Raw genomic sequence first — 72,089 nt, 5'->3', positions numbered from 1 at the left:
AAGTTTTCATTACCTATACATCTTTTGACAAACACCTACGTGGTTCCATAACTTGACTATTGTGAATTGTGCTACTGGAAACACTGGTATACATGTATCACTATAATATGCTGATTTAGATACTTTGGGATATATACTGAGGAATTCTATAGCTGGGTCATGTGGTGGTTCAATTTCTAATCTTTTGAGGATCCCCATACTGCTTTCCAAAGTTCTGTATTGAGTTCCAATCCCAGCAACAGTGTATAATTTTTTTTTCCAAAATCAAAACTCTCTTAACATTAGGACATCAACATCACCCCAAACAGAAATCCCAAACTTATTATTGGTGACTGCATATTTGTCCTCTTTGAAACCCTGAATATCATTAATCTACTTTATTTCTCACTGGATGTGCCTGATCTAAGTACTGTGTGTGTGTGTGTGTGTGTGTGTGTATAAAATTATAGTATCTTTTCTTTTTGTGATGTTCCTGATATAAGTAGTTTATGTGTATGTGTATGTATGTATAGATATAAAATCATAGTGTGATTTTACTTTTCATTTACTAAATGAAAATAATAGTCATCTTTTTGTGACTACTATTTTCATTTAGCGTGTTTTCAACATCATTCATGTTGTTGTATCAGTATATCACTCCTTTTTAATGTCAAGAATATTTCATGGCATGAATACAGATGTTTTATTTAACCATTCAGAAGTTGATGAACATTAGTTTTTTTCACTTTGGATAATTGTGAATAGTGCTGCTAAGAAAACACATATATAAACTTGCATTTAAATATTTGTTTTCAATACTTTTGAATGTACACCCAAGTGGAATTACTAAACTTCATGGTAATTGTATATTTAACTTCCTGAGAGTGATAAAGCAATATTTAAAATTCACTGCTCTATTGCCATCCCGTCACTGTATGAGACATTTAATGATTCCGTATTCTTGCAACACTTGGTGTTATCTTATTTTATGTTAGCCATAATAAAGGTTATGAACCCACAGTCAAAACCATTATGAATTTGAATTGAATTTCTCTAATGAATAAAGATGTTGATCATCTTTTATTTAGCTTATTAGCCAATTTTATAACATGTTAGAAGAAATATTCACTCAAATCATTTGCCAAGGTTTTAGTTAAGTTATTGACTTTTTATTTTAAATTGTAAATGTTATTAATGTGAATCTCTCATCATGGGCTGGGTATGTGGCTCAAGAGGTAACACGCTCGCCTGGCATGCGTGGGGCGCTGGGTTCAGTCCTCAGCACCACATGAAAATACAATAAAGATGTTGTGCCTGCCAAAAAATTAAAAATAAATATTAAAAAATTCTCTCTCTCTTTAAAAAAGTCTCTCATCATATATATGTTATGCAGTTTTACCCATTCTGTGAGTTGATTTTCACTTGCTTAGTGCTATCTTTGCAGTATATTTTCTAATTTTGATAAAGCAGGACATCTATTTTATCTTTATGAATTTAGAACCATCTCTAAAAAATAACAAATAAATGGCCACAAAGATTTATTCCTGTTATATTCTAAGAGTTTTACTGTTATTTATTATATAATATTACCTTATTACATGTAAGTCTATGACTGTGTGTGTGATTTGTGTTATGTGTGTGTGTGTATGTGTGTGTGGGTGTGTGTTTTACTGGGTTCAAACACAGGATCTTATGTATGTTAAGCACATGTTCTACCTCTGAGGTACATCCCCAGCTCTCATTATTTATTTTTAACAATTTTTTATGTGTTGCAAATTAGGAGCCCAACTTCATTTTTTCTTGTGTGGATATCTAGTTTTCTTGGTACCATCATGTTAAAAACACATTTTTTTCCCATTGCAACTTTTGGCACCTGTTGAGTATCTATTAACCATCAATATAAGGGTTAATTTGTGCACTCATCATTCTGTTCCATAAACCCAAGTAATTATATTTATTCTAGGACCATACTCTTTTTTATTCTAGCTTTATTAAGTCTTGCAATAGGATGTGTAAATAACTTAGGTTCATTCTTTCAATATAATTTTGACTCTTTTGTTTTTTTTTTTTTTTTTGTATTTCTGTATGAATTTTAGGATCAGCTAAACTATACTACCAAAAATGGGGTATTTTGATAATATATACAGTGAATAAATAGATGAATTTGGAGAGTATTGCTCCCTTAATAATACTAAATCTTCTAATCCATTAATGTTATGTCTTTCCATTCATTTTAGTCTTTAGTTTCCCTGAACACTATTATTAGTTTTCTGTGTATAAGTCTTGAAATTCCTTTTTCAAAAATATTATTATATATTTTGTTCTTTTTGATGTTTTAATATTTTTTAGATTGTTACTTGCTTGTGAATATATATACAGTGGACTTTCCTATATTTACTTTTTTCCTCAGCATTATTGAAGAATGATAAAGAATAAAAAAATGTCTATATTTTGAGTGTAAAGTGTGGCATTTTAATATAAATATCCATTACAAATAACTGCTATAATCAAGCTAACTATCCATCATTTACATAGTTAGGTTTTTTTGTGTGTGTGTTGAAAACACCTGGGATCTACTCTCAGCAAATTTCATGTATACAACACATTTGAGGACATTATGCTATGTCAGATGAGCCAGACACAGAGGACAAATATGGCTTATCATTTAAAAAAAAAGTCTAACATGTGTGATTACCAGAGGTTGAGGTGGAAGGGGATAAGAGAAGATATTGGGTCAAAGGTCCAGCTTTTCAGATATGAGTAAGTACTAGAGACCTAAAGCACTGAATGGCAAGTACAATTAATAATGGTGGTGTGTCTCAATCTTGTATTCTGCAAACTCATTGAACTCATTTTTTAGTTATAAGAGTTAGTTAGTACATTCCTTAAAGTTTTCTACATATGATCATATTCTCTCTAAGCAAATAGTTTTGCTTCTTTCCTTTCCAATTTGGATGCTCTTTATTTATTTATATTTCCTGCTATGACTTCCTGATGTGTTGCTTCTTTTTACTTGTTAAGTTTTCTTCTTTGTCTCTAGTAACAATAGTCATCTAAGGGTCTCTTTATGATTTTGGTATTGCATTTCCATTTCTACTCAGGTTACTATCTGTGTGGTATATATATATATATATATATATATATATATATATATATATATATATACATATACATATATATATATTTCTATCTTTTAAACTACTTGTTTCTTTAATTCTAAAATATATCCATATAGTTAGATCATGAATTTTTATATGTCTTCTGATATCTGCCTTTTATTGTAGTGCTTAGTTCATTGAAATTTCATTAATTAATGAATTAAATTTTACATCCACCATTTTTCTAGGGTGTGTACACCTTTGATGCATTTTATTCCTTCATTCCCTCATTACTGCCTGCTTTTTCTTTAAGCAGATATTTTACTATAACATTTAATATCCACGTTTCTTAGAGTTTCTCCTAAAGATTTAAATTACTATCCATTTATTTTTTTTAATTTAAACAGTATGTGAATTTACTTTCCACATTATGTGAAAACATTTCCACTCTTATTCCATTCCTTCCCACCGTCTTTCATGCTATCATGCTCATACAAATTATAGCATTGCACATTATGAGTGCATCAATGCAGTTTTATAATTACTTCATGCAGTTATCCTTAAATTATGTAGAAGTAAAGATCTATAATCAAATATATATATTTTCTTGGTTTTGCATTTACCTATGTAATTACATTTACTAGTCTCTTTACTTCCATATGTGCATTTAAGTTATTGTGTAGCATTTTCATTCCAGCCTGAGAGACAGCAATTATTATTCTTGTTGGGCCAGCCTGAAAGATACAATTTCTCTTAGTTATTGTTAGATTTTTTTTCATTAAGTATATTATCACACTAACTTCTGATATCTACAAATGTATAGTATTAATTGACTTAAGTAACATTTTCTCTTTTTCTGCAAGTACAAATCTGTCAATTTTTACAGTGAAACTTTTTCTTCACTTACTATAATTATCAATTCCAGAATTTTTATGTAGTTCTGTTTAAAATAATTTGTCTCTTTTTTTCAATTTTCTCTATCTCTGAGTTGTCATTCTCATTCTCTCCTTTAAGGATATTCTTTAGTTCTAGGAATGTGTTTATAATAGCTGAGTTAAAGACTTTGTCTAATAAGCCCAATGTCTGGACTAACTTAGGACCCTCCATATGTGAACTATGTGTTTTTGTTTCTTTGTGTGTCAATTTTCTTTTGTCTCAAATTAAATATTTTAAATAACATAGCGTGATAACTCTGGTAATCAGATCTCTCTTTCCTAGGTTTGCTGTTGTTGCTCATTGTTAGTGACTTTTCTGGATTAATTCTGCAAGGTCCATATTCTTTCTCATCTGTGGCCAGTAATGTCTTGACTTGCTTGTTTAAACATGAGCTAGCAGTAGTTGGAGAGAAGTCTCCTTAAAGGCCTTTGATTAATACATATCTCAGCCTTTGCCCAGGGACTTTATGCCTGTGTGTTACAGACTGACTCCCATAACAGTAAGTCAACATGTACACCTCAGCCTTCCTTACTAGAGGAAGACTGATGGTTAGCCAAGGTTTAGGTGTTAGCATCTGTTTGGTATTCCTAGTCTTTCACACAGCCCTGCATATGGACTTGACCTCCTACATTCCCAGGAATTTGTCTGATCTTTCTGTCAGAGCTATTCTCTATGGACGTTTCTATATTCATCTTTTTGTTTTAAGTTTTTAGCTCAACTTCTTGTTTGCCCCCCACTCTTATTGCCACCTCAAGCATCTGCAAATTAAAACAATTTCCTTGATTTATTTTAAACTTAAAAAATAAACATCATGTGGAGAGTATTGTTTTCACATAACAATCTATAAATCATGTTAAATAAAACTCCAAGAAGATGGTAGATAGGTCAAATGATGACAATTTTCTGAGCTCCACACTCGGGGAGTTCCGGTAACAGTCTGAACTCTCCACTTCCCCAAAAGATAACAGGCTGTTGGTTGTCACAGCTACTGTGACACTGCTAGTTTTCAAGGATGTTGCTCAGAAGAGCATAATGGGATCAGGGTAAATTAAAATACCACAAACTTCACTGTTCTTTTCTAGTTTCAGCTGTGTCTAGAATAGACACCCCAGGGACGCTTTTAAGCCTTTAGTTAGTTAATTTTAAGAATTCTGAAAAAGCTGATTTTGACATATTTGCCATCATCTTATTCCTCTAATGAAGCAGCAGATTTTTGGAGATCCTTATTGTGCCACACTGAATGTGTTTTTCCTATTAATATTTTGATTAATATTTTCATTTTATTTTATTAAACATATTATATCTTACATCTGAAAACAAACAAAATTGTTCCTTTGTTAAAATGATACTGTGGAGATCTAATTTAAAGATTAAGAAACACACACTATTGACTAAGAATAAATAGCAATCTCAAAAGTCTTAGACTATTAATATTGTTATATAAAAATTTAATAAAAGCATTAATTTTACAATGTGTGCAAGTTGATGAATTCTTTTACATATAATAAAACAATTAACATAATAACACATGCTGGTTAGTGCGCATTGAAAATAAGAGAAGTGTTATGCTAAGTACATTAAGTTCCATAAATAGCAAATATTCCAGGCACACAAACAATGTATATGCATGTTTTTTAAAATTTATTTATTTATTCTAATTTGTTATATATGACAGCAGAATGCATTTCAATGCATAGTACATATATAGTGTAGAAGTTTTATATGCCTCTGGTTGTACACAAAGTAGAGTCATACTATACATGTCTTCTTACATGTACTTAGAGTACTGATGTCCAACTCATTCCACCATCTTTCAAATCTCTATGCTCCCTATCTTCTCCTCCCTCCCCTTTGCCTTATCTAAAGTTCCTCAATTCCTCCAAAGTTCCCCCCAAATCCCCATTATGGATCAGCATAAAAATAAAAGAGAAAACATTCAGATTTGCTTTTTTTTTGGGGGGGGGAGGGGAATTGGTTTACTTCTCCAACTCCATCCATTGCAAAAGTCATGATTTTATTCTCTTTTAATGCTGAGTAATGTTCCATTCTGTGTATATACCACATTTTCTTTATCCATTCATCTACTGAAGGGCATCTAGGTTGGTTCCACAACTTAGCTATTGTACATAGTGCTGTTATAAACATTGATGTGGCTGTGTCACTGTAGTATGTTGTTTTTAAGTCCTTTGGGTATAAACCAAGGATTGAGATAGCTGGGTCAAATGGTGGTTCTATTCCAGGTTTTCCAAGGAAGTACCATACTATTTTTTATATTGGTTGCACCAACTTGCAGTCCCACCAGCATTGTATGAGTGTGCTTTTTACCCATATTCTTGCCAATACTTTTTCTTCCTATTCTTAATAGTTACCATTATGACTGAAGTAAAATGAAATCTTAGTTTTGATTTTCATTTCCCTAGAGATGTTGAATATTTTTCATATATTTATTGATTGATTGTACATCATGTTCTGAGAAGTGTTTGTTTAGTTCCTTGGCCCATTTATTGATTGGGTTATTTGTTTTTTGATGTTAAGATTTTTTTAGTTCTTTCTATATACTAGAGAATTATGCTCTATCTGATGTACATGTTGTAAAAATTTGCTCCCATTCTGTGGGCTCTCTGTTCACCTCACTGAATGTTTCTTCTCCTGAGAAGAAGCTTTTTAGTTTGAATTCATCCCATTTGTTGATTCTTGATTTTATTTATTGTGCTATAGGAGTCTTATTAAGGAAGTCAGGGTCTAATTCAACATAATGATTATTTGAGCCTATTTTTTCTTCTATTAGGCATAGGGTCTCTGGTATAATTTCTAGGTCATTGATCCACTTTGAATTGAGTTTTGTGCATGGTGACAGATAGAGGCCTAATTTCATTCTGCTGCAAAAGGTTTTCCAGTTTATCTAGCACCATTTGTTGAACAGGTCATCTTTTCTTCAATATATGATTTTGGTACCTTTGTCTAATATTATATATCTGAATTTTAGCGTAGAAAGCTAAAAACACATTGCTAGAATGTTATGCCACACTTACAAACTTATTAAAAAATTATAATCTAGAGATAGCAATAGATAAAGTACAATTAAATTTTCCAATTAGTTATTTAGGAGTTCTATTATCCTCAACCATGGTCCGTCCACCAAAAATTCAAATACGAGTAGATCAACTCAAATCACTTAATGACTTTCAAAAGTTATTAGGAGACATAAATTGGATAAGGCCTTATCTAGGTATACCAACAGGAGAGTTGGGACCTTTATTTGATATCCTAAAAGGTCCATCAGATTCAAATTCACCCCGAATGTTAACGCCTGAAGAAAGGCATTAAAAATCATTGAAACATATATGGAAAATATGCATTTGGATAGAATTGATATAAGTTTGCCTTTATTATTTATTGTACTACCAACAAAAAATATTCCTACAGGAGTATTTTGGCAAGAAGGTCCATTATTATGGATACATTTATCTTATTCTCCTAACACTATTCTTACTAGGTATCCTGAGGCTGTAGGACAATTAATACTCAAAGGAATAAAAGCAGCAAAGGGAGTGTTTGGAATTTCTCCCAATAAAATTATTACTCCATATACTATGAATCAAATTGATGAGTTAGCTAATGAGTTAAATACTTGGGCAATAATCATGTGCAAATCTAATGTTTCATTTGATAACCACTTACCATCTAATCCTTTATTGTCTTTTTGGTCATCGCATCCTGTAATTTTTCCAAAAATGACAAGAAAAACACCTATTATGAATGCTCCGAATGTATTCACTGATGGGTCAAATAATGGTACAGCAGCAATAGTTACACCTGATCAAACTTTTACATTTTTAGTACCCAAACAATCAGCTCAAAAGGTAGAGCTTAATGCAGTATTACAAGCTTTTGTGATGTTTAAAGATTCTGTATTTAATTTATTTTCCGATAGTCAGTATATAGTTAATGCTATAGTATCCCTTGAAGATGCTGGTAGGATTTCCCCTTCCTCTTACTGTTTTCTCTTTGCTTTCCACTATACAAAGTCTAATCTGGGACAGAAAAGATCCATTCTTTATAGGACATATCAGAGCACATACAGGATTGCCTGGAGCCCTTAGTTTGGGCAATGATTTAGCAGATAAAACTACACATGACATACATATTTTCTCTACCCTAGAAGAAGCTACAAATTTTCATAAAATGTTCCATGTCAATGCTAATACTTTACAAAAGTGTTTTAAAATAACTAAGGAAAAAGCTAGACAAATAATAAAATAATGTCAAAATTGTGTGACCTTTTTACCACAAGTTAATCTTGGAGTCAATCCTAGAGGATTGATAACTAACCATATTTGGCAGATGGACTTCACACACTTGCCAGAATTTGGAAAATTAAAATATTTGCATGTTACAGTTGATACTTCTTCTGGATTTTTGATGGGCTCCCTTCATGCCGGAGAAAAAACTAAAGATGTTATAGCACATTGCTTACAAAATTTTGCCACTGTGGGCATTCCAAAACAGTTAAAAACAGATAATGCCCCGGGTTATACTTCTACCTCTTTTAAACAATTTTGCTGATCATTTGGCATTACTCATATAACAGGAATTCCATACAATCCACAGGGACAGGCATAGTTGAAAGAGCTCATCAAACTATTAAAATGTACTTATTAAAGCAAAAAGAAGGAATTGGGAAGGGGTATATATTCCCCAAAGATAAACTTAAAAATAACCCTTTTTACTCTAAACTTTTTAAATTTGGATTCATCAGGGCTTAGTGCTGCGGAAAGGCATATGTGTCCAAAAAATGTACATAAGCCCAAAGTACTTTGGAAGGATATTCTAACAGGACAATGGAAAAGTCCTGACCCAGTAATTGTCTGGAGTCGGGGGTCTGTTTGTGTGTTGCCACAGGGAGAACAGCAGCCGATTTGGATTCCAGAAAGATTAACTAAAATGATTTCTACAGACCAAAAAGAAGATGATTTGGCTCAAATCCATAACAACTGATATCCAAAACTCCAGTTTGGCTCTTCTTACATCTGCAACAGAACCAGGATGCTTTTTTCAATATCTATTTTATTTTTGCCCTTTCCCACATCATGAAGTTCTATTTTGTTTTTTGAGCTCATACAGACCTAGGTTAATGTTTTGCTGATCAGTTCTATTTTATTGACTATAGAGTTTTTAAACATTGCAATGGAGATTTCACCTGTAAAAAGTTATAAGGCCTTTACTATTATGTTATGTGTTATATGTATTATATTATGTGTGCACACTTGTGTTTTGTGTTATATGTTTGAATGTACGTATGTCCATATATCATATATGATGAGCGCTCATGAAAAAATGGATCCAAATATTTTTTTTGTTCACGTGATTTAAATGGTTTAATTTAAATTGGGTAAACAGCTGTTGAGGATTGTTTTAATATGTGAACAAAAAAGGAGGTTAACAGATCTGTTTGTTTACTTTCACCATTCCTTTTCATTATATTTAATAATTCTGTTCAAGATAATGTAAATTGTTAAGAAAATTGTTTTCTTTTAGTGCCTTCTGGAATGTTACGTAATTTTTTCTTTAGCCATTATTGCCAGAATTCCTATCTTCATCCCAGTGCCGGTGAAGACAAAGATAAAACCAATCTACAGCTTCTGCAATAGCCATCACTGAACTGCTTGCAGAACTTGCCTGGACTATGTATCACTTGTATGCATTGTGAACTCACCTGTATGCATTGTGAACTATCTGTTGGTTCAGCGACTTGAGGTAGTGTTGGGGTATTTTTGCTGCTGATGTCATCGGTGGTACAATTTTTCCAAAAGGAGCCGTCAATTGGCTTGGTGTATCTTCCTCCCTTCTGCTTGTCATGATCGTTCAGCTAAAATTTGGGGGCCAACAGAGGTGAGGCAAAGAACCTCACCCCCCCCCCCCCCGCTGGTACAAAGACCTATCCACAGCAGGTGTGGCTGTATACTGGACTGGTAGTCAGTGACGGGTAAGATCCAATTGCAATGGTACTAACCTAAGACAGGAGGCTGACGCCTTGAGGTCAGCTCATCCGATAACGGGTAAGGACCATATGTACTATTGGACAGCCTAAGGCAGGCACGGTCCCTAAGCCACATGCTTGTTGTTTAAACAGAGAGGGGGAGATGTTGAGAGCCACAACCGAAGGGGCCCCAGCAAACTTTCAGACTGCCAGCTGATGATTGGCTCACAGCGGCCCCAGCAACTTCTAGCTGATTGGTTCCTCTGCGGTGATGCTCATTGGGCTGTTTCCCCGCCCTTTCAGACTACGGAGCTGCTCACTGGGGGACATTTTTGGCTCCGCCCACACGACCCAGCCAATTGGCCTCAAGAGCAGGAGGAGTGGGGGAGGTTGAGAGGCTTGTGGGAAGCCAGTGGTGGCAGTTGGGCTGTGAGGGTTTTTCCTGAGGAGCTGTTTTGTTTGGCGTGTGTGGTTCTAAAAATAAAGTTCGTTGAAGATATAGAATTATTAGTTCTTAGGAAGTATGAAAGAGGAATCTAAAGAAGTTGGTTAGTAGCACAAGAAAAGAGAGAAAATGATTTGGGGGAGAAAAATAAGTGGGAAGACAATAGAGGCTACAAAAAACAAACAACCTAAATATTAAGTAAAAATAAAAATGTAAAAAAGAGATAAAAGATAAAAAGAATATTCAACACAACTGTAGTATACTATTCAGATATTCCAGTCCTCAGTAGCCCAATTCATGAAAGTACTTGGTTTCATAGATGTTGGGGATGTGAAGGCAGGAGAAGAGAGAGGGAGAGAAAAGAGGGGGGAAAAAAAAAAAAAAAAACAATCCCAAGGGAAGATATAAGCATTGTTTTTGTTGGAGATCAGCATTGTCCTGCTTCCCTTCTCATCCAGTAGGTGGGATTGTCTGTTATGTGCTGGTATCTCCACCCTCAGGATAGTGAAAATTATTAGGGTGGGAGGGTTGGTATTGGGAGCTGAGAGTCTGGAAGTGGGGTATAGCACTTGCCAGTCCCCGATGGGAGAATACACCCCAAGGATCTCCTCTGGGGCCCGCTCATGTGATGTGGGCACCTGGTCTTATCTCCTTCTATCGCCTATAGACCTCACAATTTCTGGTCTCTAATTTAGTCTCTAAACTGTATCTCACCCCCTCCTTTTCTACTTCCCAGTCAGGAACCCCTCTCTCCAGAGGTTTGTTTGCTGCACTCTGGGGTCTGCACATCTGCTGAAGAGAGCTGTTTTGTATTGGGAAGTTCAGGACCAGGTTTTGAGAGTTATAAACCAGCCTCCTCCGGGCACTGTGCCAAGTGAGTGGCTGCAGGAGAGAGGGGAAAGTTGAGGACTATAGGTACCTTGATAGAGCTTCTAAGCCTCAGCCAGTGTCCTAGGCTAGAAGTTGCTCCAATTAAAATGGTGACAAAGGTGTCCCAAGATGGAGGCAGCTGTTTTCAGCAAAGAGGTGTTGGGTAAGGTGGAGCTGGATGGTGGCACTGTAGGGCCTGTTCAGAGATGAAGCTCTATGGCATGCAGTGTTGTGGCTGGCAGCTGTCTCCAGACTCTATGTGGTTTCTCCAGGTGCAGGCTACCGCATGTAGAGGACTATGGCTGTGGTTGCAGTTTCCCAAGATGGAGACAACTGGTAGGCCCCACATTGGTAGATGGAGATCCACATGGAAGTGGTGGCCAAGTTTCCTGTGTGTCTGCTGATGCTGGTGGTCCTGTTCAGGCACGGCAGCTGGAGGTCCTGTGTTGACTAGTGGCCAGGAGTCCTTCATTGATGCTGAAACCTGGAGACCTGCATACACATGGAAGTTGTGATTCCTACATGAAAGTAGCTGTTATGGGTCCTCTAATACCTCACAGAGAAACGGTATCCCCACTACTTGAATTCCAGGTCACAGAGCAACACAGAATGCAGCCTCTCTCTAGTCTGACATCTTGGATCCTATGAATGATTTTTGATGTCCTGGAGCTTACACAAAAACATGTGTAATATGATTTGAAATATAATAAGTAATAATTTTAAAAATAACAACACTATGCTAAGCTAGTGAGTAGTGGAACACATACTAATTAAACCGTTTTGTCAGGGAAGATCACTAGATCTCTTTCTATGAAGATCATTTGAACTGAGATGTAAGGACAGGACATAGACAGCCATGATCATGCACATATCAGAGACAGACAAAAAAATCAGCAAGTAAGAATTTCTTAGGTCAAAACTGTTTAATATAAATAAGAACAGAAAATAGAATAGAGAGCAAATAAAATAAATAAGTTAATCAAGGCAAAGAAAGAGGTGATGATAAATCATGAAAGGCAATGAAAAATGTTTGACTTGTATTTAAATACAGTGGGAAAGTACCAGGAAAAAAATTGGCAAAGGAGCATTATTATGCAATTATATTTTCCATGTATGTTTTTGGCTGCTATATGGCAAATGGCTTAAAAGAATTAAAAATGGAAAAGAGTCAAATTCAAAGGATACTGCAAGATAGAGCTTATCCAAACTCTCCAATTTGGCCATAAAAATGTATATATTATATTGAGCCGTGGGATAAAATGTAGACGCATGAACAGAGGCAAATTTTTGTCATATTGAATATTGGAAAAAGGAAAAATCAAATGTAACCTCCAGATTTATACCTGAGCAACCAAATAGATACTGGTGGTAGTTCAAGAAATGGATAAAAAGAGAAAAGATTAGTTTGGTAGATGAAAATCAGTTCTTTTCTTTGACAATATTAAATTTGAGATTTCTAAATAGGTCTGACTATTTATCTTGGGGTCCCAGTTTAAACTGAAAATGAAGAGTCCTGCTTTATAAATCATCAATAATTTCAAAATAGTTAGAGCTGAGCATTAAACTAAGTATGAGACCAATCTAAACGCAAGGTGCTGGTGACTGCATACCTAAAAGGATCACATAGCTGCCCATTAGACAGCTAAGGGGAGATTTTCAACAGAGTTGGTAGTATGTGCTGGGCTCCAGTAAGACATCACAGCATAAGTCCCCCAATTTGAGGTAGCTACAGTTTTTGACAACATCTGAAGATGAAATTAAGGTTAAACTATAGTGCTGATAAAGTTTAATTGTAACAATGAAGGAAGCCCGTGAGACAGTGGAATATTTTTTGATAAGAATAGAAAAATATTATACAACATAATTTATGGAAGAAAAATGTATGCAAAAGACATTGAGAGGGTGATATAATTGCAAATATAAAGACAAGAGAGTTTTCATAGTACTGTATCTAAGTATTAAAAAAAAAGGAAAGCCAAATCATTGGCTGAAAGTGTACATGTACTTAAGAGTATTTGAATGTGTAAGTAGTTTGTAAGAATAAGGCAGATGGAAATTTAATGATTTAGAAGAATGTCTGAAGTGATCACTTTTATAAGTGAAAAAGCAAACTCACAGAAATTTAATGAGCACATAGGACACTACTGGGTGCCCATTTGAAATTTATGCTATATTTTAAAATGAGACTAGTTAGCACACTTATAGTTTTTGTCTGGATTATTGCAGCTTCACAGGTGCCAACAACATGGAGAGGCATTCAGGAAATTTTAGAGGGGAAGAGCAAGGCCAAAGGATTAAGGTTAGATTCAATGACATCTTCATTATGGGCCAAGGAAATGTAGCTATGTAAGAAGGGATGCACCATAAGAGCGAGGACTGGAATCATAAAATAGTGGCTACAATCCTTGCATCAGAGATTATAATGAAGAATTTGGGCAATGGAATTTCTATAAGAGAGAAAGGAGAAATAATTTAGAAAAGGCCATTAATACCACATAAAACTTAATGGCAGCACACTCAAGAAGGCACATTGGAAGTTTTGCAAGGACATATTGGTGCTGAAAATTGGGCCTAATTAGTGTTTATTCAGAGCCTTAAGACTACTGAAGATGATGACAATGATGATAGTGATGGTGATTGTTGACCTGGGCAATTGGGAATTCTGATGGCATCTGATTTTAACAGAGTCCTAACACAGAGACCAAGTCTTTGGGTCTACTACAAGGTTACTGAAGATAAATTCAAGCTAAAGGTATTTGGGTGATTGGCTACAGACTTTTCTTGAACACATTGGGCCTGAACACTCAATGGAGCTTTGATGATTATCAATAAACAAAATATCATAAGACCTCTTATTAAAGTGATGCTTGCTTTTCTGGATTTGGAAATCTATGAGCTTAAACCTCGAGTTCACAGCAAAAAAGTAGGAAACTGTCTACTTGCGAATACTTTTGTTTTCCAACAGAATTGGGAGAAAGGGATGAAATGAGACACTCCCATGGATTCCAGAGGGTTCATCTGAGTGTAAAAGTGCTGCAGTGACTGAATGTGTTTTATATACTGTCGCATTTTAAGATCTTGGGAGCATTACAAGTAAATGATTTAACTACTTTCAGCTGTCCTGTAAGTTGTTCATAATCACTGATTCTGCTTTTCAGATGAGCATAATAAAGTGCTCAATATAGCTCTTTCAACGGCAACAGCAGTGCTGACTCTTCAGTATGAGACACTCAGTCACACAGGATATCTCCACATCCAAGCGAAGCAAAAAAAAAAAAGGAATAAAAGGCCATGCAGCAGCGATCTGGTATGTCTTTGGTTTCATTTTTTGTTAGCTGAAGGAGCTGAGTCTTTGAAAACTTAGACACGTTTAATCAAATTTCTTCTTGCATCCACGAATTCTGACCTCAGTAATTCTGGAGAAATTATTGTTTTTCAATTTGGCAGTGTGTTTTCATAGATCTGATTTGTAAATCAGTTCCGATAGTTTCAGATTAAAATGTTGTGCCAACTGATAAATTAATTTACCAGTACATTATCTGGACCTCCATCAATGAATGAATGTAGCTCTGCTTGATGGTAAGAATATCTGGGTCCTTGTTTTCTTTTGATCACTGACTAGGTACTCTTCCCTAAAGAAGATGTAGATGACAGCAAGGCCTATCACAGGTCAAGAACCAAATCCTCTCACACAGTCAATGGATGTCCACTGGACTTTTGTGCAATTACTTTTCTTTTCTGGGATTTGCTCTTAACATCAGTCAATTCATATATATTGCTAATGCTATTGCTCTAGACTTTTCCCCCTAACTCCTCTAGACAGAGAAGTGATACAACCGAAGGAAGAACGCTACACTATAGATATCCATGAGAGTTGCAACAAGGGTAGGTTCTTGTCTAAACAGACTTAGAAAAGGAGATAATGCTCATTTCCTGTAAGTGCCAATATCTCTTCACAGTAGGAATCGTGACAGAAATCCCATTATGATTAAGATATTTTGTCATAGAAAGTCAGAAATGAGTTTGGCTTATTTAGCTTAACATAATGGTCTCAAGTTCAATCCATTTTCCTGAAAATGTCATAATTTCATTTTTCTTTATGGTTCAATAATACTCCATCGTGGTGTGTGTGTGTGTGTGTGTGTGTGTGTGTGTGTATCACATTTCCTTTATTCATTGGCTGATGGACATGTAGGGTGGTTCCATGTGAATTGTGAATTGTACTGCTATTAAACATGGGTGTGAATGTATCACTGTAGTATGATGACTTTAATTCTTTAAGATAAATAACAAAGAGTGGTATAGCTCAGTCATATGGTGGTTCCAATGCCTAATCTTTTGAGGAACCTCCATGTTGAATTCCATTGTGGTTATAATAATTTACAATCACACAAACAGTGTAAAAATGTTCCTTTTTCTCTGCATCCTGTAAAGCATTTATTATTGTTTATATTCTTGATGACTGCTATTCTAACTGGTATGAGACAAAATCTTAGTGTAGTTTGATATGTATTTCCCTAATTACTGATAATGTTGAGCCTTTCTTTTCATTGGCCAAATACATTTCTTCTTTTTGAGAAGCCTCTGTTTATTTGCCCATTCATATGTTTTTTTCTCATATGAGAGAAGCTAGAAAGAAAAAAGGAAAAGAAGTAGGGGTTGGGGATCTCATAAAAATCAAAGGGAGATAAGTAGAGAACAGGGATCGGGAGGGAACAGATGGGTGCTAGGGAGTGATACTGGCCAAAATATATTGCTATATTGTGTGCAATTAGATATGTAACAACAAATCCCATCATTATGCATAATTATAATGCACCAAAAAACATGAAATCAAAATTTTTTCATCTATATTATAGTATGTGTCAGAATTTTATTCTGTATTACAGATGAATAATATACAACTGTATGCCTATACCATATTTCACTTAACTGATCATCTATTGATGAATACATGAAGATGGTTGCCAAATTTTCGCTATTGTGACTGATGCTTCCGTAAATACAGATATAAAAGTATCAAAAAAAAGTCAGAAATGATTTTTCATTTGAAGATCTGTTCTTTTTTTATGCATTTGTGAAGTAATAATGAGTGATTGTAGAAATAAAGAGCATTCATTTTTTTTTCTTTGCATGTGCATTAGGTACATATTAAATATTTTGGAGATTGCCTTTCTAATAATATGCAATAATAAACAGGTGGTTTATTATTACAAGCATATAATTTATAAGATTATATAATTTCTCACACAAAATTGAAACATACCTATATCAATGTTTATGATTCAAATATCATAAGAATGATACATTAACACAAAAAATAAATCTCAAAAATTTTAACACTGAAAAATAACATAACACATGTTAATATTTAAAATTAATTCTGAAAATAAAATTTTAAAACAAAGCATTAATTACAGTAATAATCTTTATATTTATTTCATGGCAAATATTTCCCACCTAAAAAGAGTCATTGAATTTTGTGTTCATTCTGATGTAATTGCTAAGTGACTCTAAATTGTCTCAAATTAAGCACTAAGATATATATTGCTTCATAAGCTCATTTCTTTTTAAAAAAATGAATGATTTTTTTCTGTCTGCTTTGCTTTTGGTTTTATGATTGAAATTAATATAACTTTTTTTGAAATAAAAATGAAATTTTTATTTCATTTTCTTCAGGTCAGAGTATGTCATAAAAACTTCACATTGTTTTCTCTTTCGTTTTTTCTCTTGATGTGTTTGTAAAGAATTGCTAGCTTTGGCAATAGTCAGATACTAGAAAATAATAGCAAATATTATTACATTGGTTAGTATTTGAACACTGAAACATAAGAATTCTTTCAGAAAGGTTAATGGTACTACATGGACTCATGCATTAAAAATACATATTTAAAGACTTATTTTACTTCCAAAACTAATTTATAGGATTAATTTAAAGAACACTATATAAATTCTGTTACTGGGCTGGAGTTGTGGCTCAGCGGTAGAGTGCTCGCCTTGCACATTTGAGACCCTGGGTTCGATCCTCAGCACCACCAAAAAAAAATAATTAATTAATTAAACAAAATAAAGATATTAATTAATAAATAAATAATTCTGTTACTTATTGTATTTGAAAGAACAAATCACTGTTCACAGCAGTCAGGGTCACAAATATTTGTGGTAACTCAACAGTCTCACTAGGGGTGATTGATTATATCTATTTCTTCTTTTCTTTTGTGTAACACCTTAACTTTAGACATTATGTTTTATGCTTTGTTCCTTATGTTTCTGTTCTTGATTTTGACTTGATGTCAATCAATTCCCTCAAACAAGCAGTATGATTTACTTGATTGTTAAATTTTAATTGGAATTTAGATTTTTTTCTTCTCGTTCTCTCAGTTCCTTGACTGTTTTTTCTTGGATTCAACAAATACCTGAGGAATGTCAACAAAGAGATTTTTAATTGAAGAATACAAAATTTAAGCAGTATATACATTGCATTAAATACATGCAATGTTGTAATAATATATAATTTTCATTTCAAATTCCAATTTTTACTTTTCAATGAAATATGTTCAAGACTGGGGTGTTTTTGTTTCTGTTTCTGTTGAATTAGAAGTATCACATAGGAACTGGCATAACAAATTTCTTCAAATAATTTCAGTTGAATTCTGTAATCTTTTGGGATGACTTACTATGTATCCAAGACAATAAACCACTCTCCATCACCATTAGTACAAAATATAAGTATATAAAATATACTTACTATATCCACATTCAAAATCCATTGTTAGTAACTGTATGCTGTGCCCACTCTGCATAGGATTTTATATGTTGAATCCTTAACTCCTAATACAAGGAGTTAAGATTAGTTAATTCCTAATACTAGGAGATACAATATTTGGGAGACACATCAAAGTTAAAATAGGTCATAAGAGTGGGGCCCTTGCCATTGAATTGATGCCTTTATAAAAAGAAGAGAAATTAAGACATCTCTTTCTCTGCACACACCAAGGAAGGCCATATGAAGACATCACCAGGAAGAGGACCCTCACAGAACATTATACTTGCTCTTTGATCTTGGACTCTGTCCTCCAAAACTAGAAGAAATGCATTGCCTTTATAAGCAACTTGCCTGTCTGTACTTTATTGTAGCATCCTGAACTGACTCAACAACTATAGTTTATCATCTACTTTTACTATCCCTTACAAAGAAAATTCACAGAATAGTTCTTATATTCAGTCTCCATGCCCTCACCTCATATATATATTTTTTTTAAATTTCTTTATTATATTTAAAATAATATTATATGCTTCTTTAAAATATTGTGAGCAATTACAAAGTGTACAAAGAATGACCAACATCACAAATAATAAATAATCTTAAAGGAAGGTGTGCCTCCTAAGACATCTCACTAAAGTTTTTTTTGGTGAATGTATATATTTATACGTGTGTTTTGTTTTTCTCTTTTCCTTTCTCTTCACTTCCTCCCTTCCTCTTTCATTTTCTTCCCTCTTTCTTCATCATCTTTATCTCCGTCTCCTTCTTCCTTTTTTTTAAAGGTATTTTAAAATATGGAGAACATTCTGTTTTCATCTCTTCTTTAGGTTTCAACCTTAGTACCTGGAAGCTAATCTAACAGAAACAGCATTTTACAATTACTTCTACTACCAACAGTAAGAAATGTGACAATTCTTTTCATTTAGTTCTTAACTGTTAATACCATAAGTAGGGACCAACTATCAGTATTTAAATGTAAGTCCTGTTGGACTATTTTCATTAAAGTTCTTTTTTTTGTTTATATTAGAAAATTAGATACATAGATTTTTATCTGAAATGTCAGAATAGTGAAATGCACCATTTATCAAATGGGGAAAGTAAAGGTCTAGCACTCTGGGCTTTTTTGAGCCTCCTTTTATAGTTCTTCCATTGACTCCCCTGTGACCTTCAGCAAATGGAGCTTAGTTGAGCTGACTATAAAACCAGGATAGTCATAGTGACCTGTCTCTCAGTGGTGTTATAAGACTCAATAAATCAGAGCCTACAAAGTTCTTTAAGGTTTTCAGATGAATTGTACTATACAAGGGTGAAATGTCAGAGTAGAAAAACTGCTTGTACCTTTTATACATCAATTATAGCCAAATGGTCACTACAAAATAGTATCACCCTATACCTTTACAAAATTATTCTCATTTTGTAAAAGAACATTTAGTCCAGCCACTTTAAAACAGAAGGCTTAATAAATCGTGTTAATCTCAGATAACTATTTTTACCTCAAGTATTTGATAAAAGTATGTTGCCCTGTTGTTGCTAATAACTAACATAAATAAACTCTTTTAAAACAAATTATGGATTAATAAGTGTATTTTATGTATTTGCATATTTCAGTGTCTTTGCTTACTTTTAAGATATGCTGTTTGAAGTTGATTAGCAGATATGTCATCTTTGCCAATTCAATATATAAGGAAGTTGGTGGTATATTTTAAATCATCTATATTCAGAGTTGAAAATTAATTTTGCTTTGATTTTTTTAAACATCTACTGATTAAACTTAAGCAGCTAAACATCTTAGGCATTTAACTTCAATGCTGTGTCCTCCCCTATCAGAGCAAAATTGGGCATTTTCCTATACACAATAGAGGAAAAAAAGCAATTACTATCAATCAGTGACTAAGCAACAGATTGGAGTATTTAGAAAGACTCATTCATACACAGATTTGCAGCAGTGTTCAGCTCCTCTGATTAGATTCCATAGATTTTAAATTGTAGCTAATTAGGCTGTCATAGGTTCATTAATGGCTCTACTGATTCAGCACTCCCTCACCTGCATGCATATTAAAGCTCATTAGCTCCCTTGTCTAAAATACCACCTGCATTAATTGCTGCCTATGCACCAGGACTCTTCAGAAGGCTCTTCTGACAATGATTCTACCTGCTTGTAGTGCCCCGTGCCCCTGAAAGCTCTTCAGGAAAGCTCACACATAAAGTTCATGGTGCTGCACACGTGGTGAGACTGCAGCTGTTGTAAGGGCAGTCAAGCCTGTTTTACGCTGAACAGCAGGATATAAATAATTAGTGATGCCTGTGCTGTAGGGCTTAACACAGGGCCAGTGCATCCCATTCTAAGCTTCTACTAAAGCATCCCTCTCTACAAAATAAGCTCCCAAGTCATCTTTCTTTTGATTCTTGATTCTTTAAGCAGCTTCCACAAAATGCTAAGACTTAGCCAAAGGAAAAAGAACACTGTAGCTTTCTTTTAGTTCACGACTTCTGACCCTGGTGTATGTGAGATGAACCCCTCAATAAAACTATTGAAACCATGTTAGTTTCTTGGCGCCTGAATCAGTGACGGGCACTATTAACCAATTATGTCCTTCCATTTTTTTAAAATAGCTTTCATCTCTAAAGTTAAAATATTTGTGTGTGTGTGTGTGTGTGTGTGTGAATAGCTTTCATCTCTAAAGTTAAAATATTTGTGTGTGTGTGTGTGTGTGTGTGTGTGTGTGTGTGGTGTGAAAAGGATGTAGGATTTGGAATTCCAGACACTCATGAGAAATCCAGCTACTCATGAAAGAAGTCCTATAAGATGAGCTGGTGGAAATAGTAATGGTTTTATAGTTGGCTGATGGGAAAACTTATTTTACAACTTTTTTTTTGTTCTTTAATGTTTTCTCCTTAATGCTAAATCTGTTAATATCAGGCTGCTACTAATCGCCAGTTATGATTTCAGGAAGTATTTTTGTGTCTGTGAAATTGTTATTGTAGTGATTTTGGTGGGTGGTGTGGAGGATTGAACTCAGGGGCATTCCATCACTGAGCCACATCCATAGCCCTTCTCTGTATTTTATTTAGAGACAGTGTTTCACTGAGTTGCTTAGTGCCTCCCTTTTACTGAAGCTGACTTTGAACTTGCAATCTTCCTGTCTCAACCTCCCGAGCCTCTGCGATTATAGGCATATGCCACTGCATCTTGCTGTAGTGACTTTTGTATTTCAGCATTTTAAAATCAAGAGTATCAAATTAAAACTACGTTATGTATACATAAACATATTTATTCATATTTGTATTATGTATATTTATATATTGTTGAGAAGTATTTCACTTTTTACTAATTTAAGTTAGTAATCAAATTCAATATTTCATATAAACATATGAAGAATTACTCTTCCTTAAGATTTTTTTTTTGTACTATCTGTGTGTGCTCATTTACACTATGTTCTTATACAGAGCTCTAGATATAAGCAAGTTGGCCTAAACAGTGTTTAAGAGATATATTGTTAATTTGATATTTTTAAATTTTTATTATAATTACTACACATATGAATTATACAAATCAGTGAGTTTTACAGTGACATTTACCCACATGCATATTTTGTGGCTTTATCACATTCACCTTCCCTTCTATACTTTTGTCCTCCCTTTTTTTCCCAGTCCCCAAGTCTGGTCCTTGAAAGTCATACTTTCAGGTCACTTTAAAAAAAATTATGCTTTAGTTTCCATGTGTGAAAAAACTTGCAATACTTGTCTTTCTATGTATGACTTATTTCTCTTAATATGATAATCTCCAATTCTGTCCATTTTCCTGCAAATGACATGATTTTATTCTTTTTTGATTGCTGAATAATATTTCATTATTTATTATACCATGTTGTTAGCATCCATTCATCTGCAGATGTGTGCCTAGGTTGATTCCATGTCTTAGTAACTTTGAACACTGCTGCAATAAACATGGGTAGACAGGTATCAGTATCAAATATTGGCTTCAATTTTTAGGTGTATGCACACAAGAATGAATTAGCTGGATCACATGGTAGTTCTATTTTGAGATTTTTTTGAGGTGTCTCCAAATTGTGTTCCTTAGTGGTTATATTAACTTGCATTCCCACCAAGAGTGTATAAAGGATCTGTTTTCTTCACATCCTTACCAATATTTGTTATCTATTTACATATTCATTTTTATAATAGCCATTCTCATTTTGGTAACATGGAATCTCAATATAGTTTTTAGTTCCATTTTCCTGATAAATAAAGCTATTGAGTATTTTTCACATATTTATTGATCATTTGTACCTCTTCTTTGTGAGAAATATCTCTTTAGGTCATTTGAACATTTTTACTGTATTACTTATTCTTTTGTTGTTGTTTTTTTTTTTTTTCATTTCTTTATTTATTCTTGATAGTAACCTTATGTCAGATGAATAGCAGGCAAAGATTTCTCCTAATCTGTAGGTTGTCTCTTCACTTTATTAATTGCTTTCTGCTAAGCAGAAACTTTTTTAATTTGGTGTAATCTCATCTTTTCATTCTTGCTTTTGTTTCCTGAGCTATTGAAGTTCTGTTCAGGAAATCCTTATCTGTGCCAATATCTTGGAGTGTTTCTCCTATGTGTCCTTCTAGTAGTTTCAGAATTTAATTCATTTTCTAGTTGGTTTTTCTATAGGGTTTGAAATAGGGGTGGTTTTCAAACTTCTGCACGTGGATATTCAGTTTTCCCAGGGAAATTTGTTGAAAAGGCTGTCTTTTCTCCAATGTATATTTTTGGCGTCTTTGTTGAGACTCAATTGACCATAGATGCATGGGTATATTTCTGAGTGTTCTGTTTCCGTGGGCTCTCTGTCTCTTTTTATGTAAAATAATGGAGTGTTTTGGTTATTAAGCTTTGTGGTGTATTTTGCAATCAGATAATGTGATATCTCCAGTATTGCTTTTTTGCTCAAGTTTGTGTTTGCCATGTGAGGTTTTGTGCTGCCCTAAGGATTTATTTTTCTAGTTCTTTGAAGAATATAATTGATATTTTATGGGGACTGTATTGAATTTTAGATCACTTTGAATAGAATGGATTTTTTTTTACAAAATTTTAATTTTCACACTCCAAAAACATGGAGGGAACTTTCCAGTTTGTAGTGTCTTCTTGAATTTATTTCTTCAGTGTTTGCCACTTTTGTTGGAAAAGTTATTTACTTCCTTGGTTATATTTATTCCCAGATTTACTTTTTGTAGCTAATGTAAATGAGGTTTGTTTTCCTGATTAACTGGCACACACCTGTAATCCCAGCGGCTCAGGAGGCTGAGACAAAAGGATGGTGAGTTCAAAGCCAGCCTCAGCAAAAGTGAAGCACTAAGCAACTGAATGAGACTCTGTCTCTAAAGAGAATACAAAACAGGGCTGGGGATGTGGCTCAGTGGTTGAGTGCCCCTAAATGCAATCCTCAGTACAAAAAAATTATATATATTTATATATATATATATATATATATATATATATATACACACACACACACACACACACACACACACAATATCAGATCTTCTGAAAACAGGGATAATTTGATTTCTCTCTTTCCTATTTGTATCTCTTTTATAAATTCTCTTGCCTAACAGTTTTACTTAGATTTTTAAGTACTATATTAAGAGTGGTGAGAGTAGACACCTTTGTCTTGTTCTTCACCTTAGAGGAAATGCTTTCAGTTTATCCCCATTAAGTATGATGTTACCTAAGGATCTGACATATATAGCCTCTAAAATGTTGAGTTATGATCTCTCTATACCTAAACATTCATCATAAAGGGGTGTTAAATTTCATAAACGGTTTTATAAAAGCATCTGCTAAGTGATCATTTACCTTTTATTCCCCATTCTATTAATATGCCTTATTATGGGAGTTGATTTGTACACGTGAACCATCCATGCATTCCAAGAATGAGACCCACTTGGTCATGGGGTATGATCTTTTCAATGTGATGTTGAATTCAATTTGTAAGTATATTGTAGAGGATTTTGGCATCTATGTGGATATCATATATGTCTAGATATTGTGATATAGACAACAGTCAATAGTTTTCTTTATGGTAAGTCATATTCAGGCTTGAGAAGCATGGTGATACTGTCTTCATAGAACGACTTTGGAAGGGTTCTTTCCCTTTTGGGTTTATGGAATAATTTGAGTATCATTGCTATTACTTCTTTAAAAATCTCATAGAATCAGAATTAAATTCATCTGGACTTTGGCTTTCATTTATTGTGAGAGTTTTTATTACTTCTTCTCCTTCCAAATATTTATTATTTCATTAATTCTACTGCTATTGGATTTAGTTTGTTCTTTTTCTAAATTATCATGGTTCATCATTTGGTTATTGTATACAAAGTATATTCACACCAATTCATGTCTTCATACATGTACTTTGGATAATGAGGTCCATCACATTCCACCATCATTTCTAAACCCATGCACCCCCTTATCCTTCCACCCCATACCCTATTTAGAGCTCATCTATTCCTCCCATGCTCTCGCTCCCTACCCCTCTATGAATCAGCCTCCTTATATCAGAGAAAACATTTAGCATTTGTTTTCTTGGGATTGGCTAACTTCACTTAGCATTATCTTCTCTAACTCCATCCATTTACCTGCAAATGCCATGATTTTATTTTCTTTTATTGCTGGGTAATATTCCATTGTGTATATATGCCATATTTTTTTTTATCCATTCATCTACTGAAGGGAATCTAGGTTGGATCCACAGTTTAGCTATTGTGAATTGTGCTGCTATAAACATTGATGTGGTTGTGTCCCTATAGTATGCTGTTTTTAAGTCCTTTGAGTATAAACTAAGTAGTGGGATAGCTGGTCAAAAGATGGTTCCATTACCAATTTTCCAAGGAATCTCTGTACTGCTTTCCATATTGGCTGCACCAATTTGCAGTCCCACCAGCAGTGTATGAGTGTACCTTTTCCCCCACATCCTTGCCAATATTTATTGTTGTTTGTATTCAGCTGCCATTCTGACTAGAGTGAGATGAAATCTTAGAGTAGTTTTGATTTGCATTTCTCTAATTGCTAGCGATGATGAACATGTCCAATCAAAATCTGAATGACATTCCTCATAGAAATAGAAAAAGCAGTCATGAAATTCATCTGGAAAAATAAGAGACCCAGAATAGCTAAAGCAATCCTTAGCAGGAAGAGTGAAGCAGGTGGCATCACTATAACTTAAACTATAGTAGAGAGCAATAATAACAAAAACAGCATGGTATTGGCACCAAAAAGAGACTGGTAGACCATTGATACAGAGGCTAACCCACAAAATTACAGTTATCTTATATTAGTAAAAGGGACCAAAAACATGCATTGGAAAAAAGATAGCCTCTTTAACAAATGGTGCTGGGAAAATTAGAAGTCCATATACAACAAAAAGAAATTAAACAACCTTCTTAATATTGATTTTGCTATATCTCGTAGGTTATATAGTATGTTGTGTTTTCATTTTTGTTTGTTTCTAAAAATTTTTAAATTTATATGCTAATTTCTTCAATGGCTCACTGTTTAATAGTATGTTGTCAAATCTCCATGTGCTTTTATAATTACTTTCTTTTGTTGTTGGTTTTTAATTTCAATCCACTGTAATCTCATAAGATACAAGAAACTAGTTCAACTTTTTAAATTTATTTAGACTAGCTTTATGTTCTAATATATGATCTATTTTAGAAAATGTTCTATATGCTAAAGAAAAGAAGGCATATTCTGCCAACAGTTAGAGATAGTATCCTCTGTCTGTTAAATATATTTGATCTGTAGTATAATTCACTTCTGATGTTTCTTTGTTAATTTTGTTTTCCTCTGGAGGACCTGTCTTTTGATGAGAGTGAAATATTGAAGTGACTTGTTATTATTGTATTTGGGCCTAATTTACCATTTATGTTTAGTACTAATTATCTTATAAAATTGAGTGTTCTGAAGTTCAGTGAATATAGATTTATAGTTATTTTATCTTCTTGATGAATTGTTCCATTGATCAATACATAGAGATCTTCTTTGTCTCTTAATGAGTTTGACTTAAAATCTATTTTGGCAAATATAATTATAGCTACTCCTGCTTCCTTTTGGGTTCCATTTCCTTGGAATAGCCAAATTCAAATAGTCTGTGTATATCTATGCAGGTGAGGTGAGTTTCTGGCATGCAACATATTGTTGTTGTTGTTGTTATTTTTAATGCAACCAGCCACTCCACATCTTTTAATTGAATGATTAAGACAATTTTCATTCAGGGTTATTACTTACAGATTTGTAGATGTTCCTGTTATTTTGTAACTTTTTAATTTTTTTGTGTGTGTCTAGTTGTAGTTAGACACAATACCTTTACTTTATGTATTTTTATGTAGTTCTGAGGATCAAACTCAGTGCCTTGCCCTACGTGCTAGGGGAGCACTCTACTACTGAGCCACAACCCAGACCCCATTTTATAACTTTTTTTCAGTTTATTTTGAGTAGTCCATGTCCATTTCTTGTTATAATTAATCTTAGGTATTTAATGGGTTATGATATTGATAAACTTTGATTCATTCCTACTTCTGATTTGTGTGTGTACTCTTCTAATGATATTTATTCTTTCCCATGGCTTAATAATTTAGACAGACATTTTCCTCTTCTAGATAAGGATTCTCTTAAGTATGTTCTGAAATGCTTGTCTGATGGTCATAAATCCCTCAAATTTATCCTTATATTAGAGGGTGTATTTATAATTTTGTTCAGTAGAGTGACACTGGCTGGCAGTTTCTTCTTTCAGCACTTGAAATTCATCATTCCATACTCTCTTGGTCTTTAGATTCTTCTAAGAAATCTTTTGTTATTCTCATGTGTTTGGTTTTAAAATGTGACATCAAGTTTTAAAACTTGACATTGCTCCCTTGAAGATTTTAATATTTTTTCTTTGTACTTTACATTTGAGTATTTAATTATGACTTGGAGAAGTTCTTTTTTTATCACATATCTTTGGTGTGCTAAATGGCTCCTATACCTGGATATCCATGTATTTCCCAATATATGGGAATTTTTTCTCTTATTTAGCTGAATAATTTTTACATCCTTAGTATGCAGGTCTTTTCCATCATTTATGCCCAATATGTGAACATAGCATGTTCTAGAGATCTTCTATGGTCTCTTCATTTTTATTTTTAGTTCTTTCTTATTTGTATAACTATTTAGGCAGAATTATTCTCAAGTTTTGATATTCTTTCTTCTTGATCTAGTATATTGCTGAAGCTTTCAAATGGGTTTTTCATCAAATGGATTTTTTTGTTACTGGTGGTGTTTTGTTTGTTTGTATTGAGAGGAGGTGTTTTGTTTTGTTTTTGTACTGGGGATTGAACCCAGGGTCACTGAGTCACTTAGCCACTGAGCCACATCCCCAGTCCTACTTTTTTGTATTTTATTTAGAGACAGGATTGCTAAGTTGCTGATGCTGGCTTTTAATTCACCATCCTCCTGCCTCAGTCTACTAAGCAGCTTGGATTATTGGCATACTCCATCACGACCATAATTCTTAGTTTTTCCTTTAATTGTGCTTTTCATTTCCAAGATTTCATGTTGTTTCTTTTCAAACTCTTAATCTTTTTATTTAAATGCTCATTCATATTCTGCATTGAAATCTTCAATTAGTTCCACTGTTTATTTGTATTCTCTTTAATTTCATTGAATTTCCATAAAATATTTCTTATGAATCTTTTATCTGGCTTTTCATCCATTTTGATTTCTTTGTTAACTATATAAACTTTGGGAAATGTCACCTTAACTTTTTTTTTCATGTTTCTTGTGCTTCTATTTTGAAATTTGTGCAAATATTGAGCTGCAAATCCCTTTCACTTTCATCTGAGAGCCTTCTTAGTAAGCAACCTTTCCTCAGTGTGCCCTGGAATATCAGTTTGTTGTAAGTGTTAATTCCCATTGGACTTCAGAATGCAGTTTCATTGTGGCTTTTCTGGCTGTGATTAGTGAGGTTTGACATAATGTGTAATGTATCTGAGCTCAAGGGAACCACTTTATAAGTTGATTTCACTAAAAGTAGAGTCCCTCGGACAGTCAGGCTGGTGTGGTGTAAATGAGAATATGTGGGTTACTACAATGGGAATGGAAGCCCCATGAGGTCTTGGGGTTTCCTCAGGCTCTGTTGATGTTTATACTATGGTTACACTATTCGAAACAGTTCTGCTTTAGGCTGTTGCAGTTGTTATGATCCTGGAGCTTTCATACACTATTTAGACCCTGGATGCATCTCTAATTGTTTCTTGGAGAGAGGCAGGTGACAGGGTCAGAGACTCCCCTCTGTGGTACTCACCTGCAGTATTGGCAGCAATGTGCAATCTGATATGGTATGGAAGTAACTAATGCTGATGTCCCTCATGGGTGTGGTGCCCAATACTGTTGCTTTATTTTTCCCTGTTGTAACTAAGGAGGTGAGTGTCCAGGAATGGGACTCTAAACCCCCTTGCCAGGACTATTAGGAGTTGCATCATCTGCTGTGAGCTTTTATTTCCCTTGTTCTTTATGTATTATCTGCCAAGGTTTGAGAGGGACCAAGGTGTAATTCCTGTCAGCTGGGCTGACAATGTAGGTCAGCCATAGAGTACCTACCCAATGTGTTTGAAATGCCAGGCTTGATCCCCAGTGCGGCAATTAAAGAGAGAAGAGAGAGAAAAAAATAATAGTGTAGAGAAACAAATGAAAACAACAACAGAAGCACCATCAATGCCTAAAAGGAAAAGGGGAAAATAAGGTAGAATAAAATAAAAAGTTTAAAATAATAAAAATAACATTATTAAAAGAAAATAGTTGAAGGAGAAAAATGAAAAAAGGAGAAAGAATATATATGAAAGAGAAGAAAGAAAAAAAATATTAAAGAGGAAAAAGAAGAGAAAAACCAACACAAACAACAAAATGGTTTTAATACAAATAAAAATTTTCTCTTTGCTGAGGTGCTTGAGTAAGAAGCAAGAATAAAGACTTTCAGCCTATGTTTATCAGATCTTCTTTTCTTGTCTTGTCAGACTATGCACCCCTGGGACAGAGCAAAGGAAGGGTGTTATTGACCCACCTTCCTCTTTTTTTGTGATTCTCCTCAGGTGAACCTGGAATGATTCATGGCTGCAGTCACTTGGAACACTTCACTATTACTTTGCGTGATGGGATGAGCTAGGATGAAACACAAAACTCCCTAAACACAAATTTGCTCCTGAAAATATTTGAACTTTATGCTCAGAAAACAGGATAGATGCCAACACCACAGCATGTCAAGGAGCCAACAAAGAATGCTACACTCCCCCAAAATTATCTCTGGAACTTCTTTTGTCCTGTGCACTCATGGGCCTGGGCATAACACTGATTCTCCATCAGCCTGTCCAGAGGGGAGAGACGGGTTATGTAGACTCAAAGTTTCAAGGGTAGGGGGAAGAGTATTTGATATCAGCAGATTCTAAATAATCCACTGCTCATGATTCTGTTGTTCCCAGTGCTCCCTCCAACATGCCATCACACAGGGCTGCTCACTCCTTGCAGTCTGACAGCTGGCCTGGAGAACCACCAATTCCAAAAGGAAGTGCCTTCCAATCCCTTTAACATAACATGGTCTATTTTCCCACCAAAGTAGAGCTTCAGCAAGTTTGTGGTACAGCCTCTCCCTGGATGAGTTGATTGGCTAAACTGACTCTTGAGAACATTGCCAGTTGAACCACTGCAGTAATACTGCCACGGGTCCTAGAGACAGAGATATATGGAGACCTTTGATTCATAAAGCAATAACTCAGACAACAGGGAACTTCTCAAAATGGTTCCCAGTTGCAGCACTGTGAGAATATGCTGGGAAGTGCAGAATACTTTTTCAGGGCCTGTTCACCCTGCAATTCTCAGGACTATTGTGTATTTAACTTATATTTCTGCAGGGTGTTGAATCCTGTGCCAGTGGTGCTAATGGGAACTCCTCTTTCTCTTTTCCCAACTGATGGATTTAGCACTTCTCCTCCCTCACCCCTGAATGCAAGTGACTGGGGCTGGGATACTCTTTCACTTTCTATCCAACCATCTAATTGCCAGGTTTCTCCAAGTCTCTGCCTGTCCTCTATTTATCTCCAGCATTCTTCCACAGTCACCCAACTCAGTGAGAAGCTCTATTCCTGCTGTTTTAATTCTATCTGGTGGAGATGTAGGCAAGTGCTGGATGACTCTAATCTGTGACTCTAATATGCTCTTATGACTGTGTAACTTAAGAGAATTCATCCTTGAGAAAGGAAAACTAAGTATAAGAAAATGGACAAATAAATCCAAATCTATATCTAAAATTTTGTTAGATTTTTTAATACTATAGATAATTGTGCATATTTATTTGTAACATCCATGTTGTATATCATTTCAATTTCCTTCCATATTTAAATGTAACATGATTTTAATGAATGTGAAACAAAGCAAACAAAATTAATTGAAGTTTCATTATATGGACAAGCTATCTATAGAATAAAACCTACTAATACACTTTAGTTATTAAAGTACATTGCATGCTTCTGGCTATATTATTTCATATAATCAAATTAATTCAAAAACATGTTCGTTGGTTAAATAATTAATAACTTATTAGAATTTAATACTTATCAATGTTCCCAGGTGCCTCAGTGAATTTTTTTAGTTTGCTGTGGTGGCAATGTTTTAATATTTTATTAGCATAAGATTTTGCAAAAACCAAAAGTTATTCAATTATGCAAGGGGAGAGAACTCCACCAAGTTTATAAAATCCCATTTCCAGGTTTTAATCACGTCCCAGTCTAGATTGTCACTAAAATGGATGCCTAAATAATATATAGAATCATTAATATTAATATTTTATAATGATATATTTTATTATTTTTCATTATATCTTATTTCATAAGAAAATACATATATACATGGTCACAATATACAGCATATATAGCATATATCACATACAATGTATAATTATATGTAAATGTATATTTGAATATATATTTTCAATTTATTGGAATTTTAAAGTTTTCCAATTACTTTTATTTTTGTCTTATCATAGTCAAAGAAAATGGTACCTGTACTGATTCCTTCATATATTTAACTTTTTTTTTTATTTCTTTTTTTTTCTGGGGATTGAACCCAAGGGTACTTGCCCACTGAGCCACATTGAAGGCCTTTTCATTTTTTATTTTGAGACAGTCTCTTATTAAGTTGCTTAGGCCTTGCTAAATTGCTGAGGCTGGCTTTGAACTTGCAATCCTCCTGCCTCAGGCTCCCAAATTACTGGAATTACAGAAATGCAACACCATACCCTCCTTATTTTATTTTTTAAAGTTCCTTTTCTGTTTTTTCTAATGCTGTCTTCAAGTTTACTAATCTGAAATATTTGATGATTCATTAATTCTACCTTGTTTATTTTAACCTCACACATTCTAGTTTTCATTTCTAGAAGTTTGATTTGAAAAATATTTTTATATTTCTCTGTTTGGCATTATGAAGTTTTAGAATACAATTATAATAGTAGTTTTGACTTTTTTTTTTTTTTTTTTTTTTTTGGTACTGAGGGACACTTTACACTGAGCTCAGTCCCTAACCCTTTTTGTTTTTATTTATTTTTTTTTTATTTTGAGACAGTGTCTTAATAAATTGTTTAAGATCAGTATTGGTGAGGCTGGCCTGGAACATGCTATCCTCCTGCCTCAGCCTCCTAAATATTTGGGATTATAGCTATGTACCATTGCTCCCAGCCAGTTTTGACATTTTTCAAAAAAATTTAATCACAACATCTTTCATAAAATCTGTGTGTCCTATGCAGGTAATTTTTATCTTCAATCATATAGTCCTGCCTGTTTGCATGCCAGTAATATTTGAGTGGATGTCAAATATTAGAAATTTTACCTTTTTGAATCCTGGAATTTTCTTGTGCTTTTGCGGCATACAAAATTAAGTTATGAGAGCAGTTGTTCTTTTCCTATCTTCTTTTCATATGTGTTAGAAATGACTGAAAAATATTTAGTCAAGGCCTAATTATTCCCCATCACTTAAATGCAAGATTATTTTACATAATCTATCCACTGCTCTGTGATTCATGTTCTTTTCCTGTCAAACTGGTAGAGATAGGCACATCTGTGTGAGATCCAGCTACTCTTATTTCTGATCTTTTAAGATGGCTCTCTCCCTAGCTTTAGGTACCTCCTTCACATAAAACAATGATCCATGCGTACTCTGCAAAACACTTACACTTGATGGAATATTCTGCAGATCTCCCAAGTTTTTCATGTAGTCCCTACCTCTCTTGGATTCTAAAATGTAAATGCCCCCTTGATGGCCTTGAACTCTCACCTACATCTCTGAGCTCAAAATTCACCAGGTTAAGGCATTGCCAGGCCTCCCCACACCAGCTCTATAGCTGGACAAGCTCTCATTTATTCAAAAGGAGCCACCAGAGGATTAACTTGTTTTTAATCTCCCAGTGTTCATTGCCATTTCATGCATGAAGTCAAGTGTATTGAAGACCATTTTCCCATGCTTTCAAGTTTGGGATTGTTTCAAGTGACCAGGTAAATCTGGTACCTGTTTATTCTTTATAGGTGGAAGTAGAACACTGATATATGATGTTTGAGTGAATGAGAAATTAAGTACAGAGTAATTTGACTATTGTTTATTTGTGTATTTCATTTTATAATCCCTACTCATGGAAAGTGAAAAGCAGCTGTTTATTTTCCAGTAGCTTCTATATCAACAAAAACTCGCTTATACTAGAAATGACTGTTGTGTAAAAACACAAATCTGTTTCATATTTTGTTGTTGTTGTTGTCATTTTGTTTTCCCTCATACTGTCTAGTGCTCTCAGTGTCAGGATTTTCAATGACTATTGATTGTGTAGGTAATGGAAATGAACTACCTTCCTGGGTCAAAATATAAGGGTAAGCCATAGTGAAGAAGTAACCATCTTGTTTTGCAAATGTTTATTTATACTAGTAAGATTTTGTTATGTTCTGAAGTGAACACATCTTTTCAGAATTCTAAAATGTTGTAATTTTTTATGCAATTTTTTTAAATCTTGAAAAAATGTTCTATTATGATATTGTCAGATAATTAATGTGAAAAATAAAATTGTTACCTTGTTGTGACCTGTCTAATGGAAAGCAGACAGGAGGAGCAGGGTCAAGAGAAAAATTTTTTATCAAACTACTACTTAAAGTACTTTACTGTGTGTTTTCTATTCTTTTCTGTCCACCAATATCTACCACAATAAAAAAAAAATATATATTACTTGTGCCGCCCAGGACATCTGCAGACTATAAAGTTCCAACTATCCAAGGCATAGATGAACATTTTTAAGATGTAGACCCTAGACTGTCATTTTGAATGAGAGTTGCAGTTGGTTGTAACACTACTTCAACAGACAACAAATTACAATGCTCATAGATCTGGGATTGTTGGCATTTTATTTCTTGCTTTTCTGTTCTACCTGAAAAGAAATTCAAGGAGATGACTAATACCAGAAGCACCAATATCTCTTTCAGGATTGGAGTTTAAACTTCCTCAAGTTTCTACTTTAGGAAAAGGTCATTAAATGTTAAAGCATCTGAGACTTATCTGAAAAGTGTGATTCAATTAGAGACATTTAATGACTACTTATGTGCCAGTCACTGCACTAGGCCCTAAGGATTCTGTCAGTAGTATTACTGCTACTAGTTATATTTTGAATATATTTCTATGTTACTAGAATATATTTATAGAATAGATAATATATTACATATATATTATATATAGAATATATTTCTATGTTACTATTTCTTTATTACTATGTTACAACTATAGTATTAATAGATTAAACCTTATGAAATTGATTTAAAGAAAAATGACATTCTCTGACTATATATTATGGTCAGTATGATCATGGTATGAGGAGAAAAGCAGCATTTGAAGAAATGAATATTATACAGGGTTAGGAGTATAGTAAAAACTTAAAATAAACACGCAAATGCTATGAAGACAAAGAGTTAATGTATTTGGAAAACTGGAGCCAGGAAAACTTTGTTGATGAAGCAAACACAGAAATTGGGTTTTTAGCTAAGGCCAGTGGTGAAAGCCTGTAATCCCAGCAGCTCAGGAGGCTGAGACAGGAGGTTTGCAAGTTCAAAAAAAGCTTCAGATCTTAGTGAGGCTCTGAGCAATTTAGCAAGATCCTGTGTCAAAATAAAAAATAAAAAGTGTTGGGGATGGGCTCAGTCATTGAGCATCCCTGGAATCCATCCCCGGTACCAATAAAATCTGAAAGCTACATGCATTCAATAGAAACCATACTTTGAATCTGAATTTGAGCCATTCCCTGGGCTATGCATATGGAGTACATTCCTATGTGGATGTGCAGTAGCAGTGAGCTAAACCTCCTAGTCAGTCACAATATCGTGAGTGTAAAAATTTATTAACCATTGTATGATGTATTGATTCACCGTGAGGTTCAGAAGTTAGGTGTATGAAATGAACTTTCAACAGGATATATTAAACTTCTAATTAATTTATTAGGATGTAAACCCATTTTAAGTTTAGGAGCAAATATTGATGTAATTTTGAAATAATGATTCTTAAATATACAGTATGTGTGTGGATCATTTATGTTAGTCCTTCTCAGGGAATAATGCTTGATATGTAACAGTGGGTAGTTGTGTGTGAGATCAAAGGAAAAACTATGAAAAGTTAACATGAACTTCATTACTTCTTTGTCTAATCCACTCATTTACTTATTTTTTCATAATATTTGGTGTCACCTAGAATATAAGTATTATGATGATTCTGCATTAAATCATAAGTTATTAATTCATGGAGATTGGGTCAACTACCTAATACCCACCTTACAATCAGGAATTTAAATATTAATCAAAATTGCACTCTACTTCACTCCAATGTTAAACCTATAGACCTGTTCAGTATGCATTTGTTTTTCACCACTGGTGAGTCTATTAAGAAAAAAATGTTCCAATTACAGTAACTTCTAAAGATGCTACACAAATGAGGCCCTTGTGTCAACATCTGTGTTTGGTGGGGGAAAGGGTTTTGGTTTTATGAATCTAATATTAAGCTTCACTGAAATTTTATAATACCCCTTTATAATGAGTACCTTAGCTAGGCAAAAGAATCCCAGATTCATAGGAGCAGTGATTAGATTATAACAGTTTAATACAAAAATACTTGGTGTATGATTTCTGGATACTCTCTCCTTGTATTAAAAACTCTGTATGTAAGTAAACATTTAATGATGACTGATTTAGCATCAAAATACTGTGGTTTGATAACACCTATTATATCATTTTTAATCAAGTGATTTGGGTCTCTATTTTCACACTTACATACTCACTAAGATACCTGTGACTATAGGTCGTCAAATGAAAAAAGTGCTTAACTATATCAGCAGAGACAATTTTTCAAATATAATTTAGTGTTACTTGGGAATAATAAGGATAATAATGTTCTTTACATATTGTCTGCATTTCCTTTTGTGAATATCTGAGAATAAAATATCAAAATGCATCACTAAATTTTCTTATCAGAATATTCCAGTAATTTTCTTATCAGAATATTCCAACTAATATGCCTAATACATATATTTCCACCAAAAAAAAGTCCATAAGTGAGAATGTTGCATAATGACAATGAATTTTTTTATTGATTTTATTTTTACTTGTCCTTTTAAGTTCAACGAAGTACAACTGTTTAGATTCTAAAACTAAAATTGATTATTTCAACTAAAATTGACATTTTCAACACTTAAAATTGTCTTAAAAAAATCTAGTAACAAAAATGTCTGTACTAGGTCAAGTGCGATGGTACACACCTATAATCCCAGCAACTGGGGACACTGAGGTAGGAGCATCATGCATTCAAAGTCAACCTCAGCAAAAGTGAAGCACTAAGAAACTCAGTGAGACCCTGTCTCTAACTAAAATATAAAATAGGGCTGTGGATGTGGCTCTGTGGTTGAGTACCCCTGAGTTCAATCACTAGTTCTTCCCAACCCCCCCAAAAAATGTGTCTGTACTAGTTAGTAATCATTATACTTACATCTTTTACTTAGCGAAAATAATAAAATATTTACCAACTAGGTGTCTAGTGAAATCATTTTATTTATTTCTCAAATTTTATTTGCAATTTTCCTAGTTGAAATTTGTAATATCCCTTAACTATAGAAGTAATGTTTTTTATTGCTTCCAAATATTCTCTCCTATAATTTGAGAATAGTATATTTCATCTGCCTATCTCATAGATTTAATGAAATAAATTGGGTTACAGAATAATATAACTTGTAGAGCAGGCAATGTTCCTGTAATATAATAAACAGTTTTCTGTGCTAACCAAAATATAACAATGACATATTTATCTGTTATGAGAAATAACTGCATTGCTATAGATATTAATTATAAAATGTTCTATAAAATCATGAGTGAATTTCAGCAGTATCATCATCCTTCTAATGTAAAATATTTCTTCCTAAAATCATTTATATTTTTAATTTTATTGTTCCCAAACTGAGTATATATAGAACTTCATAATTTACTCTATAGTAGTTATAAATCTCCAAGTTTACATTCTTGATGTTATGAGACCAGTCTAAATCATAAACTCAGCTTATCTTTATTCATTCATTAATATGTGAAAATGTGAAACTGTTATGACCTGGAGGAATCTAAGAATACATGATGACTAAATATGATATGATTTCCTGAATTGGATCCTGGAGCAGAAAAGAAGACATTCATTATATGAAAACTGAAGACATGTTTTAAAATTAGGGAATTTAGTTAATCATAATGTGTCATATTAGCTCATTATTTGTGATAAGTATATCATATTTGTGTAAAATGTTAATAATAGGGACATAGGGTGAGAGGTGTACTAGGATTTTCTTTATAATCTTCACATTTTTCCATAAATGTAAGTCTAGCCTAAAATTTAAAAAAACAATGTTATTTTAAAAAGTAAATATATCACAGAAACTTAAAACTTATTAAAAGCTTATGGAGAATTCTCATACAAAAGAAAGTCATTTCATTTTCAATATGATTTTCCAATTTTGGAAATTAGTATAAATTGAACACTCCAAATGGAAAAACAACTTTACTTATTACAGAATCTTTAAATATATCATATTATATACAATCAAAAAGATAGAAAATAGAAATAAATTTGGTAACCATTATAAAGAGAAATTATAAGGAAATAGCTTCCATCTACCAGGGTTGGTAAAATAAGAGGTATTTGCTTACTCATTCAAAACTAGGATTTACATCAGGTTTCAGAGAAAATTTATATCTATCCAAGTAACTGTTTTTAATTCAGGACAACAATTAAATATATATATATATATATATATATATATATATATATATATATATATATATAAATTATTGGGTCCATCTTGGTTTACTAATTTCTTCAATATATTCAATTGAAGCATTCCATTATGCAAGGTAAGTAGACACTGAACACCCAGAGAATGACATGTTTTTAGCATCAGCCACATGTGATAAAATGGAAAAGAAACTAAAGACAAGATTATTGCAGCATAAAAGCTGTAAGCAAATATAAACTAAAGGCATAATTAGGAACACTCAGCTGAGAATATTAGCATTTTGAATGCTTATACATCTTATTCTTGCAAAAATTTTCCAGAACTCACTTGTAAAATGACATTGCCAGAATGAATGAGAATGATTCAGCAACCTGTTATGGAAGAGATTAATAGCTTCTGTTCTCAAACAAGTTAATACCTCTGTAAAAATATAGTGCCTTTAGGTTACCTTAGAAGAAAAGAACTTAAAACTTACGTGATAGATCTTTGTGTGTATGTGTGATTCAGCAGCTGTATTAATTTCATACCAGGTATTCTTTTTAAGAGAGTAAAAATATGGTATACAGGACATACTCTGTATCTGCACAGTATTGCTTCTCTTCCTAAATTATGTTAAGGTAGTAAACTCATACACATTGTGGATATTAACAAGAAAATATTTATATACTTAGATGCACTCAGGGTCAAGGACTCAGCAGACCATTCAGCAGAGAGATACATTCTTACTCAATTTGCATTAACAACCATTCCTTAATAAAGCTATCAGGTCTGAGTTTTTCATTTAGAAATATATATGAAGGAATGTCAACCAACATATTTAAGCACTTTTTAATTAGAGCTACAACAAAAATGAAAAACAAATTCTCTGCCAATATATCTGGTTAGAAACATAAACACTATTCCACTGAAAAATATTTAATGAGCTATATCCTAAGTCATTCACCATAATACAAAAATAAGCAGATTTTATTTGTTCTGAAAGGGTCCAAACAAAAGAGGAAAAGAATAATCAAAATAGTCAGTTGGGTTTGATGGTGCACAAATGTAATCCTAGTGACTCAGGAGGCTGAGGCAAGAGGATCTCAATTCAGGGTCAGGGTTAGCAACATAGCCAGATCCTGTCTCAAAATAATTATTTTAAAAGAGAATTGGGGTATAACTCAGTGGTAAAGCATCACTAGGTTTAATCCCAGCACAAAAAATAAAATAAAATGAGATAAGTAAGAAATTAATAAAATGGCTCCTAATTGGAAAATGGAAATAATGTTTACTATAATAATGAGAAGTTTTATAAACACACACACACACACACACACACACACACAGAGTGGAATTCCCACAAGTATCTTAACTTTTATATGATAATTTATATGATATTTAGTATATATATATATTAATCATTTATTGGCTTCAAATAAATGCTAACTTCTTTATATCAATAATCACCAGAAAAAATCTTGCTGATCAAAAGTGGATTACTGTGAAATGTGTGAAGAGAAAGGAGATTCCAGATGCTAGACATTACATTTGCCTTGGCCAAACACCTGCCTTTCATGACCTAATTCCTCTTCTCAGCAAGAGCAAAGGAACACACAAAAATGATTGAAAATGTAGCAAAGCCCAAATAATTAGAGTGTTTCAGTAACGGTGCTTTTAATTTTCCCATACATTATTGTAATAATAATGAATCCAGCATTTTTATAATTTTAACTTTTTTTTTTTTTTTGCAGGGATGATAATTAAGAGTTTATAGTGATTAGAGATTTTATTTTGGTAGACTTAAAACAATGAATCAGACCTCAAAAATCTATTTTCTTTCAAAAATCACAAGACAAGGACTGGGAGTACAGCTCAGGAGTAGAGTACTTCATAGATGGGTGGTGCCCTCAGTTTGATTCCCAGCACCACAACATCATATGTTATCATCATAACATAGTCGTCATCATCATCATCATCATCATCATCATCACATGCCAACAAATTTGGTGGTCATCTCTTTTCATTTAAGATCTAATTAAGTAACAGTATCATGGGATTGGCACATACATCCATTTTGAAAGACAACACTTTTTTTTTTATTTCTATGGTTTCAGTTTCCTCATTGTGATTGTAAGAAAACATATAAGACGTTGTCTTAATTCCTTCAAAAAATTGAGTCCATTATATTTTACTCCTACTCACTCTTCCATATCTCCCTGGGGAGAAGAGGGAGTTAGTGTGTGCCCTGGTTACTTCTGTCATCTTCTGGCCTCATGCTGTCCTTTCTTAGCTTTTTGGTCTCAATGATATCCCCTCAGATTCTTAAACACTACTTGACTTTTAATGTTCTCTATCTTCAATGACATAATGACCTTATCATTTAGACTTACTTCCTCAGTCCTGGAAAATCAGTTAGTTCTTCCTCCGTTTCATGGCTCTGATCTTGTTATCTTTCCCATCAGCACAGACACACATACACACAATTATTTTCATTTTTCCTAATATAATACTCTGGATTTCTGATTTGTTCATTTTTTTCTCTATATTCTATACAAAATCTCTCTGACTTCTTCTATTCTTAAACCATAACTTTCTACATATGGAAATATCACACAATTTACTCACAAATGTCTCTCTAAAAAAACTTTACTTAAATGATCTATATTATCCAGGTACAGTGGGTCAGTGGGTACATACCTGTAATTCCAGCTATTCTGGAGGCTGAGACAGGAGAACTGAAAGTTTAAGGCAATTCTCAGCAACTTAACAAGATCCTTAGCAACTTAGAAAGATCAAAAAAAAAAAAAAAAGGACTGGAGATGTGGCTCAACAGTAAAGCATCCGAGATTCAATCCCAGTATCAAATGAACAAATAAATGAATGTCCTATGTTTTATTTTACTAAAACTATTCTCTTTTGTAGCCCATGAAATCCTATGTATATTCTGACATTCCTGATCTCAGTTAATGATATTATTATCCTTCTATTCTCTCAATATAGGCATCACCATCTGCTCCATACAGAACCTCTTCCCTTATAGTAAAAGAAAAAGATCCTCTAAAGTGTATTCTTTTTTTCTTTTTTTTTTTTAACCTGAATATGTAGACTGGTGAAGTGAATCATTGGTAGTGTAGAAAAAGAGAAATTCCAGAGCTATCACTTTTCTTGTTTTGATTTCATATTTAAAGGTAATCAAAAACAACTAGAAAGCCTTTATATGGGACATCCTGTTGACTCTGTTATATTAACTATGTTGTCTTTAATCTTGGCATCAGTCTTGCAAGTGGGATATTATTCTCACTTCATGAATGACAAACTGAACCATATATATCTAGGTTATCTTGCCTACAATCATACAGGTGTATGCAAATACAAATCTGTTTGTTTAAAGTGTATCTTTCTTCTTTGTGTGTGTGTGCACTTGAGTGCAATTTATTTATCATATATATATATATATATATATATATATATATATATGATGTAAAACATTGTTTTGATATACATGTATATAGCAAAATGATTATTATACTCAAGCAAATGAAAATCCAATATCTACATACTCATCATTTTTGTGCAAAAAGCTATCTTTTATCTCCATAATATTTGTATTACCTTTGGTCTTGCAGAGTGATAATTCGGGGTGCCTGCAAACATCAAATACTTGAAATTGGCACCTTGTTCTCACAGAATTTAGGGAAATTTAAATGTAGGAGACACCAGTTAAAAATAGTCTTTTTCATACTTCAACAATATGAAGTTCCAGGCTTACCTGCTGAATCATGAATTCTATTATACAGAAAATCATATCATAATGAGATTCCATTCATCAACCTTTATGCTTAAGCACCATTTTAATGGCTGTTATCCATAAAGAAAGACTATATCTGCATCATTGCTATAGGAAATCCAACTATTGGTCTTAGAAATGGAGGTATAATACTCAACAATCACTTATAACTAGATTTAGTTTTGTACTTTTTTTGAAGAGGTGGAAGTTTGGCCTATGCACTTACTGAGAGTATCTTTTGATAAGGCTACACAGGAAAACAGGCTTCCACAAATAAATTGTTGTCATATGTTAAGTGTATGAGTGGTTTATCATAAAAAGAACAGTTGATAAATATGTCACACCAGTCCTTATATGTTGAGCTGTATAAAATAGTTATGAGACTGTTCAGTTATAAACTGCCAAACTATAGAAATATGTTTTTTTTTTTCTCTAATTTGATCTTCACAACATTACAAATTATTTTTCCCATTTTAGAGGGAAAAAACTCAAATGTAGCTAGTTAAAATGATATTGTCAAGGTAAAAAAAAATAGAAACACTATTAAATTGTTCAGGTTGTAAATATAACATAAAAATGAGTATCATAACATTGGTGTCTCTGTTAGCTTTCCCTCATTGACAAAATATCTGAGACAAGCAGCTTAAACCAGGAAAGGTTCATTTTGGATCGTGGATTCAGAGGTTTTTTGTTTTTTGTTTTCCCCATGGGCATTTGGTACTCTTGTATTTGAACCTGTGGTAAGGTGGTACATCATGGAAGGATCATGTGGTAAAAGAAATCCATTTACCCATAGCAGCTGAGAAGCAAAAGGAAGAGAGAGAGGGAGAGACTGGGATCCTAGTTTCTCCTTCAAGGGCATGCTCTCCAATAACTGATGACCTATTAAAAATATAACATCCAGAGTATTTCTTAAAGACCTCCTACATCCAGGTCCCACCTGTTAATATCAGTTATCTCCGACTTGTATGTGAAGGACATTATAATATTGTTGTCACTAAATATTGGCAAACCATAAGTAATAGCAGTGAAATCGGCTTATGGTAGTGTGGGAGGCCATCCTAGCAGGTGATTTGAGTTACCTCCCTGGCTGGGTGAGAGGCCCTTAAGCACAGCTGTGTCAGAGCTTTCCCCACCCTTCTCTAGGTCCCAGGGCTTGTCTGTGCAGAAGCGTGTTTGGCCACTACCCCAAAGACCCAATCTTCGCCCCTGACCTTGGGATGCTGCACCCCCCAGCTTAATCTTCATTGGATGGGATTTTCCCCAGAATTTCTTGTTCCCCAATAAAAGTCTACTCCCTGGTGTGTTTCTCTCTCTCTCTCTCTCTCTCTCTCTCTCTCTCTCTCTCTCTCTCTCTCTCTCTCTCTCTCTCCCTCTCTCTCCCTCCCTCTCCCTCTCCCCCTCCCCCTCTCCCTCTCCCTCTCCCTCTCCCTCTCCCCCCCTCCCTCCCTCCCTCCCTCTCTCCCTCTCTCCCTCTCTCCCTCTCCCTCTCTCCCCCCACCTCTCTCTCTCTTTCTCCCCTCTTCAATAAACCTCAATATTGAATTAGGTGGCTGGAGGCTGGAGCTAGGAGAAGCCATCCTGGAGCTGGTTTTAAAGGTAATTAGAGTCTTGTCTCTTTAATTTAAAACTCCCTAGCGGTTTCTCAGGATTCAAACCTTCTTTCATGAAGCCAGCACGGGTCGCAGGCTAAATGGTAGTATTTTATTATTGCCCACATATCATGGTGCAGAACTTAAACTATATGGAAACAGGAAAGGATGTTATAGATAAAGAGCTTCTGAACATAATGAAAAAATGTCCTAGGTAGCAAAAACTAAAATTGTCTTTGAATTGCTCCTGCTCAGTAGCCATTCAAAATGAAGAACTCATAATATTGCAGCTCCCCACATCAAAAAATAAATTCAAAAGCACTAAAACTTAGCTTTGTTGATATTTGGAAAATAATAACTGATTCTTGAGTCAAGGTAGACAAACCATTGCAGGCTGAATTTACAGCTAACACAGTTCTTACTCAATGGAGTTAAATATTTTAGTGTAGATGTTTTCTTTTGATACATTTATTTCAGTTAAAAATATACAAGATGGATTATGATAGTTTTGTAATTTGACAAACTTGGGCATTTTTAAATTTTAAAAATTTAAGTAGAAAAACTGAATATCCTTGCATCCTGGGGTTGTTTATATTTTTCTGTCCTTCAAACATGTTTTCAGTTTTCCTGCTTAAATGTGACCAGCAGTTAGTGAACAATTTAATCATCAATGATCAAGATAATGAAGTTTAAAAATCAGATACTATGCGTGTGGCAGATTCTTCCAGCTGCAGCTTGCCAGCTTCTACAAGAAATATACAATACTTTCAACATAATCAGAGCAGGACTCCAACTAAGAGTTTCTAACTTAACAAGCAAATATCAAATTCTTTATAAAAGGAGGATGTGGTGTTTGGATATCTCCTGCTGTGTTAAAAATTTCAGCTGCAGTAATTAGCAGCAGGTTTTCCATCTTGGCATGATAGGAAGAAGAAAAGACCTCTGGAAGGAGAATGTAAAGAAAGAAAGCAAAACTAGAGGAAACTATAACAATTGAGTAGAAGACAGGTTTCTTGATCAATAGCCACAACTGTCATAAATATGTTTATGGAAAGGTATCCAAACTTGTACAGTGAAACATTAGAAATTAAATCCTTATATTGATGAATGAGAAAACTAAGTCTCATCTGAGATTTTTAATTTTAATAAAAGTCAGGTACAATTAGACATATGTTGATTTAATGTTAAATATTAGAATATATGTATTTACTTGATGATTTTAAATACAGCTTCTGATTTTATGCAAATGATGTATCTGATTTATTGAAAATATAACATCCAGAATATTTCTTAAGGACATATGCCACAAATTATTCCTATAAAGTGAGAACACTTTTAAAAGTCATTTCAGAAAGAAATATTTGATTTTAATTATTGTGGTATTGGATGTGAATTAGTATAAATAAGCAAAAGAAAGGCTAAATTATTAAATACATTTTTTGAAATACACCTTTAAAGACTATTAAAATGAATGAAATTAACTTTTAAATTCCTTCCAGGGCATCATGGCACATTCCTGTAGTATCAGCTACTCAGTGACTGAGGCAGGATCACCATCAGTTTGAAACCAGCATGAGTAACCTAGTGAGAATCCATATCACCAACTCAAAAAGTTTTTTAAAAAGATTAGATAAATGAAAGAAAAATAAAGTACTCCAATTGTTAAGAAAGTTTGTCTGTTAAAAGAAAGAGCACCCATGTAAACCAAAATAATCTTTGGTCTGACAGAAAATTGAAATCAGAAAGAAAAATATATATAATTGTATGTATTCATCCATCTCTATAAACCTAAAACTGGTGAGAATTTAACATCTAAATTATCATCAATGTAACCACTAATGCTGAGATAGTTGTACCTGGAACAAATATACATGATAAAATATAATGAAATCTGTTTTAGTTTGAAGAATTGATCCACACATCTCAGCTAAGGATCATTTCTTGGCAATGCTTTTTTTTTTTTTTTTTGGTACTCAAATAAAGAAGAAGTCCAAATGGGAATTTCTTTCTCAACAGGAGGAAAGAGTTATATAAATTTTAAGATATGATATTCCTTCCAGAAAACTTATCAGCACTAAAACTGCTAATGCATAAATCCTTTTCAGGTTTTTAGCAGGAGATTTCATTCTCTAATTCTGCTTAGGACCCACTTTAGTAATACTTTCTGCCTTAGATTAATTACCCTGATCTAATTCATTTAGTGGAGGACAGCTGTGGTACGTGGGTTGCCCACTGATGTATTGTGTTAAATGATGCCCATCTGTCATGGCAGCATATCAGCATGGATTCAGTGTCATCCACTTCATTGGTTCTGCTGAGATGTGAAGTACAGCTACAATGTTTACTACTGTTGTTAATTTAATATCTACACCTTTAATAACCTGACTGCTGTCACTAGCTGAACAATGATACATGATGGCCAGCCAAGAACCAGATACAAAGCATTAAGGAGACAGCATGGCAGATCCTCTGGTACAGTTAATTAGAACATTTGTGGGCAAAGTTACTATTGGGAACCTATAGGGCATCCTCATAGGGAAATATTTTATTGAGAAATAAAGTTAAAATAATTTGTATGAATAGTACTTCTAACATATATAATCATTAATTAATGATTAAATTCTTGCAAATTTAATCATTCACACTTGAAACAGAATGATTTTTTTAATAGTCACTTTTGGACTCTTTGTTTTTACACATGGTTTTGTTCTTGGTTTATCACAACTCTCCAGATACGCAATGTAACTATTTCATTGAAAATTGGCTAATGCCAGTATAATGCACCAAGTCTAATGCTTTGAATTTAACTTGAATAAACTAAATTAACCCAAAATTTATGGAAGATCCAGGGCCTTTAAAGTATCATATAATATAGAATACTTAATCCTATTTTCAAAATGTAATTAAATATGAATACATTTAAATAATGCTTGTTTAAAATTGTTTTTTACATATGGTAAAATAAAAATTAAAATATGTAATATACATGCTTATATCTTAAATCTATTATAAGATGACTATAAATACACAAATTTATACAAAATATTGAAAAATACATAAACATGGGCAAATTTGGGGTTTAATACTTTTTAGAAACTTAAAAAAAATATAATGTAAAGTTTCCTTGATTTTTGCCTTTATATTGTTCTGTTTATATGCCTTACTAATTTACATTATAATTATACTTAATGAACTATTCAAAACTCTAAAATTCTTTTTCTCATTTTTCCTCCACTTCTTTGCTTTGAATTTAATTTGGTCCCACAAAGTGACAGCTTTTTCTATATTATCTTCAAGAAGCTTCTACTTCATTCTCCTTTTGATAAGAGAAATGGAGTCAGTCTTCCTAAATCTAAGTATCTTGAATGTAGTTACTTTTCTCCTTGGCTTACATACAGATATCTATTTTTTTCTATTTAAAGCTTATGTTCTCTGGATAAAAAAATCTTCCATCCCTCTTTTTTTTTTTTTTCCAACCTCATAATCCACCCATCTATCAAGATCAAACTGTTTCAAAGTAACTCAACTATGACCCACAATGTGACCTAAGAACATTATTCCAAACAGAACAAAAATCATATTATCTACCACTAAATAAGAGTAAAATTTTAAATGCACAGCAATCAATAAATAATTACCAGGCTTGCAAAGAAGCAGGAAAATATGACCTATCATGAATAAAATTAATCTATTAAAAATGACCCAGAAATCACACCAATTACAGAGTAAGTGGACAGGAAATTAAAAGAGTTACAACTATAACCTATATGTGTGAATACAGAGGAAAGCATGACTATGTTTGGGAAGGATATGAAACCTATAAAAACTACATAATCACATTGAAATTCCAGTAAAGAAGCTGGACTGGCATTTAAAGCAGATTAGACACTGCAGAAGAAACTTGATAATATAGCAATAGAAATTACTCAAAACAAAGCTTTAAAAATGAACAATGCAAGGCTGGTGATATAGCTCAGTTTGTAGAGTGCTTGCCTCACATGCACAAGGCCCTGAGTTCAATCTCCAGCACTACAAAAGAAAAAGAAAAAAAAATGAACGATGTATTAGTGAGCCATGGTATAAACCTCCTATGACATGTGTAATTGAAGCTTCTGAAGGAGACAAGAGATTACAGGGGAACAGAAAAGTTTTTTGAGGAAATCATGACCCCTAACTTTTCCAAATCTGGTTATAAATGTAAACTCACAAACTCCAGTAAATTCAACAAAACCCAAGTAGAAGAAGCAGAGAGAAGACTGCACCAAGACATATCTTGATGAAATTTCCCAAAATGGGTATGAAAATGCCATTTGTCCTATGCTATTACAGCTTATAGTAAGATCATTTTAATAGTTTAGTGTAATCATTTGTATTTGGCACTCATCTCTCAGTTATTCATAAAATTACTATATCATGTTGTGTTTCCTTTAAAACTTTGAAGCTGTATAATTACCAACTTAGTAAGAAGATGCAGAAAAAGGAAATAAAGATAAGTATAGTACCAAATATTCTGCATATGCCACCTGCTCAGAATCCTCCCACAGCAGGGCAAGTCTTACAGAAGGGGACCAGGAAGGACTCTTCACAGGAAGGAAATGTCTATGTTGTCATATCCACAAGCAGGAGAGAGTCCTATGTGACTCAGTCATCATTCTGTGTAAGAACTTTAACTGTCCAGAAGGGCATGTTACCTATTTAGGAATCTGAGACAGGACTTTAGAATGTTCCTGACTTTTTAATTTTTTCTAGGTATCTTTAAAGCAGCAGTGACAACAGCAGTGATCCTGAAGAGTCCTAATATTCTGAATCTAAGTTTCCTCCTTAATGTTAGTAAAAGCAAGATAGCCAACACCTATTGAAAGATTTTTATGGACTGAAAACTATCTCACATACTCCTCAGGACAACTTGAAAATTGAATACTACTGACAACAGATTCCAGGGTAAGACTCTGAAGCAGATAGGCTGAGTGATTTCTTGGAAATTGCAGGTTGAAAAATAGCAGTCATACTCCACAGCCTGAGAAGCTGAACTGCTATTTTGTACTGCCACATAATGCCTTCCCATTAAAATAAATGACTTTTGTTTGTATGGACCCTACTCACACAATTAAGTTACCAACATTTATAATGGTAAAGAATGATCAAGACAGAAAAAAAGGAAGTGAGAAAGGAAAAGAGAATAGAAAGAGGCTCATGGGATTTATCATTTGCGATGAGTGCCATCAAGAGCTGCCTCAGAAAGTACTGAATACTCCTCATGCTGTAGACTGTTCACCATGGAGAAGAGATTAGATTGAGCCTTAGAGGAACTGAGACATGTAAACAACCCATCCAATTAAATCTTCACATTCTTTATCCTTCAGGTTTAGATGATTCCTAAAAATGGTGAGAAGATTAGGAAGTTTTCAGTATAAAAATACTGTTGATTTCAGCCTGGGAATGTAGCTAATGGTAGAACATTGCTTAGCATTTGGAGACCTGGGCTCAGTCCCCAGTACTGATTATTCTTTACTTTTTGTTCATATATAGTGTGAATGTATGGTATATATCATACCATCCAGATGAATATATATCTAGATGTAGGTTTTATATATGTATAACCTATAGGTGTGGGGTATATATATATATGTGTGTGTGTGTGTGTGTGTGTATGTGTGTGTGTGTGTATAGAGAGACAGACATATTTATATACATATATATGTATAAAATCTTCAGTTTATACACATAAATGTATGTTTTTGAGTCCCATATTTAACATAAATTGATGAAATGTATTTACTCTGTATTAAACACACAGCACTTTTTAAAAATCTACTTTTGCAGAATATCTAAATCATTTCTAGCAGGTTTCATTCAAATGGAGTAATAGAACAGCTTTAAGACAATCTGGGGAAGTGTACACTGCTGAGTAATCTAATGGAACAACATGGTTTTACTCAAATTATTTCTTTTGATTGTGGTTTTGTCAAACCTGCTTTCAAAAGTTTTACTGCAACAGTCTTATTAGACTGAGTTCCTCCCTGGTCTAGTTTAAATGTCTAAAAATTTGTGAGAGCACTCTGATGACTTAGAGCGAGTCGAAGTCTGTTGAGTGATTACCAAAGAATTTAGATGGCAGGTTTGCCAACTTTACATGTATAGACTGAGCAAGTCTAATATGTCTGGAAATATCATTACAATCATTTGCTCTGTGAACCATATACTTTTTTTTTAATGTAGCCTCTTGAGGACCCATTCAGTCTCCAAAATATATAAATACATGTGCCCAAAACAATTCCTAAGAACTTACCAAGAGTAAATAAAATGTATGTATTAAAAACATAATTTAACAATATTCCTAGGAGCTTCATTTGTAGATAAAACAATTCAAGTTTATCCACAAAATAGGTAATATTTTATAGATATTTTATAATGACATGTACCTTGGAAATTAAAAAAAAAAACTGGACAATTAATACATGCAACAAAATGGATGAAGGCCTCAGGCATTATACTGAGTAAAGTTCGGTAGACACAAAATAATGAATATTATATTAGTCTGTTTATGTGAAGTTCAAAATAGGCAAATCTGAACTATGCAATAAAGAATGAAATGGTGGTTGCCTGTAAAGAGTATGACAGAGTTTTTTAATCTTATTAGATATATAGGTTACACAGATATCTGTTTGTCAAAACTCATCAACCTGTTCACTGAAGATGTATGCATTAAGTTGTAAATAAATTATTTCAATTAATTTATTTAATTTTTTAAAATTTTACTTATATATCTTTTTTTATTTTTTTCTTGTTTTATAACATGAAAATAGAATGGAGAGGCTGAGGTTGTGGCTCAGTGGTAGAGTGCTCACCTAGCATGCTGGAGGCACTGGGTTCAATCCTCAACACCACATAAATATGAAATAAAGATATTGTGTCCACCTACAACTAAATTTTTTTTTAAATAGAATGGATAAAGAAAATGTGGAATATACACACAATGGAATATTAATCAGCCATTCAGAGAAATGAAATTATGGCTTTTGTTGGTAAATGGATAGAACATGATACTGTCATACTAAGGGAAATAAGCCAATCCCCAAAAAACAAAGGCTGAATGTTCTCTCTGATATGTGGATGCTGACTCACAATGAGAAGAAGGATAGGGAATAAATAGAAGTACTTTGGATTAGACAAAGAGGAATGAAGGGAAGGGAGGGGATTGGGAGTAGGATTGGGAGTAGTTAGTAGAATGAATGAAACATTTAATTTCCTATGTTCATATATGAATACACATCCCATGTAATTCCACATCATGCACAAACAGAAGAGTGGAATGTTGTACTTCACATATGTATACTATGTAAATTATTTTAATAAATAATAAAATAATAAAATATTCTGGTGATACCAAGTGTCAGTGAAGATATGAAAATATTGTAAATTCCATTCACTGTTGGAGAAAGTATGCATTGATGCATCAAATTAAAATATAATTTTCAGTAAAACAGCTAAAAATTTTATTCATAGATATATGAAACTTCAACATATATGTACCAGATTATATACATAAATATATATGGCAACATGGATAAAATTAGCTAAAAATACTATCAAGTCTAATATTTATAAACTACGATATGAATAAAGTACCATATTCTTCCTTAATAGGAATATTTATAACCAGATACAATCTATAGCAAAAATATGATGAATTTTATAATGGTTAGTGAAAAAGGATAGTAAAAAAATCATATACTGTTCCATTCCAAGTACACAAAAATCATATAAAACTAATATAAATAAATATATGTGTATATATATGTATATACATTCATATATATAAAATATTTGCTTAAGGGATAAATATACAATGAATGTAAGAAAACAATTAATTCAAGATAATTGTTAATTCTATAGAAAAAATGGTTTGGAATGGAGAAGAGATATAGGAAGCTTCAAACTTGTCTATCTTATTACAGCTTGTTGATGAATGAATAATGTGCTATTCCTATCTAATGTATTATTATTGGACAATAAAAAAGAATTGAAGTACTGATTCATGCTACAACATGGAGGATTCTTAAAATTATTATGCCTCTCAGACCCATTTGTATGAAATACTCATAATACACAAATCTGTAGAGTCAATATTAGTGAATGCTTTAGACTGAAGAATAATGAAGATTTACTATTGGTAAACATGAGATTTCTTTTTGTGATTATAGAAATGTTCTAAAATTACTTTACTGTGATGTTACAAGAATGACTAATACTAAATGTCCTGAAAAATATTGAAATGTGTGGAATTTAAATTATAATTACCATTAACATTTAGAATACAGTAACTTTCAGTATTTGAATTCATCTTGTCTTCCATACTGCTCTATGGAAGCACTACCAAGATTTACAGAGTCTTATAGTAAACCACACTTGACATCCCACCATTGCACCATTGCATTCACAGGATTCCAGAGCCTTAGGGGTATTCTTTGGTTTATTTACATTAGATATGCAATTCCATATTGTTCTGTTGCTCCAGAGACCATAATTCACTTGCAGCATATGTGTTTCTATTTTGGGATCTGCAAATTCCAAAGATATAAACCAAATCTTGCTGATTTTAATGGGAAAAATCTCTTGAGAAGTTACTAGGTCACTCAAAGCAAAGTTGTCAATGCAGGTTTAGAGCAATAAATACAGGAAAAAAACTGTCCCCAATCTTATCACAGAATAGGTCTGTTAGGTGTCACTCACACATTTGCAGAGTATCAGGACCCTTCTGATTTTTCTATTGATGATCACTCTGAGCTACCAAAACAACCAGGCCTAGGTAGCACACTTCACTTAGTAGCACACTTCATTTTTCCTCCTTTGTCATCACCCTACCTCTAAAAAACCATGTTGCCATTGAAAATGAAAAATATACTGCTCATAATCAAACCCTTTAGAGTGTTTATGATTTCATGAGTCCTTTACTGATAAGTAATTTGAAACATAGCTTAAGAGGGCAATGACAAAACCAATTTTAAAGCATTTTTTAGCAAAAGTTACAGTTTCAATTTTTGTATTATTGATGATAATAAGTAAGATTTACTTTAGGAAACCTGGTTCTTCTTATTTAATTCATTTCTCTATTATAAATCATATGCAAATGAGAAACGAGGGGCCACTAAAGTACCTCCCTAACTATCTGGCAAACATACACTTAAACACAACCCTAGTGACTTTTTTCTTTACCATTAGATTCCTATCATTTCATCTCTTAAATCTAAGGCCCATACTTTTAGATCATTTCTAGAATTGTTTCTCACTTCTTAAGACTTTTAGATATTTTAGGGAAACAATTTAGAACATGATGTTACCAACTCAGTTGGTTTTGTCCCTTGTATATTGTTCTATTTGTTTAATTGTGCAAACATCTTTCTCCCTCAGCCCTTTTGCTCTTTCCCTCTCTCTTTCTCCCTCACCATTTTGCTGTAAGTGGAGGTAGGCACTAAAGACCTCTTAAGATTCAGGTTCTTTTCTCTTTTTTGACAAAGATGCTTTCTACTCATGCTACATAGTTTCTATTGCACTACATAAAAGACTCATAATACTAGACTTTTGAGATGCTAAGGTTAATTGGCTGAAATAAATCCTGACATCCTGATCTTAATTGTAAGATTACCATCAACTTTTCATTTTTCACTGCTTTTTATTTTTGCCTAAATCTATTATCTTATTGTTAAATGGCCATTTATCTAAATCAATCATTTTCCCCCACTTAGTAGCAGAAATTATCTCATTTCAATTTTTTAAAATAAATTAGCAGGACCAGTTTTACAGGCATGCAGCCTCCACAGACACACAGGGCCCTGTTTGTAAGGCCCTAGGATGGCATTAATTTTCTGGAGTTGCCATCTTGAAATCTTTAATGATTTTTTAACTGGGGTTCCTGCAATTTTATTTTGTACTGTACTCCCCAAATCATATTGCCATTGCTGTTAACAAGGGCTATTTGACTACACTAAAATGCATTTCACAGAGAAATAGAAAAACACATGAATATTTTTTCCTATTAATTGCCAATTTTCAGAGGAAGGACATGGAGTCCTGCTTATTTTCAATGGTAACTATTTTTTATTTTAGCTTTCTATTTCCTAGGCATTATATTCAAACTCATTTTTACATAGGAATGTACTGAAAATTAGTTGTATTCATTGTTCTCTTTCATGATTAGATTGTCCCACCATTGGGCCATAAAGTCCCTGTCATGTTGGGATTTACATCCCTTTGGCATATGCCTAGTAGTCTTAGGGAGCTCTCTTACTTTCTGGTAGCAAGACTATATCTCAGGTCCATTTCCCATATTTCTCATGCCAAAATTGATTTTATCTATTATATCTATTATTCCACCACAAACTGATAGTTTTCCAAAAAAGACCTCAAACATTTTAATGGAAAATCATACTTAAGAATTATAACCAAGGAACATGGTGTGCAATCCATTACTTATTATCAAAATTTGTATGGGTTAAGAAATAAATTATACTTATATAAGTATGTACATTGTATGTATGTATATTTTAAAATTGTGATTTTTTTTTTTCCTGAAATTCAGACTCACACGATTCCCTTAGGTCATCCTAAATAGAAGGAAGCAGCTGGTTATCACTTCCTTCATTCATCTGGTCAGCTATTGTAGTCTGCGACAGTAGCAAATTTTTATATGGTCATACTTTTATCTTTTCTGTTTATTTAAAGAATACCACAATATTTGAATAGGGGGTGTGGCCTGCTCATAAGCTACAATTTAAGGAGATGAAATTGTTCTTTTAAGCTGTTTTTATTTTTAATGTATTCTGAGGAAAGAAACCTAAGAGTTTCACTGCAAGTACAGCAGGCTACCTGGGAGCTGGCACAGATCACTCTGTTCTAGAACCACGTTTTGTTTCCTCTTGAGATTATCTTTGGAGCCTGCACCCATCCCATTTCAAAACATAAATAATGTCTACAAGTTATTGAAAATGTTTTGAAGGTAAATTTAAGATCAATATTTTATACCCCAGAAATTTAAAAAAATAAGAATGAACCAGAAGATAAATTCCTACAAGCTAAAATGAAAAAAATTAAATAAATTTTGATAGTTATTTTTAAAGTACAAGTACCTGTGAAATACTCAGCATACATATTTTTTTCCTAAAATCATAATAAAATATTAGGAAGAGATAGAATCATTGTCTCCAGGGAATAAGTATCGTACATTATGGTAAAAAGGAAAATTAAGATATCTAGTTAGTTATTTTAAATCAATTGTTTTTGTCTGTTTTCCCTAAAAGACAAGATATAGACTGGTCAACAATTATCATGACATTTGGTAAAGCTTTCCATTAGCAAAAGCTTTCCATTTGCTTAGCTTGTTGCTTATTTTACTCACTTTGCCCTTATCTCATTTAAAATTAATCATAATCTGCTTTGAATTCTGGAATTTATCTTTCTTTGAATGAAGAAGCAAAGACTTGATGAACCAACTCACCCTGTTCCAATCATGTGTGCTATTCTTTCAAATTCAAATATGAATTCTTATCTTCTACCACTACACTGTGCACACACAACCAGAGTTTGTTTGCATAGTCTCACAGTGTACTAACATCGTTGTATCCTTTGAATGGATAAAATATTAAACTACCCTGACCACTAGAAGAAAAAAAAAAAACACCTTGATAAAGTCAGGAGAATTTGACTTGGATATTAGAACTTAGGAGTTTCATTCCCAGCTGTGTTCCTAATGTAACATGTCATTTATGGATGGTTTACAAATAAATATGGATGAGTTATAAAATTTCCCTGAGCCAAGTGTCCTCAGAAGTAAAATGAATGAAGCAATATGTAGAAGAGTATAAATTATATAGTAATTAAATGCTGTATAGCTCAAATTCCCATAGAAAATTGTATGGCCTACAGACAATCACATTGGCAGTATGAAGTATCTTTTAGGCCAGGATCACTATGTTCCCACATGTTAGTGCTTAAAAAAAAACCCACTTTGTGAGACTAAATAACCCCATTACTATTTCTACCTAATATGCCATTTTTTTTAACAGAACAAAATGTTTATTCTTAGTGGACATAGCCCTCGTGTTTGAAACCTTCCTTTAAAAATATGGCAAGGATTGTGTAACAGTGTTTTGCTAATTTTGGATTTTTTGTTAATTTTCCCCATTTCTACTTAAAAGTATTTGATACTTGAATTTTCCTGATATCTTTAGAAAAAAATTCTTGGTTTGGGTTCCTTAAAAGTCAAACAATACAAGCACCAAATTAGGTAGTAGAGAAAGTAAGATAGAAAAGGAAGCAAGGCTGATAAATTATGTGCTAAGATAATTATACTACTGAGTTCCACTTCGTGAGGAAAGCTCTGAGTGCTATAGAAAAAATACTAGAACTGTTTCACTGAGAATGGAGAAGTCAAGATATTTTTTTTACCTGTCCTTCCTTCATTAGTTGAGGGAATATCTACTGAACTCCTAACTCCTATCCAATAGAAAAAAGAGAATATAAGTATCATCAACATCAGAAATGAGAGAAGAGATACCATTATTTATCCTACACATAATAAAAGTAAAATAAAATATTACATATAACTTTTCTCAACAAATTTAACAACTGAGATAAAACTGACAAATTCTTTGAAAGCCAAAACTACCAAAGCTCACCTAAGTAAAAAGAGAAGTAAAAGAAAAATAAGTCATCAAATACATTAATGTGCAGTAGTCAGTGTTGAGGGAAGGGAAAAAAAAAAAGGATACTGATTAAAAATACTGTCAAATGTTTAATGTTGATAGTATCTGGCAAGTAATGGCTGACCTATTGGAGAATGGTTTCAGTAGAATAACAGAAGTAGATGCCAAATGAAAATAACTCAGAGAATAAATGAATAGTTGGACAGTAAAAAAAAAAAAGATACATAATACAATATTAAGAAATGCATTTATTAATTTAGATGTAGAGAAAAAGGGGGGAAAAAGGACAAGGAAACACTTTTGTAGCCTACTTGACATTCATTCAATATCATTTGGAATTATTTCTGGTGTGTACACTATATGCATGGCAATTGTAATTACCCAAACAAAATTACTACTATGAGTCAACCTGTATATCAGAATTAGTTTGGGAGATGTATTTTTGGAGCAAATGTTGCAATTCCTGCAATAGTCTGGAAATTTATAGAACTAATAGGATCATTTTTGGAATATAAATTGACCTATAAAACCTACATGCATAATTACTATGGCTATGTACTTAACGCTTTCCTAGTTGGCACTGAATTAGCAAAGCATTCAATGTTGTTTTTGCCTTTAGGATCTCATAGAAGTGGACACTTAAAGAAGTATATATGTGTAAAGTTTTTAATGCTGGCCTGGTTCTAAGAAATCTATTCAATGGTTTAGAAGACAAAAATAATTTTCTGTAACGAATATGTGTTTGTACATGTATGTGCCATCATTAAAATGGGAAGTTGGAAAAGTTAAAAGTGATTCCAAGGAAGATAAGGTGGGCAAAATTTGGGAAAGTACAAAAACTGACAATTCTCTCCTCCAAATAACTGAGTGGCACTTGATATATGAGTAGAAAATACATCAGTAAACACAACTACAACTCTTGGGAAGTTGTTTCTAAGAACAAATCAAAAGACAAATTTGCCGAGATTACACTTTCTTTTATAATCAGTCATAGATTATTCCTCTTCTCATAACTGTAGAAGGCCGGCTGGCTGCAGCAAAATAACCGGGGGGTGACGAACAACTTGTGTACATTGATACAGCAGGAGTGGAAGCCGTTTATTGCAGGACAGGAGCAGTATTTATACATTCCACACAGCTTATCTAATTAGCATAAACTAGATACATCAGTCAACCAATAAGGAATCTCCACACTTAATGGCTTGCTTTTGTTACTTCTCAAACCACTCCCTCTGGCATTTTGCCAGGCACCATCCAGACTTGTTTACAAACTCTAATATTTCCCTGGCTAAATGCCAGGTGTTATTTTGACTTGTTTACAGACTCTAACACATAACTATCTAATATAATAAAATATAATATCAAGTTATGTCTCAAATATAATGATTACCTCTATTACTCCTGCAAAAACAAACATGCCTTGGAATTCCTAATTCATACACACCAGTTTTGCTTTTATTTTTTTATAGAATTATAACAATTTACTCCAAATATATTCAAATGGGCCATGTTATTTTATTTCCCTAACTTAACAATTGTCATTTTCTCTTTTTACATTTTCCATCCCTTCTAATTTTCTACCCTTACCGAGTGTTCTCTATGGGATATAGACTTTCCCACAAATACAGAGATGTGTCTACCTTAAGACTTAGATAAGAGGTTGTGAGGGGAATGGGAAAATAAACAGGGAGAGAAATGAATTACAGTAGATGGGGTAGAGAGAGAAGATGGGAGGGGAGGGGAGGGGGGATAGTAGAGGATAGGAAAGGTAGCAGAATACAACCGTTACTAATAGGGCATTATGCAAAAATGTGGATGTGTAACCGATGTGATTCTGTAATCTGTATTTGGGGTAAAATTGGGAGTTCATAACCAACTTGAATCTAATGTATGAAATATGATATATCAAGAGCTTTGTAATGTTTTGAACAACCAATAAAAAAAGAAAAAGAAAATAAAAAAAAATAAAAAAAGAAGACTTAGGATGATGTACAGTTCTTTCCCACAGGTATGGACATGATTCTCATCACCTAGAAAACTATAAAATAAGAGTAATTTGTCTTTGTACATCACTACCTAAATATAATCACAGAGCAGGAATAAGACAAGTACAATGAAAAATCACATTCAGAAAGAGGAAAATCACAAACAGAAATAAGTGCTTAACATCAATGATGAAATCATATTCTATGGTGATTAAGGAGACTTCTGCTCTGAGAATGGACTGAGTGCTCTGGCAAGTTCCTCTGGCTCTGGTTCAGCTCTTTGTAAGGAATGGGGATCTCCTTGGTTTTGACTTGTAGTACATTTTCCCATATCTCCTATTCCCAGTGGAGAGAGCACAAGCCTGAGTTGGCTTTTGACCCTATACATTTTATCGGCCTACATATCTCTCTCAGACTGATTCATACTGGAGCAAGTTTAAGGCCCAGGAGAAGCTTTAAGGTTTAAATTTTCATAAACTTTTGCAAGCCACATTTTTTATTTTTTTTTCAAAACTCTTCCAAAGTAAGATCTTCTCCCCCAGATCTGACCTACCTACTTGCAAGGGCCAGTTGTTGACTCATCCAGAAATATTTTTTTTCAGCCTCAAGGCCATGTTCCTATACTTGCTCAGACCCCTCATTTACCTCTCAAGTTAATGATGGCACTATGAGGCTATTTGAAACAAAACCCCTGATTGAGGAAGCAACATCCTAATTTGATCTTTTCCCAATTCACATGGCCTGTCAGATAATCTTAGTAGGACATTTTCAAAAATATTTGAGAAATAGGCTTATTTATTTTTATAGCTGTCATTTGTCACCAAGTGCAAGTAGTTGATTGATTTCATCAATATTATCAATGTGCTGTTTTTAAATTGCTAGGTTCTAGGTTGATTTAGACATATCAATTTAAAGAAGTGCTTGAATCTATATCACTGATTTCTACATACCTCTGTTAAATATTTTCTAACAGTATTAGCCAGACAAAGATGAATTAAGTATTTTGCAATAAACATATGCATATTATATATAGGCTACTTTTCTAATATAATAGGAATTAAAGATTAATAAGTGTCATTATTAAATATGTAATTTGACTCACATTTTGCACATGCACAAACTGGCTAATCAAGACAGTTTCAAACCAAAAATCACTTGATAGCCAGTGCAGATTCTACCACAATGCATCATAGCACAACTATTAGTATAAATAATATTGTCTTAAACCTTATGTGTTTTAAAGCTTAATTATGTAATGGATGGTTTAAAAACCAGTTGGATGTAAATTTCTGTATCCTGACCTATTATTCTGGTGTGTAGAACATTTGATTCCTTAGACTTAACTATATTGAAATAAGAAAAATTATTAAATGTTAAGTACTACATTTTTCATTATAAATTTCCATTGCACTATAATGAAAAATGAAAGAGAAGATTAAAACTGATTTAAATATTAATCCTTAAATCTCTCCTTCAAGTGATTTTGGTTTTCAATTAATAAGATGAGATTTTAAGATTTCATATTACATACAATGAGATTTGTGGCATTGTCATGGTTGTTGTTGCAAATAATCAGGTTTTAGTTTACTTTAAAAATGAAAATAATCCTTGAATCCCATTTTAGTAAGAGATTCAATCAGCAGGTAAGATAAGTCATTAATCTAAATTTTACATGTAGTCACATTGGCATGCTGTTAGAAACAATATTACTTAGTTCTAAGCTAGGAAAAAAATGGAATACTCAAAAATAAAAGACTTTTTTCAAAGTCAAGAATTAAATTCTAGGAAACACTGAGATTTTGGCAAAGTTAGTACCCCATATGCACAGTTCACCACCTCACTTAATTAATCCCAAAATGATCTTGTGCTGAATGCCAAATTTGACCTTTTTAAAGACCATTTGAGGAAAATATTGAGCTTCAAATTTAAAACATGTAGCAAATAAAAATATCAGTTCAGCATTTCTTTTAGAAATTATTCATAAGGACATTCCTCTTCCAGGGAGTATAAACATCATTAACCTTTATAATAAATAATAGTCACCAAAATTTGCAACTTTATTTGTTGGAGACTAATTGATCAGCCCCATGTAGAATTAGTACTGCACTAAGGCAATGAGGAGAAGAGCCAGAGAAAATAGTTACATAATGCAACTTTCAGTGAGTTTACACTATATTAATGCAGACAAGATCTAAGCTCTTTGAGATCAAATAATTATTAATAATTTTGTACCTAAATACAAAGATGAAGAGAAAAAAAATGATGCCATAGATATTGGTGTTTTAATATTCTTTCATGTATTACTTATATAATTATCCACAACTAACTGAACTACTGAGCCTTGATCTTCATTTCCATAAAGGATGACCCAATGGAAACTAATATTCAATATCATTGTAAAATTAAAATTAAATAACATGCTGGCTAGTGGTATTCAATGAACATAGAAACCCAAAGTATGATCACATCAATGAGTTCAAATGAGAAAGAAAAAAAAATAAGTATCTGAAAAAGGAGGTAAAAGTCCTCTTATACTGTAAGTTGTTATATCTATAGCTGAAATACAGGTGCAGAGTTTATTTAAAACAAAGGCCAATAAGGTATTAAACATTAAGATACTATCATTATCCCCATCTCATAGATGAGAGAATCGAGTCAAAGACAATTTGATAATATGCTTAAATTGAGTATCTAAAAAGTAGAAGGAAATATCAAAAAACTAGATTTGCCTCTAGGAAAAAATGGTAAGAAGTGCACACCTTAAGTCACCATGGCCTACTGTTTTCTTGTTTCATATCTGCTAAACAAGAACAGAGATTTAAGTATTCAATTTAACATTGCTCAGAATACAGCTTGTAAAATAAAAGTTATGTTTTCCAAACTATTAATTCACTAAGAAAGGAAAAGAAACAGAGTTCTACATATCACATGTGAAAATGAAACAAAGGAAACTTTAAAAAGAGAAATATAAGACTGTGGTAGTACAAAATGGGCTATAATTATTATTAAATCCAAATACGATGAGCCTAATAATGAAAAGGAAAGAAAAAAAAAACTTTACAAAATATAATGAAAAAAAATCTCAATTAAACACTTTGGAATTGACTCAGTTTAAAATAAAATATGGTCTTTGCTCCGTATTCTTTTGTTTTCCCCCAACCTTGCATAAAAATAATGTAACATTTTTCAATTAGCCTTCTTCTATCCTCTTTCTAGCCACAACCATGCCCCAATCCTATAGTTCCATATCTTCATTTGCCAAATGTTTTACTCAGATTTTTCACTGTTGTGACTAAATGACCCAACCAAAACAACTTTTGAAGTAGAAAAGTTTGTTTGAGAACTCATGATTTCATAGGTCTTAGTCCAAGGCCAGCTCCATCACTTAGAGCTTGAGGTAAGGCAGAATATCATGGCAGAAAAGGGTAGCAGAGAGAAGTAGATTGTGTAATCAGGAAGCAGAGAGAGAGAGTCTCCACTCTCCAGATACAAAATGTATACCACATAACCACACCCCCAATGAGCCACTTCCTCCAGCCATATCCCACCTGTCTCCAGTTACTACTCAGTCAATCCCTATAGGAATTAACTCACTGATTAGGCTAAGATCATAACCCAATCATTTCTCCTCTAAACTTTCTTGCATTGTCTGTCACATGAGCTTTTGGGGGATACCTCATATTCAAACCATAATACCAAGAAACTTTTTAAAAATCTAAATTAAGTGGCTGGGGCTGGGGCTCAGTAATAGAGCACTTGCCTCACATGTGTGAGGCACTGGGTTTAATACATAGCATCATATATAAATAAATAAATAAATAAATAAAGATTTTCAATAACTAAAAAAAATTTGTAAAAATTTAAATTAATGCATATTATGTGTCAAGCATAATATTGTGGCTACAATGATGAATATGTCATACACAGTCTCTGTGTAGAGAGCTTTCAGACTGATTAGGGATGCTTGTGTTCCTACACATACACAGCTTGCCACATTATTACAGTATACTAGGAACTAAGATAGCTTTAATGTTCTTCTCAACTTATGCATTCTCTACACAGGCTTCTGTCTGTGGGCTCCTATTTTTGCTTTCTCAAGGAACTGGGGGCCATCCCTTTGGTATGTAATCATCAAAGAAGATAGAGCCCAGTTTCTATGAAAGAGCAGGAGCATGTCTTCTGTGGGCAGGTAAAACTACCTACTAGGGAAGATGGGAGGAAGTTTGCATTTCATTTGGGTAAGGCTATCCATCAGCAAGCACAGATAAGACTAAGACCCCTTACTTCACCCCAGCTATTAAAAAATCTCTAACCCGTATTTCTAGGAAGTTGAGTTAGTACTGTAATTTGGTATCTCTCTCCTATTTCAACAGCCTAGAATAAAGTCTTCCTTGAAGGTTTCACTTTGTACTGTTCAATGTTTTCTTTCACAGAGTTAAGGAAGAAACAACCTAGACTTGCTCTCATATAGATGTCCTCTTTTACACCACTATCACTTGAGATGTCACCTCCTTGGGTATCGCTCGCTCTCCTTCCTTCCTTCCTTCCTTCCTTCCTTCCTTCCTTCCTTCCTTCCTTCCTTCCTTCCTTCTGTCCTTCCTTCCATCCTTCCTTCCTTCCTTCTTTTTTGTTTAGTAACCATTATTTTTGTTTTATTATCTCACACACAGAAACCTTATGGTTAATACTAAGATTTTACATTATGATTAGTTCTGTGTCTGCTCTTCCAACACCCAGAAAAGTTGACGTTTTAGGTCCCAAAGTACAATCATAGATCATTATCCATAATTGTTATGTGAGAATATCTACAAACCTGAATTACCAATTGCTGATATGGTCACATGAGCAAAGCCGTTCTGGCCCTCTAGGAGCTCTTTCCACAGACAAATCATGAAAGTGTGATGGATTTTAATAAATTACTATATTTAGTATATTACTCTGTTGTTCAACCACCTCCACTATCTAATTCCAGATCATTTTCATCACCCCCAAAAGGAGTTTCACTTCTTCCTATACCAATACCAATTTCCTCCTCATTCCATGCCCTGGAAACCAGTAACCTACTTTCTGTTTCCATTTATTTGTCTATTCTTGATATTTCTATGAATGGAATCATACATGTGATCCCAGTATCTGGCTTATTTCACTTAGCTTTAAACATTTATACAAGTTGTAACATGTAAAAGTACTTTATTTATCACATGTTGAATATTCCATTGTATGGACATGTTACATTTTATATTAATATTTATACTAATATTATTCAGTTTATAGAATTTATATTGTTTTAGCAATATAACTTATTCTTCTTAGAACACTAATAGACACTGTTTGTATGTACACCTGTTTTCAATTTTCCCAGGTATATCCCTAAGAAAGAAATTTTTGCTTGCATAATTTTAAGTTTAACTCTATAAGGAACTGCCACATTGATTTCCACGGTGACTACATCAGTTTACATTCCTACATGCAATATATGTATATTCTAATTTCTCCACATCCTCACTAACATTTGTTATTTTGTATTTACTAACACTCTTTTGATAACAGTATCCTCTCTACTTCCCTTGTGATAGGTGTCCCCTAGTACAAAAATCAAAATCTTATTCACCCCAGAGTGAACTTCTAGTCTCAGAGCAAGCACCTGCTTTCTTCGAGTTTGAGATAGAAGTGTCAAACTTATTTTGAATACAATTTCAACAAATCCTCTTATTTTAGCCCCATTTTGGTCTCAGATGCCAATTTCTAACCTCCTTTCTCTTTAGACTACCTGTTCTGAGGTGTAAATACATATTGACTTTTGTTTACTCAACTAGAGCCCATGTTTTTACCAGTCTATAACCTGAAGCTCAGCATGGTATCTGGCTCACACTAATCTCCAGCTGACTGAATACTTGAACAGGGACAATCTGAAGCTTGGAGACATCAAACGTGGCTGACAAGCTCTGCTAAGGGCAAATCTATTTCTTGACTTTTACAGCTTCTGGAGGCAGCCTGCATTTTTTGCTAGTGTCCTAATAACTCCAGTTTCTGTTTCCATCATCAAATCTCCTCTGACTCTCCTGCTTCACTCTGACTCTTATAAAAACCCTGTGATTGCATCAGATAATTTCATTTAATCTCACCATTGCATGATCCATAAAAAGTAAACACAACTGCAAAGACTTTTTGCCATGAGTATTAGTTTCCTTGGGTTGCCATAACAAATCCTCATACACCATACACCATGTGCCTTGAAACAAAAACAAATTCATTCTCTTACTTTTAAGGATAGACATCTGAAATCCTCTGTGGCAAGGATAGTTGTTTTTGGAAGCTCTGAGGTAGTATCTGCACTTGCTGCCTCTTGTCGTTTCTAGTTATTACTCCCAATCTTTGATGTTCTGTGGACTCATCATTCCAGTCTCTGACATTGTCTTTATGTGGAATTCCCAGCTTTGTGTATGCGTCATCACATGACCATCTTCCCTCTGTGTGCATGTTTCTGATTTCTCTTTTTTTAAGGAAATGAACCCTTAGGTTAAGTCCCACATGAATCCAAAACAATATCATATTAACTAATTACATAAATATCTGCACAATGCTCACAGTTCACTCTACCTAGAAATAAAAGGGTGAGAAAGGATTTTTTTTTAGTTATACGACAAATCACAAGAGTAAAAGATAGCATCATAATTATATTTTTACAACTGTTCTTGAGTTAATCAAGATACACAGTTGCACCTACTGTTTTTGCTTGCCCTTCGACTGTTCATACAGTTTAAGAATAATAAATTAGTTATTACATTTATCAAGCAATTTAAACTGTATAATAAGCATCTGTTTCTTTCTTCTGTTTCAAGTATTTGATCTGCATGTGATATATACTTTGCTGTTTTAGAAATGCCAAAGGCAATTTTGAAAATTTCCAAAGAAGATTTATCTTGAATGAAGAAATTAAATATAGCTATTTGATGTAGAATAACATCTTGGATTTCTATTTTCAATGTATTTAATTGGCAGAGAATCTTGAAAATAATTTCTTGGAATTTATGTTTTATGTGAAATTTTTTTTGTCCTTTAAAATAGTAGAATAAGTATTTATAAGATTAGTATTATTGGGTTTTAACAGTTATTGTATTTGTGGGAATTTAATAAGTTGAGCAGGGAAGGAGCTAATTCCTATGTAATTTCAGGACATTGTGTTGGGCATATAGCCAATGAAAATGGAAGGCATGAGTATCTGGTCACTTCATCTCCCTACTACTACCTGTTGTTATAATAGAGGAAATTTGACCTCTTTCTAAGCTGGAGACTATTTTATTAGCAATGCTATGTTTTTTCAACATGCATAATATCATAGTCCTATTTTGTCAGTAAAGTCTTAAAATAGTATACACTCAATAATGCTGAATATATATAATATATCCTGCAAGTATTATGCAGCATGATAATACTGATATAGGGTTTTTGGTAAACAAATAGAAATACCATTTGTTGTGTAAGTCAAAAAGAAGTGTAAGAAATAACATATTGATAAAAACTATGATTTTGTCAATTTCTGTGTTCTCTTAGAAAAGAGTCGCATAGAAAGATGTAACTAAGTCTTTCTTAGAAAAGAGAAACACAGAGCAATGGAGTATCAAACTTCGATAGAGACCTGTTTATTTGTTTTTGTGTATATGTCAAAATATGTATAACATTTATTGTGTTTTATCTGAACTCAAAAAATGTAATGAGTAATCATTTTTCTAAGTTCCTGATTCCATTAAACCAATTATTTTCCCAATAACTAGTAAATGTTGACAACGTAGATTTATAATTTTACTTAACAGAATCTGGAATGTTTTAATGTATTTCTAAATCTTCCTACAAAGACAAAAACAATAAAAGAAAACTTGTTCTCCCACCTAATGATAAATACAGGAGCAGAATCCAAATAGTAAAGTGACTTCCTCCTAAATATTGGGTTCTCCTCCAGGAAAAGACAAGTAAAGAATAGAATGTAATTTCTAAAATGGATCCTTTACAAAGTTACATTGTGCTGCTTAATGACACATAGTTCCTGATGAGCATTCCAAATCACAAGGTAGTTGTTCAAATAGAATTTAAACCAAGGGTTTCATTGATATGCTTCCTAAAACAAGGGGCTCTTTTAATTAGAAAAATCTATGCTGCTTTCTTTCCTGGCAGCATTTGTAGGGGCTCCCACCAGAAATTTCTCACAGGAAGCCAAATGCAGAAAACACACAGACATTCTTTGCTTTGCATGGTTGCCTCACACTTCATGCTCCACATATCTATAAACCTTCCAAAGACCAGGAACCAATGAATGTTGTGTCATCAGATTTTAAATAGTCCAGGAAATATCTTCCTGCCATTTCAAATTAACAAAGTAGAACACACGCCACTTTATTTCCCTTTTTTTATAAGCTAATATCCATATGACACAGATATTGGATCAATCAGTGTCTGTTTACTGTATGATTGGCAAAAAGTATTGTTCATTACCACTTATACCTTCCACCCTTTTAAAATGTTCTCTTCACTGAAAAAATGTTGATGAGTTGTGTGCATATATTTGTGCATGTGTTGGAAACATCTATATAATCTCATGTCTATAAAAAACTCCTCCTTCAGTTGAAGCCTTTACAGTTTCTCAGATTGACAATTCAATCATTGTCTGATCCTTATGTTTTTACTTCCCATTAACATGCTTCTGAAATAGTCCATTATTTCAATATTAATAATACAGAGATACCATGTATCCTTTCCCCCCACTATGTGTGTGTGTTTGTGTGTGTGTGTGTTTACATGCATTTATTTCTATGCAATATTATCACAGGCAGATTTGCATATCTCCCATCACAGACAAAATACAAAGTAGTTCTATCATAATAAGAGTTCTTCATTTTCCCCTTTGATTACTTCTGCCATCCCCTTTCTACACCCAACCTCCACATTCATATTCTACAACTCTCAACTTTTACATTAACCTTTAATTTATGGCTTGCACTACTGATTTTAATGCTTACTGATGCAGTGCTGTTTTAACTAAGCTTAATGTGCATAAATATGTACTATGTGAAAATTTAAGAAAGATGTAAAGAAAAGTACAATAATGCAGGTACTGTGGATACATGAAAAATTAGCAGTTAAGAAATGTTGCAATGAATGATATGATGGTGGTGGAGGAACTAGGCTGAAGAAATTTCTTAAATCAGTAAACACATGACACAAATTCAAGGGGTAAATTAGTAGTACTCAAACTTTAGTGAGCTTAAGCACATGTTAGAATTACCTAGAAAACTTGTGAAACACTGACTGCTAAGTGCCATCCCCAGAGTTCCTGCTTCAGTAGGTATAAGATGGGGTCTCAGGAATTCCATTTCTAAAATAATTTCCAAGTTATGCTAAATGGCTATTCTTGAAAATTGCTCAAAAAGTAGTTTAGGATCTTAGTCTACTTTTGAAAACCTCTGGAACATAGGGTAGGGATATGTTGAATATTGGGCCTGAGGAATTGGGACTCAAATGAAGGGATAATTTGGCTAAGAAGTCTTTATCAGCAATGTAAAACTATTATAAGTTTCAAAGCCAAATACCACAAGACCAACACAGACTTTAGAAATAATGATCTAAATCTGAAAGCAAAAACATAGAAACAATGTATAATGAATAAGAAAAGTTAATATACTGGCCAAGTATTTGGGTACAAAACAGTTACACCTAAGAATCCTACTTAGAGGAGAGATACCCCAATACTTAAATAGAAGGCATCTTTGTGGAATGTAAATTTACTCTAACCAACTTTTTTCTTCACATTTCTATGTTTCTTGGGTCTTTTCCCCATTTCCTAAAGAAGAATCTTGTTAGTAGGAGGCACACAAACACATCTGAACCTTGCTAAGTTAGATTCTTAGTCTACTCCTTATATATTGTGGACAATGGCTGTGAAGCTCCTATAGGGCATGGCAACTTTTCTTTATAGCTGTAGTTTGAATTATAAATACCACATGGCTTAATTGATGCTTGGGGGTCTTGCATTCAGCCTTCAAATTCTCACTTCTATAAAATAATCCATTGACTCTCCTGTTTCTCTGTCAATTTTTTCTGTTGTCTATTTTCTCTTTTTCCACCCAGGTTGTCAAGGGGAAAGTTGCTTCATCAAAAGGAACTGTAATTGTAAGGCAAAACAAACCTCTAAAGAATAAGAGTAAGGTCAACACTGTTTTTTTATGGAGTTTTTAAAAGATATTCAACGAATTGTAAAGCACTGTTTTTTAACAAGTAATAACCCATTTTGCTTTCCCTTGCAAATTCAAAGTGCTGCACCAGCATGTCTTCCTTTTCTGACCAAACACTTTCACATTCCATCTTGTTCAGGATTTCTGAGAGGTCCAGAACACTGATCGGGACCCTTCATTTTGTATCTGGTTCAGTCATGTAGCTTACGGAGAAAACCTTTAATTCCTCCATCATGATATTTTTCTGAGCAAAAGTGATATAAGAAATTAAGATTTATAAAAGAACCTTATGTCAGAGACAATAGAAAATGAATACAAATTAGACATCACTCAGCAAGAGCTGTACCAGGAGTGCAGAAAACACAGGATAGCTCATTATAGAAATAAACTGCACTGTCTGCCTAAGGTAGTAATGGCTCTTTCTATGCTTTCTATAAAAACCAAACACATATCAAATTAGAATGTCTTTCACAAAAACAGTATGTTATTTAGTATTTATTTATATAAGTTTTAGAAAAGTTCCTCAAGGGAAGAAAGACTCATTTTTTCATTGTTATCTAGATATAGAAGGCATCTAAGAAGCTACACTTAAAAAAAAAAAGCTAATGGAAACTCAAGGGAAAAGTATTGTTTTTGGAAGGAGGCAAGTCTCACAGGCTTGACAGTGTGACTGTGCATTGTCTTAACCTGATGATCTCCAATTTGATTTTAGACTTGCAACAAAAATGAGTTTTGAAATAATTTTAAGTTTTCCATTAGATACTCTTTTGATGAGCCAACAGAAAGAAGGAGAAACTTCAGACTAGAGGGAAAATAGCAAGATAAGCAAATAAGTGCTACTGTTAACATTGATTCTGTTCAAATTCATAACAGAAATTCATATTACCTAGTTAATATAGTGAATTGAAATAATAAGACGGAGCAATTTGAGCATCAGCTATCATTGCACCTATACACATAGAGTGTCCAAATATGTGTTGGTGACTATTTGTATTGATAATCATCATAATTAACATTGGAATATCAAGAAGTGGGTCAAAAGGTTTACAATATTTCTAGACTCTATCTGTATGATTACATGACATTTATAGAAATATCGTTCATTGTATAATATCTATTTCATTAACAATGAGTCCTGCAAGGCTTGCCCAGATAGTTTTTATTCAGTAGTGAGTTTTATTTAAAAAAAAAAAAAAAGATCCGTTCCATTGTAAACTTTATAAGTGAAAAATGACCTTTCCCTTCTTTGTGGCTGACTCAGTTGAAGAACCTATCTTCACTGTGTTTCAGTATCCACTGGAACATATTCGTGTGTAAAAATCAGAATGTCCATTATGCTCAAAAGCTGCTATTCATGTCCTCCACATGAATCAAAGCAAACATTTTCAATGGGGACAAGGATAAACTTTCAGTTTCTACTCTTCTTCTCCACTAACTTTGTATAACTGACACAATTTGATTTGGTGAGCTAGTGTCCTGGTAGTCCAGTGAAATTTCAAAAACAAAGCACAGAATCTGGACTATAAAATAAGATAGAAAGATAGACATAAATATAGAGAGGTGCCAAACTCCACACTCCCATGAATTCCAATCCTTTTATCAAATAATTGCCTGCCACAGTTATCAAAGCTTATAATTAATGTAGACTAGAAATGTAAAGTGGTGATCACCTTTAATGTAAATTCTTTCACTTTCACTGGACATATTTTGTTTGCCTTTAACCCTCCCCTGTGATTAGCTAACTCCACCATGTTATTGGTATCCACTTATCCCTTCTCTGTCTTTAGGCTTTAATGTGTGCTGGGTTTCTGAATTTACAGTTCCTCATTATATTTATTGTTTAAAAAAAACTTCATTATCGGTAATGGTCCCACGATAATAATTACAAGAAAACTGGCAAACACATGTCAAGTACTGAACTAAAAAACTTAATGGGTTATCTCATGTAAGACAATTTACAGTCCTATGTACTAAGTAACACTTTCTGCTTTTTAATGAGAAAACTGAATGGAAGAGCCTTTAATTTGATGAAATTCAGAAACCTAAAAGTTTTGAGAACCATAATATTAAAAATTTTCTTCACTACTAGCTTATGTGGATAAATCTTTAATTGTAACTAACTGGTTGTAAATTGTAAATTTTGGTTTTAGTCTTTACAACATCTGTCTGGCTGTCCTGCCCTTACCACTCCTTCATATGGCCTCCTAGCAGGAGGTTCTTTATAGATGTTGGACAAGAGGCAGGGACTATTGCCTGAGATAATAAAGTGGTGCCATTGCTAACTCTTTTGGAACAGTGTCACAGAAATTAATGTTTTTCACAAAAGAGGAAGATTTTGGCCCCTTTGTGCCATCTAGTCTTCTTAATTTCATTGGAAAACCCACATTTTCATTTAAAGACTATTTTACATATTATGGGAATACATTGAAATGCATAACCCTTATGGGAATACTTTAACTTGTAATGTTGGCATTATTTTTTTTTTGCCTTTATTTTGTTTATTTGTTTTTATGTGGTGCTGAGGATAAACCAGGGCCTTGCATGAGCTAGGCGAGCACTCTACAGCTGAGCCACAACCCCACAACCCCAGCCCCTAATGTTGGCAATTTTAAGAAGAAAATGTTCTCATTTGTGCCAACATGGGTAGATCTGGAGAAAGTAAAACCAAGTGAAATATGCAAGGCACAGAGAGAGAAATAGTGAATGATCTCACTATACGTATGATGTAGAAGAGTTGAATTCATAGAAAAAGAGCATAGAATGTGTTTTCCATGGACTTGGAATTGTGGTAAATGAAAGATGTTGGTTGAAAGCTACAAAGTTGCAGTTATAGAGAATGAAGAAGTTCTGGATCTATTTTATGGGTTTTGACCATACTTGATTGTAATCTACTGTATGCTTGAAAATTGCTAGAAGAATAGAACTTAAATGTTCTCACCACAACCCAGTAAATATGTAAGGGGAATGATACAGATTTCACAGTCTGTACATATTTTGAAACATCACATTATACATCTTGTGTGTGTGTGTGTATGTGTGTGTGTGTGTGTGTGTTGTTAATTATACTTCAGTAAATCTGGGTGTGATGGGAAGAGCTATCTTGTTTGAAGCAGCCTGGCACTAAAGAAGGTTAGCATAGTTTTTATGGAGGGTGTTGAGGACATGAACACAGACAATGTGTCCAACAGTATCCTATATTCAATAGAGTATATTTAGTATGTATTTGTTACCATTATTGTTATTGTTTACTAACAGTACTACCCAAACTAAAATGATAGCCAGGAAAAAAAAATCATGTGCACATGTGTGCCTGTTCCTAGCTGACCCTGGGCTGTGTGTGCAAACTATTGTGCATAGTAGTTAAATGAGGGAATAGGCCTCCAATTGAGGGCTCCCTGTCAAGGAGTGATCACATGATGCAGGCGCAACTCCCCCTCTAGTTCTGCCTAAGATCACACCTGAAATGGTGTGACTTGCCAAGATGTCAATCAATCTGCTCATCACAGGAAGCAAGACTCCACCCTTGAAACCTTATCCCTGCCTCTTATGTCCCCCTGTAAAATAAAGGAAGCATGTGTTCACACTCTTTCCAGAATGGGAGCTGACCCTTAAGGTTGCAGGGCTGTCCCATCCTCGATTTGAAAAACTTATGTCTGTGTCCATAATTTTTCACAGCTTTCTTAGCTTAATGTTGCAGCCAGCTCTTTTAAATCCAGTTCATCTCATCTGCTTGGTCATTGGTGAGACCTGACTTTGATGCTAATGGGCTGGCTGTTTTCCTTGGTCATTTGCACTCTAGACTTGTAATTTCAAGTGAGGTGTGAATTCAAAGACCTAGAGTAAAACTACTTAAGAAGATGCAGTAAAATCAAGGTATATGCCTTATCTCTTTGGGTTTCTTAATCTCTAGAAATTGTTAATTCTGTCTTCTGGACCCAAACAACTCTGTTTCTGACGATAAAAACATTCCATCTCTCTCATACTTGCCCTTCCTCCAGGATGATCATTACAGAAACAGAGAATGGAGGATCATTACAGAGGCAGGAGTCTAACAAGTCACCACTACCCTCCTGGATGAGGCCAGTAGAGAGTTGTGTTCTCACATGCAACTGTCCACTATGAAAAGAATATATATGGTAGAAGTCTGACTAACATTCAGCCATCCTGTGAAAAGACTCATATTAAGATCATATAAAAAAAAAAAAAAGGATGATCACAAAATTATCTGCTGTTTGAATTTTCCCAGCCCAAGTACCAGAGATGCAGGTGGAAAAGTCTTCTAGGAAGACATGCCAGACATTAGGTAAAATTTAGTGAGACTCTAAGAACAAATTGTGTAGCTGAGGTTTGTGTGTAAAAGACATAGTATTATTGTTTTAAGCCACTCTTTGGA

This window comes from Marmota flaviventris, chromosome 1 (genome assembly GCF_047511675.1).
Source record: "Marmota flaviventris isolate mMarFla1 chromosome 1, mMarFla1.hap1, whole genome shotgun sequence".
Lineage (NCBI taxonomy): Eukaryota > Metazoa > Chordata > Mammalia > Rodentia > Sciuridae > Marmota > Marmota flaviventris.
The sequence above is the reverse complement of the archived record's forward strand: the minus strand, read 5'-3'. Positions refer to the sequence as shown.